Source organism: Leptosomus discolor, chromosome 7 (genome assembly GCF_034619465.1).
Source record: "Leptosomus discolor isolate bLepDis1 chromosome 7, bLepDis1.hap2, whole genome shotgun sequence".
NCBI lineage: Eukaryota > Metazoa > Chordata > Aves > Leptosomiformes > Leptosomidae > Leptosomus > Leptosomus discolor.
The window spans coordinates 12602823-12673100 of record NC_141397.1 but is presented as its reverse complement, the minus strand read 5'-3'; the positions used below and the strand labels follow the sequence as shown (position 1 = coordinate 12673100).

The following is a 70278-nucleotide window of genomic DNA, read 5'->3' as shown; positions in this document are numbered from 1 at the left end:
CAGTGGGACAGGAAAAGTATTACGGAGACGTCCAGCCCCCCGCGGGTGATTTAACTGTGGGACCACAGGCGAAACCGGCAGCGGCCACAACGAAGTGGCCGGGTGTAAGGAACAAGTGATGTTCTGAGGTGAGACCGGGTATCAGAGCTGACAGCCTTTATGACATCAGGCAATGGGACTTCTGCCCCGTTATTTACTTTTAACTGGGTGTTGCGATGAGTAAGAGACAGCTATTCTGAAGGAGACATTTGCTGTTTCTTTGGATGATTTGGTTGAAACCAGGTGGACAATGTTTAAAGAGGCCCTCAGTAAAGCTGCCCCTTCCAGCTCTTCCTGGCACACACTAATAGAAATGAGAATTATTTCAGTGTCTGTTCTTTCCAGGAATCTCAAGGCTGCCCCAAGTAGCGCAGAAACAAGCCAGAGGAATTAACAGAATGACAGTCTGCTTGCTTGCGTCGATACTCTAAGAAATTTTGGGGTGTCATCCATCTTTTCAGGGGGCGATAGAGAAGAGAAGGAAGCACGCTGCTGAAAGTGTTGTATAGAATAGTTTAGTTTGGAATTTTTTTACTTTTTGTCAGCTACAGGGTGTCCGAGCAATCCAACTGGGAATTAGTTGTGTAACGCCTTGGGTCAAATTCTAAATGGGGTGCAGAGAAGGGATGCTTTTGAAGAGAGGGTTTGAATTGCTGTATTTTGACGAAATGGATTAGCAACCCATCTAGGGCTGCGTAAATGACCACGGACACACGAATGTAGGATCATCAGGTTCTTCCACCCACGTCTCTGAGTTCAGGCCTCAGTTGAACAGGTCAAGCAACAGCTACTGGAGCAGGCCAACTGGGCAGACTTTTTTTTTTTTCCCATGGCCATTGGTTAGTTTTGACGTTTTTAGTTGTGATGACATCTACTCAAAATGGGATTTTTAAAACTGCACTTGATTCCCTGTGATAAAACCGTGGGGATCTTTATCTTTGATCAATAAACCGCAGGTGTCACTTGGGGTTCTGGGGTTCTCGCTGTGGAACAATTTTTTCAAAGTCAAGTCCTGAAAACCCCTTGTTCTCACTTAGGCCACTGGAGTATCTCGTAAGACTCGGAAACTGCAGCATGAAAACTTTGCTGTGTTTCTTTCTAAAGCTGATGTCGCCTGAAATAGAAACACTGCCCAAGCCATTGTGTTGCCACTCGATGAACGCTACTGCTGGTATCAGGGTAGCAATTCCAGGTGAGACGAGAGTAAGAATTCTGCGGTGTATATTATTTCAGTCTCTAGCAACTGCATAACTTCACGTACAAGTTCTAAGATTTGTTTTTCTTTACGAATTTATTCCCCCCCAAAATTAAAATATTTTTATTCCCCAATATTTATGGGATCGTCTCCAGCGGTTGCACCATGAAGTGGTATTCACGTGGGCTTTCACGGCAACAGCATAAGCAGCTGCAGTGAATAGAGAAGAAAGAAAGAAATCCTTTGTTATTGATTGCTGTTGGGATGACAGAGACAAGGACTCCTCTCTACCCTTAGAGCATGGGCCTTAACTACCTGGTGCAGAGCTCTCTGAAGGGAGCAGGAGCTTTCCTTTGGCTTCACGAGCCCATGGGAATAGCTGGAGGGGTGCACTGCTTGACTGAGCAAGCTCACAGATGACCCATCGCTTGGGGGCCTGGAAAGCACACGTCTGTCAACTTTCTCACACCGTGCAAGACACGCTCCACTACGTGGCCCTTCCCCTCCTCAGGATTGTCTCTACCTCATGCCCCAATGCCACAGAGGCCAGACACAAGCTGTGTAACCAGGTGCCCACCCTTGTCATCCAGCGTGGAGCAGCGGTTAGCATGGAGTGTCAGCCTTGTGCGCTGTCACCCAAGTCAAAAGCAAAAAGCCCACAGCGATCGTCCATCTTATTTCCGACGGAAATTTCTCATTCTTCTCCGGCTGAAGCCATTAGCAACCTGGGCAGCAGTGGCAGCTGGTAAGGCCAATACCTTACAATTGGAGTGAACAAAACCCGGTGCTTGCACCTTGCCAGGGCCTGGCTTGCTGCCTCGTCATGAGAGCCCTCCTTTGTGTTGACCTAGTGGTGGTCCCACTAAAAACTAGTGCCTTGATGAACTACTGCTACGTCATGATGCAGACGCCCCTTCAAATGGAACTCCCAACATCTCCTTTCGAGTCTTTCGTGGCAGGTTGTGTGTTTGCCACAGCAGTGTTCACCTACGGAGCGTTCGCCTACAGAGCCTTTGTCTCGCATTGGCTGAGAGCCAGTTCAGGTCAAACAGGCTCAGACTTCAGAGTGAGGGAGGTGCTATGTCAAAAGGAAGGAGAAGGTTGACAAAGCATCCATTTTTGATCGGGGTTCTCCACTGAAAAAAGGGGATAACAAAATCTCTACCAAGGCATGGACTGCACCTCGTCCCACGCCCGCTCCGGGCGGCCAGCGGGCCGCAGGGCGACGCTGCCCTCTGCCGGCCCGGCCGCCTGGCGCGACAGGGCGCGGCCGCGCTGCCGGGTGACGGCCACTGTGGCGTCAGCAGCAACCGGGCCCGCGCGGGCGACGCGGCGGCCCTCGGGCTCATTCTGCCGGCGGCTGCCCGAGAGCGGACATGGCGGCGCGGCAGCTGGCGGCGGTGGCGCTGCTGGCGGCGCTGGCGGCGGCGGCGGTGGCGGTGGCGCGGCGGGCGCTGGGCCCCGGCCGGGCCCCGCCCGCCTCCTCCTCCCCGGCCCGCTCCTCGGCCCGCTCCTCCTCCCCGGCCCGCTCCTCCTGCCGCCGCTCCCCCGCCCCCCCGCAGCCCTGCCCCGCCGCGCAGCGCCCGCCTCTCCCGGCCGTGGGGCGGCGCTGGGCGGCGGCGGCCGTGGGCCGGTTCCTCTTCGGGGGCCGCCGCCGCACCGACCCTCCCGGCGGCGGCCGCGGCGGCGGCGACGGCGGCGACGGGCCCTCTGCGCCGCGGCACCCAGGTACCGGCGAGGGCGGCGGCGGCGCCGAGGGCGGGGGCGCGAGGCCGCCGGGCTGCCTGGGCAGCCTCTAGCCCGGCGGGCGGGGGGGCTGGAGGTGGGGGCTGCCCCCGGGGCCGGGCCTGCCGCGTTGGACGCGGGTCTCGGGAAGCTGCGGCTGCGGGTGTCTCGTCCCGGGCTGGGGCAGTTCCCCGGGGAAGCAGCGGGAGCCAAACAGCCCCTTCCCTGCGGTGCCCTGAGCTGCTGCCGGCGCGGCGCCGTGAGGAGGAGGTCCCGGGGAGCTCTGGTTCCGGAGCTGCCCTGGGGAGCTCGCTGGGTTCAGCTCCCGGAGGGACCGGCTCAGCGCGGGGGGAAAAACCGCCTTTTCTGCTCAAACTGCTGATCGCCACCACTCGAACGGTTCCGCTTGCAGTTCATGTTGATGCGGCGTTGCTTCATATTTTAATGACTTAATGTTTTGGTTTTTTTTTTTTCCGTTGGAAGGCATCATCATGGGACCAGGCGGAGATGGACCCGTTGATGCCGTCTGTCCGTCGGCCGTGCAGAGGTATTGCAGAGGACATGGTCATGTGGGGGAGGCTGGGACAGCTCTTTTTTCTTTCTTTTTTCTTGTGCTGAATGTTGCTGTTTAATGCAGCGCACGTTCTTTTATACTGTAAAATCGTCCAGTTAATGTCGTTAATTTTCGTGGTAGCAGGTATTTGAATCTGACTCTGGACTCAAAGTAGGCGATAGCTTCTGGCGGTTTTGTTTTGACCACCGAATTTCACTTTTGCCTGTGGTGGTGTTTTTTGTTTTCTAGTGAATGTGTGCTGGATGAGCTCCCGCTGTGCGCTCCAATCGGCCTGCTGTCGGCTGAAGAAATACAACAGTTCACGGCACAGAGATTCACGTTCGGCCGCATCCCAATTAATCCCCCACCTGTAGAACTTTTACATGTTTTATGAGTTATATTTCTTTTGATATAAGTTGAGTAATAAAATGTTTGCCGTTCAGATAATTTTTGTTTCATCTCTAAATCTTCTGCGTTGATAAACTCGCAGGTCGAATCACAGAATGTCAGGGGTTGGAAGGAACCTCGAAAGATCGTCTAGTCCAAACCCGCCTGCCAGAGCAGGACCACCTAGAGTAGGTCACGCAGGAACGCGTCCGGGCGGGTTTTGAATGTCTCCAGAGAAGGAGACTCCACAACCTCTCTGGGCAGCCTGTTCCAGTGCTCTGTCACCCTCACAGGGAAAAAGTTTTTGGTTTTCCTTATGTTAATGTGGAACCTCCCGTGCTCCAGCTTGCACCCGTTGCCCCTTGCCCTATCATGAGCCGTCACCGAGAAGAGCCCGGCTCCATCCTCCTGACGCTCGCCCTTTACGTGTTGATAAGCAAAAGCCTTTTTTTCAAAAGAGAACTAACACTGCATTTCTCGTAGCTTTCAAATAAACTGATACCATGATATAACAGAAATTGCCGTGACATAATAGAAATGCTTAGTTTGTAGTGATTAGGACTTTTTTTTGTCACGAGAGAGTGCACAAATCCCGTATAAAACCAAGGCGAGTGAAATCGGTACTCCTTTCTTTATAGAGCTGATCTGCTTGATCCTGCCGTGGAGTTGCATCTGAGAGGAAGGAGTGTTGGATGAAACTATATGAAAGAAAACAGTTTCAGAAATGAGGCAAGAACAAGGTGTCTTTGACATGTCCTCGTTTTATTAAAGGGTGCAAAAAATTCCAGGTGTCATAAGGCTGGGGAATGCTGACCCATGTGCTTTAGCCAACTGGAAATTTTCCTTCAAGGCCAGAGCACGGAGTTAAAGGCATTGAACAGACTCAAGACACCAAACTCAAGAGGAAGAAGACGCCGGGAGCCCTCAGCTGAGGGAAGGTGCCGTGGAAGAGGTACTGAGTGTAATTTACTCAGACCCACCAGGAGAAGTTAGTGTTTAAATAAGGCACAGTTCTGGGTCTTTTTCTTACCATGGCTTTCAGGTCAATAAAGAACATGTGAAATTTTGCTGTACCTCTTAGGGGTGGCCCCCACCAATCGTGAGGCCAGTTCCTGTGAAAACTTCCCTTACAGGAGCAGGAGCCTGCTTAGTTCATGGGGTTGGGAAACCCAGAGGTTCAGTCCAGCAGCACTTGTCCTCCTCGAAGAGGGGACAGCGGCGCGCGTGAAAGGGGTTGGAACCTGGGACCAACCAGTGGGACAGGAAAAGTATTACGGAGACGTCCAGCCCCCCGCGGGTGATTTAACTGTGGGACCACAGGCGAAACCGGCAGCGGCCACAACGAAGTGGCCGGGTGTAAGGAACAAGTGATGTTCTGAGGTGAGACCGGGTATCAGAGCTGACAGCCTTTATGACATCAGGCAATGGGACTTCTGCCCCGTTATTTACTTTTAACTGGGTGTTGCGATGAGTAAGAGACAGCTATTCTGAAGGAGACATTTGCTGTTTCTTTGGATGATTTGGTTGAAACCAGGTGGACAATGTTTAAAGAGGCCCTCAGTAAAGCTGCCCCTTCCAGCTCTTCCTGGCACACACTAATAGAAATGAGAATTATTTCAGTGTCTGTTCTTTCCAGGAATCTCAAGGCTGCCCCAAGTAGCGCAGAAACAAGCCAGAGGAATTAACAGAATGACAGTCTGCTTGCTTGCGTCGATACTCTAAGAAATTTTGGGGTGTCATCCATCTTTTCAGGGGGCGATAGAGAAGAGAAGGAAGCACGCTGCTGAAAGTGTTGTATAGAATAGTTTAGTTTGGAATTTTTTTACTTTTTGTCAGCTACAGGGTGTCCGAGCAATCCAACTGGGAATTAGTTGTGTAACGCCTTGGGTCAAATTCTAAATGGGGTGCAGAGAAGGGATGCTTTTGAAGAGAGGGTTTGAATTGCTGTATTTTGACGAAATGGATTAGCAACCCATCTAGGGCTGCGTAAATGACCACGGACACACGAATGTAGGATCATCAGGTTCTTCCACCCACGTCTCTGAGTTCAGGCCTCAGTTGAACAGGTCAAGCAACAGCTACTGGAGCAGGCCAACTGGGCAGACTTTTTTTTTTTTCCCATGGCCATTGGTTAGTTTTGACGTTTTTAGTTGTGATGACATCTACTCAAAATGGGATTTTTAAAACTGCACTTGATTCCCTGTGATAAAACCGTGGGGATCTTTATCTTTGATCAATAAACCGCAGGTGTCACTTGGGGTTCTGGGGTTCTCGCTGTGGAACAATTTTTTCAAAGTCAAGTCCTGAAAACCCCTTGTTCTCACTTAGGCCACTGGAGTATCTCGTAAGACTCGGAAACTGCAGCATGAAAACTTTGCTGTGTTTCTTTCTAAAGCTGATGTCGCCTGAAATAGAAACACTGCCCAAGCCATTGTGTTGCCACTCGATGAACGCTACTGCTGGTATCAGGGTAGCAATTCCAGGTGAGACGAGAGTAAGAATTCTGCGGTGTATATTATTTCAGTCTCTAGCAACTGCATAACTTCACGTACAAGTTCTAAGATTTGTTTTTCTTTACGAATTTATTCCCCCCCAAAATTAAAATATTTTTATTCCCCAATATTTATGGGATCGTCTCCAGCGGTTGCACCATGAAGTGGTATTCACGTGGGCTTTCACGGCAACAGCATAAGCAGCTGCAGTGAATAGAGAAGAAAGAAAGAAATCCTTTGTTATTGATTGCTGTTGGGATGACAGAGACAAGGACTCCTCTCTACCCTTAGAGCATGGGCCTTAACTACCTGGTGCAGAGCTCTCTGAAGGGAGCAGGAGCTTTCCTTTGGCTTCACGAGCCCATGGGAATAGCTGGAGGGGTGCACTGCTTGACTGAGCAAGCTCACAGATGACCCATCCCTTGGGGGCCTGGAAAGCACACGTCTGTCAACTTTCTCACACCGTGCAAGACACGCTCCACTACGTGGCCCTTCCCCTCCTCAGGATTGTCTCTACCTCATGCCCCAATGCCACAGAGGCCAGACACAAGCTGTGTAACCAGGTGCCCACCCTTGTCATCCAGCGTGGAGCAGCGGTTAGCATGGAGTGTCAGCCTTGTGCGCTGTCACCCAAGTCAAAAGCAAAAAGCCCACAGCGATCGTCCATCTTATTTCCGACGGAAATTTCTCATTCTTCTCCGGCTGAAGCCATTAGCAACCTGGGCAGCAGTGGCAGCTGGTAAGGCCAATACCTTACAATTGGAGTGAACAAAACCCGGTGCTTGCACCTTGCCAGGGCCTGGCTTGCTGCCTTGTCATGAGAGCCCTCCTTTGTGTTGACCTAGTGGTGGTCCCACTAAAAACTAGTGCCTTGATGAACTACTGCTACGTCATGATGCAGACGCCCCTTCAAATGGAACTCCCAACATCTCCTTTCGAGTCTTTCGTGGCAGGTTGTGTGTTTGCCACAGCAGTGTTCACCTACGGAGCGTTCGCCTACAGAGCCTTTGTCTCGCATTGGCTGAGAGCCAGTTCAGGTCAAACAGGCTCAGACTTCAGAGTGAGGGAGGTGCTATGTCAAAAGGAAGGAGAAGGTTGACAAAGCATCCATTTTTGATCGGGGTTCTCCACTGAAAAAAGGGGATAACAAAATCTCTACCAAGGCATGGACTGCACCTCGTCCCACGCCCGCTCCGGGCGGCCAGCGGGCCGCAGGGCGACGCTGCCCTCTGCCGGCCCGGCCGCCTGGCGCGACAGGGCGCGGCCGCGCTGCCGGGTGACGGCCACTGTGGCGTCAGCAGCAACCGGGCCCGCGCGGGCGACGCGGCGGCCCTCGGGCTCATTCTGCCGGCGGCTGCCCGAGAGCGGACATGGCGGCGCGGCAGCTGGCGGCGGTGGCGCTGCTGGCGGCGCTGGCGGCGGCGGCGGTGGCGGTGGCGCGGCGGGCGCTGGGCCCCGGCCGGGCCCCGCCCGCCTCCTCCTCCCCGGCCCGCTCCTCGGCCCGCTCCTCCTCCCCGGCCCGCTCCTCCTGCCGCCGCTCCCCCGCCCCCCCGCAGCCCTGCCCCGCCGCGCAGCGCCCGCCTCTCCCGGCCGTGGGGCGGCGCTGGGCGGCGGCGGCCGTGGGCCGGTTCCTCTTCGGGGGCCGCCGCCGCACCGACCCTCCCGGCGGCGGCCGCGGCGGCGGCGACGGCGGCGACGGGCCCTCTGCGCCGCGGCACCCAGGTACCGGCGAGGGCGGCGGCGGCGCCGAGGGCGGGGGCGCGAGGCCGCCGGGCTGCCTGGGCAGCCTCTAGCCCGGCGGGCGGGGGGGCTGGAGGTGGGGGCTGCCCCCGGGGCCGGGCCTGCCGCGTTGGACGCGGGTCTCGGGAAGCTGCGGCTGCGGGTGTCTCGTCCCGGGCTGGGGCAGTTCCCCGGGGAAGCAGCGGGAGCCAAACAGCCCCTTCCCTGCGGTGCCCTGAGCTGCTGCCGGCGCGGCGCCGTGAGGAGGAGGTCCCGGGGAGCTCTGGTTCCGGAGCTGCCCTGGGGAGCTCGCTGGGTTCAGCTCCCGGAGGGACCGGCTCAGCGCGGGGGGAAAAACCGCCTTTTCTGCTCAAACTGCTGATCGCCACCACTCGAACGGTTCCGCTTGCAGTTCATGTTGATGCGGCGTTGCTTCATATTTTAATGACTTAATGTTTTGTTTTTTTTTTTTTCCGTTGGAAGGCATCATCATGGGACCAGGCGGAGATGGACCCGTTGATGCCGTCTGTCCGTCGGCCGTGCAGAGGTATTGCAGAGGACATGGTCATGTGGGGGAGGCTGGGACAGCTCTTTTTTCTTTCTTTTTTCTTGTGCTGAATGTTGCTGTTTAATGCAGCGCACGTTCTTTTATACTGTAAAATCGTCCAGTTAATGTCGTTAATTTTCGTGGTAGCAGGTATTTGAATCTGACTCTGGACTCAAAGTAGGCGATAGCTTCTGGCGGTTTTGTTTTGACCACCGAATTTCACTTTTGCCTGTGGTGGTGTTTTTTGTTTTCTAGTGAATGTGTGCTGGATGAGCTCCCGCTGTGCGCTCCAATCGGCCTGCTGTCGGCTGAAGAAATACAACAGTTCACGGCACAGAGATTCACGTTCGGCCGCATCCCAATTAATCCCCCACCTGTAGAACTTTTACATGTTTTATGAGTTATATTTCTTTTGATATAAGTTGAGTAATAAAATGTTTGCCGTTCAGATAATTTTTGTTTCATCTCTAAATCTTCTGCGTTGATAAACTCGCAGGTCGAATCACAGAATGTCAGGGGTTGGAAGGAACCTCGAAAGATCGTCTAGTCCAAACCCGCCTGCCAGAGCAGGACCACCTAGAGTAGGTCACGCAGGAACGCGTCCGGGCGGGTTTTGAATGTCTCCAGAGAAGGAGACTCCACAACCTCTCTGGGCAGCCTGTTCCAGTGCTCCGTCACCCTCACAGGGAAAAAGTTTTTGGTTTTCCTTATGTTAATGTGGAACCTCCCGTGCTCCAGCTTGCACCCGTTGTCCCTTGCCCTATCATGAGCCGTCACCGAGAAGAGCCCGGCTCCATCCTCCTGACGCTCGCCCTTTACGTGTTGATAAGCAAAAGCCTTTTTTTCAAAAGAGAACTAACACTGCATTTCTCGTAGCTTTCAAATAAACTGATACCATGATATAACAGAAATTGCCGTGACATAATAGAAATGCTTAGTTTGTAGTGATTAGGACTTTTTTTTGTCACGAGAGAGTGCACAAATCCCGTATAAAACCAAGGCGAGTGAAATCGGTACTCCTTTCTTTATAGAGCTGATCTGCTTGATCCTGCCGTGGAGTTGCATCTGAGAGGAAGGAGTGTTGGATGAAACTATATGAAAGAAAACAGTTTCAGAAATGAGGCAAGAACAAGGTGTCTCTGACATGTCCTCGTTTTATTAAAGGGTGCAAAAAATTCCAGGTGTCATAAGGCTGGGGAATGCTGACCCATGTGCTTTAGCCAACTGGAAATTTTCCTTCAAGGCCAGAGCACGGAGTTAAAGGCATTGAACAGACTCAAGACACCAAACTCAAGAGGAAGAAGACGCCGGGAGCCCTCAGCTGAGGGAAGGTGCCGTGGAAGAGGTACTGAGTGTAATTTACTCAGACCCACCAGGAGAAGTTAGTGTTTAAATAAGGCACAGTTCTGGGTCTTTTTCTTACCATGGCTTTCAGGTCAATAAAGAACATGTGAAATTTTGCTGTACCTCTTAGGGGTGGCCCCCACCAATCGTGAGGCCAGTTCCTGTGAAAACTTCCCTTACAGGAGCAGGAGCCTGCTTAGTTCATGGGGTTGGGAAACCCAGAGGTTCAGTCCAGCAGCACTTGTCCTCCTCGAAGAGGGGACAGCGGCGCGCGTGAAAGGGGTTGGAACCTGGGACCAACCAGTGGGACAGGAAAAGTATTACGGAGACGTCCAGCCCCCCGCGGGTGATTTAACTGTGGGACCACAGGCGAAACCGGCAGCGGCCACAACGAAGTGGCCGGGTGTAAGGAACAAGTGATGTTCTGAGGTGAGACCGGGTATCAGAGCTGACAGCCTTTATGACATCAGGCAATGGGACTTCTGCCCCGTTATTTACTTTTAACTGGGTGTTGCGATGAGTAAGAGACAGCTATTCTGAAGGAGACATTTGCTGTTTCTTTGGATGATTTGGTTGAAACCAGGTGGACAATGTTTAAAGAGGCCCTCAGTAAAGCTGCCCCTTCCAGCTCTTCCTGGCACACACTAATAGAAATGAGAATTATTTCAGTGTCTGTTCTTTCCAGGAATCTCAAGGCTGCCCCAAGTAGCGCAGAAACAAGCCAGAGGAATTAACAGAATGACAGTCTGCTTGCTTGCGTCGATACTCTAAGAAATTTTGGGGTTTCATCCATCTTTTCAGGGGGCGATAGAGAAGAGAAGGAAGCACGCTGCTGAAAGTGTTGTATAGAATAGTTTAGTTTGGAATTTTTTTACTTTTTGTCAGCTACAGGGTGTCCGAGCAATCCAACTGGGAATTAGTTGTGTAACGCCTTGGGTCAAATTCTAAATGGGGTGCAGAGAAGGGATGCTTTTGAAGAGAGGGTTTGAATTGCTGTATTTTGACGAAATGGATTAGCAACCCATCTAGGGCTGCGTAAATGACCACGGACACACGAATGTAGGATCATCAGGTTCTTCCACCCACGTCTCTGAGTTCAGGCCTCAGTTGAACAGGTCAAGCAACAGCTACTGGAGCAGGCCAACTGGGCAGACTTTTTTTTTTTTCCCATGGCCATTGGTTAGTTTTGACGTTTTTAGTTGTGATGACATCTACTCAAAATGGGATTTTTAAAACTGCACTTGATTCCCTGTGATAAAACCGTGGGGATCTTTATCTTTGATCAATAAACCGCAGGTGTCACTTGGGGTTCTGGGGTTCTCGCTGTGGAACAATTTTTTCAAAGTCAAGTCCTGAAAACCCCTTGTTCTCACTTAGGCCACTGGAGTATCTCGTAAGACTCGGAAACTGCAGCATGAAAACTTTGCTGTGTTTCTTTCTAAAGCTGATGTCGCCTGAAATAGAAACACTGCCCAAGCCATTGTGTTGCCACTCGATGAACGCTACTGCTGGTATCAGGGTAGCAATTCCAGGTGAGACGAGAGTAAGAATTCTGCGGTGTATATTATTTCAGTCTCTAGCAACTGCATAACTTCACGTACAAGTTCTAAGATTTGTTTTTCTTTACGAATTTATTCCCCCCCAAAATTAAAATATTTTTATTCCCCAATATTTATGGGATCGTCTCCAGCGGTTGCACCATGAAGTGGTATTCACGTGGGCTTTCACGGCAACAGCATAAGCAGCTGCAGTGAATAGAGAAGAAAGAAAGAAATCCTTTGTTATTGATTGCTGTTGGGATGACAGAGACAAGGACTCCTCTCTACCCTTAGAGCATGGGCCTTAACTACCTGGTGCAGAGCTCTCTGAAGGGAGCAGGAGCTTTCCTTTGGCTTCACGAGCCCATGGGAATAGCTGGAGGAGTGCACTGCTTGACTGAGCAAGCTCACAGATGACCCATCGCTTGGGGGCCTGGAAAGCACACGTCTGTCAACTTTCTCACACCGTGCAAGACACGCTCCACTACGTGGCCCTTCCCCTCCTCAGGATTGTCTCTACCTCATGCCCCAATGCCACAGAGGCCAGACACAAGCTGTGTAACCAGGTGCCCACCCTTGTCATCCAGCGTGGAGCAGCGGTTAGCATGGAGTGTCAGCCTTGTGCGCTGTCACCCAAGTCAAAAGCAAAAAGCCCACAGCGATCGTCCATCTTATTTCCGACGGAAATTTCTCATTCTTCTCCGGCTGAAGCCATTAGCAACCTGGGCAGCAGTGGCAGCTGGTAAGGCCAATACCTTACAATTGGAGTGAACAAAACCCGGTGCTTGCACCTTGCCAGGGCCTGGCTTGCTGCCTCGTCATGAGAGCCCTCCTTTGTGTTGACCTAGTGGTGGTCCCACTAAAAACTAGTGCCTTGATGAACTACTGCTACGTCATGATGCAGACGCCCCTTCAAATGGAACTCCCAACATCTCCTTTCGAGTCTTTCGTGGCAGGTTGTGTGTTTGCCACAGCAGTGTTCACCTACGGAGCGTTCGCCTACAGAGCCTTTGTCTCGCATTGGCTGAGAGCCAGTTCAGGTCAAACAGGCTCAGACTTCAGAGTGAGGGAGGTGCTACGTCAAAAGGAAGGAGAAGGTTGACAAAGCATCCATTTTTGATCGGGGTTCTCCACTGAAAAAAGGGGATAACAAAATCTCTACCAAGGCATGGACTGCACCTCGTCCCACGCCCGCTCCGGGCGGCCAGCGGGCCGCAGGGCGACGCTGCCCTCTGCCGGCCCGGCCGCCTGGCGCGACAGGGCGCGGCCGCGCTGCCGGGTGACGGCCACTGTGGCGTCAGCAGCAACCGGGCCCGCGCGGGCGACGCGGCGGCCCTCGGGCTCATTCTGCCGGCGGCTGCCCGAGAGCGGACATGGCGGCGCGGCAGCTGGCGGCGGTGGCGCTGCTGGCGGCGCTGGCGGCGGCGGCGGTGGCGGTGGCGCGGCGGGCGCTGGGCCCCGGCCGGGCCCCGCCCGCCTCCTCCTCCCCGGCCCGCTCCTCGGCCCGCTCCTCCTCCCCGGCCCGCTCCTCCTGCCGCCGCTCCCCCGCCCCCCCGCAGCCCTGCCCCGCCGCGCAGCGCCCGCCTCTCCCGGCCGTGGGGCGGCGCTGGGCGGCGGCGGCCGTGGGCCGGTTCCTCTTCGGGGGCCGCCGCCGCACCGACCCTCCCGGCGGCGGCCGCGGCGGCGGCGACGGCGGCGACGGGCCCTCTGCGCCGCGGCACCCAGGTACCGGCGAGGGCGGCGGCGGCGCCGAGGGCGGGGGCGCGAGGCCGCCGGGCTGCCTGGGCAGCCTCTAGCCCGGCGGGCGGCCGGGCGGGCGGGGGGCTGGAGGTGGGGGCTGCCCCCGGGGCCGGGCCTGCCGCCGGGGCTCCGCGCAGCCCGCTGCCGGCGGGAGCTCCGCAGCCGAGCGGTTGGCCGAGCTGCCGTTGGACGCAGGTCTCGGGAAGCTGCGGCTGCGGGTGTCTCGTCGCGGGCTGGGGCAGTTCCCCGGGGAAGCAGCGGGAGCCAAACAGCCCCTTCCCTGCGGTGCCCTGAGCTGCTGCCGGCGCGGCGCCGTGAGGAGGAGGTCCCGGGGAGCTCTGGTTCCGGAGCTGCCCTGGGGAGCTCGCTGGGTTCAGCTCCCGGAGGGACCGGCTCAGCGCGGGGGGAAAAACCGCCTTTTCTGCTCAAACTGCTGATCGCCACCACTCGAACGGTTCCACTTGCAGTTCATGTTGATGCGGCGTTGCTTCACATTTTAACGACTTAATGTTTTTTTTCCGTTGGCAGGCACCATCATGGGACCAAGCGGAGATGGACCCGTTGATATTGTCTGTCCGTCGGCCGTGCAGAGGTATTGCAGAGGACATGGTCATGAGGGGGAGGCTGGGACATGCAGTAAGAACCACGGAAAACACTGCTTCGTTTGGTTCTCTGGGGTCCTGCTGGCCTGGGAAGAAAGTGATCCCTGTTTTGAACCTGGGCTGGGCACTCGACACCTGTGGTATTATTGGGAAGATGGGGTTTGAGCTGCGGGCGGGAGGACAAGGAAGGAAACAAAGGTTTCGGGACTTGTCAGAGCCCCTGGGACAGCATTATCCCTTCGATTCTTTTCCAAAAACTTCTATAGAAAAACTTAGCCCTTTTTTTTCTCTTTTTTTCTTCTTTTTTTTTTTTTTTCTTAATTTTCCTATGTAATGCAGTGCCTGTTCATTTATATTGCAAGATCGTCCAGTTAATTTCGTTAATTTTCATGGTAGCCGGAATTTGAACCTGGCTCTGGATTCAAAGTAGGCAATAGCCTCTGGTGGGTTTGTTTTGACAATGTAATTTCACCTTCATCTGTGGTTTTCTTTTTTGTTTGCTAGCGAATGTGTGCTGGAAGAGCTGGAGCTGTATACACCCATTAGCCAGCTGTTGGCTGAAGAAATACAAGAGTTCAGAGCTCAGAGATTCACGATGGGCTGCATTCCAATTAATCCCCCACCCCTAGAGCTTTTACATGTTTTATAAGTTATATTTATTTTGAAATGAGTTGAGTAATAAAATGTTTGCTTTTGAGTTAATTTTTGTTTCCTCTCTGAGTCTTCTGCGTTGATAAACTCGCAGGTCGAATCACAGAATGTCAGGGGTTGGAAGGGACGTTGAAAGATCATCTAGTCCAACGCGCCTGCCAGAGCAGGACCACCTAGAGTAGGTCACGCAGGAACGTGTCTGGGCGGGTTTTGAATGTCTCCAGAGAAGGAGACTCCACAACCTCTCTGGGCAGCCTGTTCCAGCGCTCCGTCACCTTCACAGTGAAAAAGTTTTTGGTTTTCCTTATGTTAATGTGGAACCTCCTGTGCTCCAGCTTGCACCCCTTGCCCCTTGTCATTGGCCATCACCGAGAAGAGCCTGGCTCCATCCTCCTGACACTCGCCCTTTACGTGTTGATAAACAAAAGCTTTATTTTCAAAAGCTCAAAAGAGAACTAACACTGCATTTCTCGTAGCTTTCAAATAAACTGATAGCATGATATAATAGAAATTACCGTGACATAATAGAAATGCTTAGTTTGTGGTGGTTAGGATTTTTTTGTGACGAGAGAGTGCACAATTCCCGTATAAAACCAAGGAGAGTGAAATCTGTACTCCTTTGTTTATAGAGCTGATCTGCTTGATCCTGCCGTGGAGTAGCATGTGAGAGGAAGGAGTGTTGGATGAAACTATATGAAAGAAAACATTTTCAGAAATGAGGCAAGAACAAGGTATCTCTGAAATGTCCTCGTTTTATTAAAAGGAGCAAAAAATTCCAGGGGTCATAAGGCTGTGGAATGCTGACCCATGTGCTTTAGCCAACTGGAAATTTTCCTTCAAGGCCAGAGCACGGACTTAAAGGTATTGAACAGACTCAAAACACCAAACTCAAGAGGAAGAAGACGCCGGGAGCCCTCAGCTGAGGGAAGGTGCCATGGAAGAGGTACTGAGTGTAATTTACTCAGACCCACCAGGAGAAGTTAGTGTTTAAATAAGCCACAGTTCTGGGTCTTTTTCTTACCATGGCTTTCAGGTCAATAAAGAACATGTGAAATTTTGCTGTACCTCTTAGGGGTGGCCCCCACCATTCATGAGGCCAGTTCCTGTGAAAACTTCCCTTACAGGAGCAGGAGCCTGCTTAGTTCCTGGGGTTGGGAAACCCAGAGGTTCAGTCCAGCAGCACTTGTCCTCCTCAAAGAGAGGACAGCGGCGCGCGTGAAAGGGGTTGGAACCTGGGACCAACCAGTGGGACAGGAAAAGTATTACGGAGACGTCCAACCCCCCGCGGGTGATTTAACTGCGGGACCACAGGCGAAACCGGCAGCGGCCACAACGAAGTGGCCGGGTGTAAGGAACAAGTAAGGCTTGTTTCTGTCGCAGCTCCTCACAAGATCATTTAAGGTGTTGAGTACGTGTTTCTGCAGCCTCTTGGTATGTTCAGCTTGCAGACAGGTTTAGTTTGCAGGGAGTACTAACTTTTGAATAATTATGTTTCCCTTTTAGTCTGCAGTGAGTTCTGTGGACCGTCTGCCCTGTGAACCTTTGGGTACCTCTGCTTGCCTTCAGTTGTTACGGCCCTACGGCGCGTATCCGTTTTGATGAGGACTCGGATGTGCCCTTGGTCTGGCCAGATTTGTTTTTAAGCACGCAGGAAAGCTCCCAAGTACATTTAAAACAAGCAGCAATGCCTCTTCAGGCCTGCCAGTCTGTACCCAAGAAACTAGCACACGCTGGCTGGCAGCTGTAGTAAAAGTGCTGTTAAGAAATGTGAGGGACTTCTGCCCTGACAACATCATTCCTTTCCAGGTTGGAATCACAATCCCCATTGCAGCTCTTCTGATGCCTTTTAAGGAGCCTGATGGCTGTGCTTAGCAGAGAAAAGGGTGCCTGGCACTCCCCTCCTTAGTGGTGTTCTGAGGTGAGACCAGGAATCAGAGCTGGTAGTCTTTATGACATCAGGCAATGGGACTTCTGCCCCTTTATTTTCTTTTAACTGGGTGTTGTAATGAGTAAGAGACAGCTATTCTGAAGGAGAGGTTTGCTATTTCTTGGGATGATTTGATTGAAACCAGGTGGACAATGTTTAAAGAGGCCCTCAGTAAAGCTGCCCCTTCCAGCTACTCCTGGCACACACTAATAGAAATGAGAATTATTTCAGTGTCTGTTCTTTCCAGGAATCTCGAGGCTGCCCCAAGTAGTGCAGAAACAAGCAAGAGGAATTAATAATATGAATAATTAATTCAACTACCCCCATATCTGCTGGTGGGACAGCACAGCAAGACATAAGCAATCCAGGAGGTTCCCAGAATGCACTGATGACAACGTCCTCCTCCAAGTGATAAAGCAGTCAACAAGGAGAGGTGCTCTGCTGGACCTCACCCTCACTAACAACAAGGGGCTTGCTGAGGATGCGAAAATCAAAGGCAGCTTCAGCTGCCGTGCCCAGGAGATTGTAGACTTCACGATCCTGGAGTACAGAGGCGAGTGAAAAGCAAGCTCACAACCCTGGAGTTTGGGAGAGCAGATTTTGGTCTCCTCAAAGATTGGCTTGGAAAAGTTCCCTGAGATAAGGCCCTGGAGGGAAGAGGGGCCCAGGAAAGCTGGTTAACAGTCAAGGATCACTTCCACCAAGCTCAAGAGGGTTCCATCCCAACAAGCAGGAAGTCAGGCAAAAATGCCAGGAGTCGTGCATGGATGGCTTGAACAAGGAGCTCCTTGTTCAAACACAAAAAGGAAGCAGACAGAGCGTGGAACCAAGGACAGGTAACCTGGGAGGAATACAGAAACATCATCCAAGCATCCAGGGATGAAGTTAGGAAAGCTAAACCCCAAACGGAATTGAATCAGGCCAGGGATGTCAAAGACAACAAGAAGGACTTCTTTAAGCACGTGAGTGACAAAAAGAAGACCAGGGAAAACGTGGGCCAGTCGCTCAATAAGATGGGGAGCCTGGTTACACAGGACATGGAAAAGGCAGATGTGCTGAATGCCGCCTTTGCCTCCGTCTTTGCGAGCAAGGCCAGCCTTCAGGAATCCCAGGTCCCAGAGACCAGGGGAAGATCTGGAGCAAGGAAGATGTACTCTTGGTGGGAGAGGATCAGGTCAGGGAATACTTAAGCAGACTGGACATACATGGGCCCTGACAGGACGCACTCACGACTGCCAAGGAACTGGCTGATGTGATCGTGAAGCCACTCTCGATAATCTGTGATCGATTGCAGCGACTGGCAGAAGCGCCCAAAGACTGGAGCAAAGAAAAGGTCACCACTATCTTCAAGAAGGGCAAGAAGGAGGACCCAGGAACTGCAGGCAGATCAGCCTCACCTCCATCCCTGGGAAGGTGATGGAGCAGCTAATCCCAGAAACCGCTTCCAGGCACATGACTGACAATATCATCAGCAGGTGTCAGAATGGCTTCAACAAGGGGAAGCCACGTTTGGGCAACTTCATAGAATTCTACAATAAAAAGATGGGGCTGGTAGACAAGGGGAGAGCAGTTGATATTGTCTACCTGGACTTCAGTAAGGCCTTTTGGACACCGTCACCAATAAGATGCTCACAGACAAGGTGCTGATGTGTATGCGGGCTGGATGAGCAGACAGCAGGGTGGACTGAAAACTGACGGAACAGCCATGCACAGAGGGTGGTGATCAGCAGTGCAATGTCTAGTCGGGGGCCAGTGACAGGCGGCGCACCCCAGGGGTCAATACTGGGTCCAGTCCTGTTCAAAATCTTCATTCATGATCTGGATGACAGGGCAGAGCACGCCCTCAGCAGGTTTGCGGATGACATAAAAGTGGGAGGAGTGGCTGGTATGCCAGAGGGTTGTGCTGCCATCCCGAGGGACCTCAACAGGCTGGAGAAATGGGCTGACAGGAACTTCACGCGGTTCAGCAAGGGACATTGTAACATCCTGCATCTGAAAAGGAACAATCCCAGGCACCAGTACTTGCTGGGGGCCATCCACCTGGAAAGCAGCCTTGCAGAAAAGGACCTAGGGGTCCTGGTGGACCATGAGCCAGCCAAGTGTCCTTGCTTTGTCGCAAAAACGGAATATGGTATCCTGGGTTGCCTTAGACAAAGTATTGCCAGCAAGTCTAGGGAGGTGGATGTCCACTCAGCACTGGTGAGGGGAGTATTGTGTCCGGTTCTGGTGTCCTCAGACATGGACATACTGCAGAAAGTCCAACAAAGGACTACTAAGTTGAGGAAGGGACTGGGGCATCTCACATGAGGAAAAGTTGAGAGAGCTGGGACTGTTCAGCCAGGAGAAGGGAAAGCTTGTGGGGAATCTCATCAATGTCTGTAGTACCTGAAGGGAGGTGTGAGAGTCGGTCTGGAAAACAGCATTGTCTCAACTGGGATGCATCCATGGGTGCTGAGGGAGCTGGCGGGAGTCATTGCTGAACCACTCTCCATCATCTTTGCTAAGTTGTGGGGAACAGGAGGACCTGGGTAACTACAGGCTAGTCAGCCTCGCCTCCATCCCTGGAAAAGTGACGGAACAACTTATCCTCGATGGTGTCTCTAGGCATATCAAAGGTAAGATGGTCATTAGGAGTGGTCAACATGGCTTCCGCAAGGGGAAGTCATGTTTGACCAACCTGAGAGCCTTTTATGAAGACATAACCAGGGGGATAGATGAGGGTGGTGCGGTGGATGTGGTTTATCTTGCTTTCAGTAAAGCATTTGACACCGTCTCCCACAGCATCCTCACAGCTGAACTGAGGAAGTGTGGTCTGGATGATCAGGTAGTGAGGTGGATTGTGAATTGGTTGAAGGAAAGAAGTCAGAGAGTTGTGGTCAATGGGACAGAGTCTCGTTGGAGGCCTGTATCTAGTGGAGTCCCTCAGGGGTCAGTACTGGGACCAGTACTATTCAATATATTCATCAGTGACCTGGACGAGGGAACAGAGCGCACTGTCAGCAAGTTTGCTGATGACAGGAAACTGGGAGGAGTGGCTGACACACCAGAAGGATGTGCTGCCATTCAGAGAGACCTGGACAGGCTGGAGAGCTGGGCACGGAGAAACGTAAAGAAATACAAGGGCAAGTGTTGTACCACTTGGGGTTGGGGACTGACCTGTTAGAGAGTAGCGTAGGGGAAAGGGACCTGGGGGTCCTGGTGGACAGTAGGGTGATCATGAGCCAGCAATGTGCCCTCGTGGCCAAGGCAGAAAATGGCATCCTAGGGTGTCTTAGAAGGGGTGTGGTCAGTAGCTCGAGAGAGGTTCTCCTCCCCCTCTACTCTGCCTTGGTGAGACTGCATCTGGAATAGTGTGTCCAGTTCTGGGCCTCTCGGTTCAAGGGCGGGGAACTGCTTGAAAGAGTCCAGCGCAAAGCCACAAAGATGATTCAGGGGGTGGAACATCTCCCTTATGATGAAAGGCTGAGGGAACTGGGTCTCTTTAGCTCGGAGAAGAGGAGCCTGAGGGGTGACCTCATCAATGTTTATAAATATGTCAAGGGCGGTGTCAGGAGGATGGAGCCAGGCTCTTCTCGGTGATGTCCGGTGACAGGACAAGGGGCAATGGCTGCAAGCTGGAGCATAGGAGGTTCCACCTTAAAAAAAGGACAAACTTTTTCACTGTGAGGGTGACAGAGCCCTGGAACAGGCTGCCCAGAGAGGTTGTGGAGTCTCCTCTGGAGACATGCAAAACCCACCTGGACGCGTTCCTGTGTGATCTATTCTAGGCAGTCCTGCTCTGGGAGGGGGGTTGGACTAGATGATCTTTCGAGGTCCCTTCCAACCCCTAACCTTCTGTGATTCTGTGAACCTTGTCATCAGGGATATGGACAATAAGGTACCCCAAAAGTTAGGCTAACATCTTGGCATGAGTCTGCAGCGGCCTGCCTGAGACACAGTTGCTGATCCCGAGAACGGAATGCGGTACGAACACCCCAGGAGGGAGAGCTGCATGGCACGAAGAGTGCCGTGCCGTTCTCTGGTAGCAGAGAGGAGCCTGAGCTGACCAGGTGGACCACATAACTGCTGTCAAGAAAGACTGATCAGCATTGATGGAGCCAAGAAGAAGCCGAGATACAGAGGAGGAGCAAGGTGTGTTACCTGGCATAAAAGATGGCTCCTCAGCAACCGAACTTTGGAAGCTTTCCCCACCAAGGATCATGATGATCATTAGGACCGGCGGGATGCTGCCTGGATCCGGGACCATAGACGCCTTGGACCCGTGGCGGTAGCTATCAATCTCTTTGCTCTTTTTACTTTCCTTTCACACTCTTTACCTAATGCACGCCAGTTTACGGGCGACCAATAAGTTTCACTGTTTGATTGAAGCAAACCCCTTTGGCGTGGTCGCCTTAATTTTGCACTTTGAGATCATAGCAAACGAACCATCACGAGTCCACTGAGTGGACCGTGACAGGAAGGACCAAAGCTTTTTCCAGTGGTGCACAGCAATAGGACAAGAGACAACGGGCATAAACTGCACCACAGGATGTTCCCTCTGAACATCAGGAAACACATTTTTACCGTGAGGGTGACACAGCACTGGCACAGGGTGCCCAGGAAGGTTGTGGAGTCTCCATGCTTGGAGACATTCAAAAGCCAGCTGGACATAGTCCTGGACAACTGGCTCTACTTGGCCCCGCTTGAGGAGAGGACTTGGACCAGAGCACTTCAGCTGTTCTGGGATCCTGTGCAGGGGCGGGGAGCAGCAGCCACCAGCACAGCGAGATGGGGCCCTTGATTTCTGCCACACTGCAGGAAGTTCAGGCCGCCTTTTCGTTGGAGGAAAGCGCATCGTGCTAGAGCTCCAGCGCGGCAGGCGGGGCAATTAGTGGGCATCTGCCATGAGCTCCCGTGGGCTCTGCCTGCCCCAGCTGGGCTCTGACCCCACCCCGCCTCGTCCTGGCACCCTGGCCATGCGCTGAGGGACACCAGGAGCGGGCGAGGCCCAGCTGCTCCAGCCGCTGCTGCAGCTTTCGGCCAGGCGGGCACAGCCCGCGCCCCTCACCCGGGGGACCCAGTTGCGTGGGTGCAGCCCCCTCGCCCCGGGGCCCCCGGCAGCCCTCTCAAGCCCCGCGCCGCGCCCCAGGCCGCCCTCGCTCCTGCCCGCCAGGGCCCGGCAGGGACCCACCCGACCCCGCACAGCGGCGTCACACCAACGACCCCATGTGACGCCAAAGAGCCTGCTCGCCCCAAGCGTTGCGCAGGCACGGGGCTGCCCGCCGTCTGCTGGCGAGCCCAGCAGACACTCCGTGCTGCTGCCGCCGCCGGGGGAGCGGCAGCACCTCCCGGGCTGGCAGCGTCGGTGCCTCCCTGCCCTCGCCTCAGGGGCTCCAGGCCGCGGCCACTGCTCGGGCCGAGCTCGTCTCCCTTGGGCCTCTCCTCGCCCTTGCCCTCACCCTGGCCCTCGCCCTCATCCTTGGCCTTGTCCGGTGCCCAGAAGAGCCTGCCGGGTGCCTCCTGCTGCGGGTTGCTCCCAGCGCGGCCGTGCCCGCGCCACACCGTGCACTGCACCACGCGCCGCAGCATGCAGAGGGTCATGGGGCTCTTCGGCAAGAAGCAGCAGCAGTCGCCCTCCGGCACCACTTCTGGCCAGCCCTGCGCTGCTGCCGCCACTGCCGCCAGCGCCTACGAGCTCCAGGAGGAGGACCTGGGCAGGCTGCGCCATACGGCTGCCCGCAGCGACCTGGCCTGGCTCAGCTGCTGGCACTGCTGGCTGAAGAGAGTCGGCATTGACCGGCAAGACCAGGGGAAGAGGTGAGGGGCTGTAGGCCGCTGATGGACACCTTGGTTGCTTCTGGCAGCTGTTGCTGCGGGAGGTTCAGGCATCGCCAGTTCTCTTCTGCCCTATGGGTGACCAGTGCAGGACTGCAGCAGCAGCAGCAGGAGGCAGGAGGAGCAGACCCTGGGCAGGGTCCCAGGGCTGGGAGGCAACACAGCTTTGGTTCTTTTGTCGTCTCTGTTGAGCTCGTACGTTTAATTTTTAGGACACCTCTGCATCTCACTGGTGCCAACAGGCATGCGGATGTCGTCAGCTTTCTAGTACAAGGGGATGGCCAGCTGAACCTTGATGACAATTTTGAGAGATCGCCACCGATGAAGGTATGTGGAATACGTTACGCTCTTCTAAGTGGGGCTTACCGACTGTGCATTAAATGAGAGGTGCCTGCTGGTAGCCGGCAACATTTCTTATCTTTGAATTCACTCTGAAGGCTGATCTAGTTATGGAAGCTAAGTAAAAGCCCACCTCATATTCACATGTTCTTATCGAATTCTTTGTGCTCATGTAACAACATTTCTTTAGGACTGGGTCACACAGCTGCAGCAGAAGCTTGTCAATGCTCTTAAAAAGCAATTGAGGTCACAAGCTTCACTGGACGTTGCTGTGTGCTACCAGAGTGACCTGGAGAAGGACACACTGCGCTTGCAAAAGGAATTGGACAGCGTTGAAGCTGAGGTATGGAAAGCCTGTCACTTTCTGTCATAATCCTGTGGGTGGCACTTTCTTCCTGAACGTCATGAAAAAGGACAACATAGTGTTCTGGGAGCCAGGAGGAGAGAGATCTAAGGAAGTTAACAACGATCCTCTGTCATCATTCTTGAAGCCAGTCAAACCTTCGGCTTGTTTGTAGGTGGGGTGTTTGCAGTGTATGCCCAAAGCAGCATCTCACCCTCTATTTTCCCCCTTTGGCCCTGCTGTTGTTTGGCATCCTTAAGCAGCCATCTTGCAAGTGCACTGTAAGCTCTTTTCTGAGGCAGGGACCGCCTTTTGTAGTGTTCTTACAAAAACTGAAGTCAGGGGCCTCGGCGTTCTGAAATAGCAATCAACTTAAATCCCCTTATGAGGGAGCTGTGAAGCCACTTTAGGACAAAGATGAACTTTTTAATTCCTGTTTTTCATGGAGGAACAAACAAGTGGGTAGCAAGAGTTTCACGAGTCACCAGAAGGCTAGGAGGGGCAGTGTCACTGCTTAGAACTGTCCTGTAGGAAATCAGCAGAGGGATGGGAGAGGCCAGTATAAAAGGTGATGAAGTAACACAGGTGGGGTTCGTTTGCTAGTAGAAGTGGGGTTGGAGTATCTTTGAAATGATTAGTTCTTTGAGTAGAGGGTATGTGCAGATATTTGCGGTGCTTGAATGCTTCAGCAGCAGTTGACTCCTCTATAGAAAAGCTCACCTGACTGATGTGGATTCTTACTGTGATTTTACAGCTGCAGGAGTTGGAAGAGCAGCGTCTTCAGTCTGAGCATTATGTTCGGGACTTGGAGACTGCCTTGGCTAATAAGGAAAGAGAAGAAAGAGCTTCTTCCCAGAAACTGCAGGACCCCCTGTTGGCATCTTCTGGGACTAATACTCCTATTAAACAACTGAATGAACACGTGCAACGGTAAGAGAGTAACACAGTGAAGCAAAGTCTCTGTGTTGCTTTCTGGGATTGTGTGGAAACAACAGCATCACAGGAAGTTGATACAAGATTTTGAAAGATGCTTTTGGTTTAGATTATGTTATTTCACGCTGTTCTTTCAGAATTGGTGCTCTGGTGGTAATACGAGCTGTATTTCTTTTTAAGCCTTGAAAATGAAAACGCCAGACTGGAAGCTACAGTCCAGCAACAAAGCAGTAGGATCGAAGCCCTTCAGAGAGACCTGCAAGCCTCTGCCTCAGTAAGCTGCTCATAAACTTGCCTTTTTGTGAGCTCCTGAGCCTAGTTGCCTGTATCTGTAGGGAAATATTAAGACGAGGTTTTCCTGGAGAGCCTAGGGGAGCTCAGTTCCTACGTTCTGCTGAATAGAGGCTGCTCGGAAAGCAGCCTGGTCCATTCCCCAGCTTTCTGGTGTTGAGAGTTTTCCCATGCTACTTTAGCAAGTCCTACTTAATGCTCTAAAAGGTAAGGATTTGTCACTCGTTCGTTTTCTTCATGGGAGCTTGTCTGGGGCTTGAATTTGTGATGAAAAGAGTGTTAGCAACACAGGGTTGATTGATTTAGTTACTGCTGAGCAGTACTTGCACAGTGTCAAGGCCTTCTCTGTTTCTCATGCTGCCCTGCCAGCGAGCAGACAGGGGGTCCACAGGAAGCTGGGGTGTTAAGAAGCCGTGGGGTTAGGGCAGTTTCTGTAGTGGGCACTAGAGGAGTGATTATATTATGCACTACGTATCATTATGAACGCTGGAGGACCTTTGGAAGAAAGTTGCAGGGTGATTTTGTCTGTGCGTGTGCATGTCATCTTAGCCCCCAAAGCTGTAACCTCACCTTGGCACTGTAGAGTGTTTTTTCTTTCCAGCAGCTTCAATTGCTCTTCTTGGTTGTGTTTCCCGAGGTGTGTTTTACACTCCGCCTTAACCTTAACCCTAGATCTTGCATGGGGAGAGGAGAGCTTAGGCCTGTTTCCATTTCAGTTACTGCTGTCACTTGCAGCGTTGTCTTTCCGGTCACCTCAATTTTTTCTTTTGCCGCTGTTGCTTTCACAGATGCAAAAGCAGAAAGTGCTGGCTCTGACACCAAAGGACTCGCACAGCATGTGGGAAGAGCAGTTGAAGTCAAGATCCCACCTGGAAAAGCGTGTTGCTCAGAGTGACAGGGAAAAGGCTGAACTCTTGGAAGGGGTGAGCCCACAACATTCTCCAGACACCGAGCCAACACCCCGGAGAACCATGTCCACATTTTGTGGAGTTCTTGCATCCTCGGCTTTTTCTGTTACCCCCTGCCATTCAGGCGCTGAGTGCCTTGTCCTTTGGGGGTCATGCAGGAAGCGACAGGGATGTAGAGCAGCTTCTCTGTGGAGAACACTAGATGCATATACTGCACGTAGATATTGTTCCTATGTCATGTGTGTGTCATGTATCTTTTCTATTTTGAATGTGCGACAGTGCAGGACAGCTAGTGAGGAGGCTGGCGGTGCAGACACACGTAGACAATGTGCATCTGTGCGAAGAACTGAGAACAAGCTCCGAGCTGCAGAAAGACTGTGAGAGGTAGGGCTTTTTAGCATGGTGAAGAGGTATCTCTGAGGAGAAGTCAAGCTGTCTTGAGCTTTAACGTAACAATAGGTGTACATAACTGTGCGCAAATTCAAGCAATCACTCAGCGATTTATACCCTGTCTTGTGCAACTGATATCATGGTTAATGGAATGAATTTAGAATTCTTTAAAAAGTAAAAATTACAGTAAAAATATGAACTCGGCAAGTTCCTAATGTGGAATATCTAATTTTTATATCGGTGCTTTATTTTCTCAAATATTCTGTTAAATCCTAGATTTACTTTGAAGCGGGAAGAGGAAAAGAGAAAAACTAAGAGAAAAACAAGAGAAAAACTAAGAAGGAAAGAAGATGCGTATTGTAAAGAGATAGAGGAGAAACAGCAACTTGAGTTACGCTCAAGGGATTTAGCGATGGAGTGGTTAACACCGAGAAAGCTCCTGCAACAGGTATATTAAATAGTGAGTTAAAGGCTTGTATTCTTACTGGCTGATTCTTTTCAATGGCATCGTATTCCAGTATGCCTAAAGAAGGAGGTACTTTGTTCATGGAAGAAGCATTGGATAACTATTGCCAAATTTTGAGGGTAGTTGAGAACAGTTGGTTCACCAGTGGGCTGGGGTTTTTGGTGGTCAGGTGGGTTTTTTTCTTTGCCAGATCATGCCAAGGCTACTGCATTCCAGGGATGATGAAGTTGTACAGCTTAGAGAAAGGATCCGTGTTAAGAAGATACTTGACAACTGATAGAAGATGAAAGATGGCATGAGAAGGAAGATACCCTTTTTTAGCCCTGTTTCTTACCAGAGTTGTAACAGGGCTAAATTAACCTCCAAGGGAATGTTTTAAAGCATGCACATACGCTAAAACACAGTTATTTTCAAAGCTTTATACTTGAGATATTTTAAGTAGTTTCATTATTTGGTTGCTGTCTTAAAAAAAAAAAAAAAAAGGCGTTGTGTCTGTGGGATGTTCGTTTGCTCTGTAAGGGTATGTTACACTTGCGCTGTGTGTGTACATTGTACACGTGCACGGGTTCATACAGTAGCTTATGTATTACCTGAAATTTCACTCTCCTCTTTGAAGCCACGCTTCAGTGTGAGAAATGTTAAAACGCCGTTTGATGCTGAAGTGGTTTTGTAGATTCATTTCCCAACTGGCTATTTATTCCTGTCCCCTGTCATTCAGGAATCCGACACTGAGAGAGAAAAGGACCTGTTGCACAAAACCCAGTTACTACAAGATGAGATTGCTATGCTAAGGCTAGAACTTGATCAAGTAAGACTTAGGCACCAGGAGGAAGAAGGAGAATATTTAGAGGAAAATGAGGCCTTGAAAGAAAAAATTGAAGATCCCAAAAAGGAACTTAAACTGAAAGAGGAAGCCTTAACACAAACAGTTTTTCAGTACAACGGACAGCTGAACTTACTAATGACGGAATCTCCAGTGCTGGCTTCCAAACTTGAGGAGATGAAAGAAAGCAAAGACAGACTAGGGACAGAAATGGAATCATTTCGTTCCCGCCTGAACGTTGCTGTGCAAGAACTTGAACGTCACCAGTCATCGAAAACTGACGTTGAACGAACGTTTCAGAGAGAACGTGATGAACGGCTTCGCTTGCAAGACAAGCTCCATCACGACCTCTCTGATGTGCAAGAAACCAACAAGAGCTTGTCTCAGCAGCTGAGTAAAGCTGAAAGCAAAGCTAATAGTCTAGAAAACGAGCTTCACCAGTTGAAACAAACGCTCAGGGAAAAAACATTGCTCTTAGAAATGGCACAAAAGGAATTAAGTCAAGCCCAGGCTCAGGCAAAGCAACGAGATCACGCTCCACAACTTTGAAAGATCAAGTAAGCAAATTTGTACTAAAGCAGGAATCCATGCAGGAGCGATTGGCCCAGCTCCAGAGCGAAAACCTTTTGCTTCGTCAGCAACTGGAAGATGTGCAGAACCAGGGGATCATCAAAGAGAAAGCAGTGCGCGATGTGCAGGACCGGTTTAATGATATGTTCAACAAACTCAGAACTGATACTGAAAAGAAAGTTTGCGTAGTGGGAGAGAGAAACAAGGATTTAAATGCCAAGTGTACTGCTTTGAGAGAACAAGTCTTTAAATCTGAGATGGACAAAGTAGAAAGAGAGGTAGCGTATCCACTTTGAAAACCTTTAAATTGTTCTTTCTGTTCTGGAAATTATTTTCTGTTCGAAACGGACCAGGTATAGGTTATATGTGTGGAACCAAGGAATGCTGATTTGTTCTGGTTTGTTGTGTTTCTCTTGGCTTTGTGGAAGGTTTTGGCAAAAAGGGTGCTACTGCTCAGACCTGAGCAAAGAACAGAGAAAAGATATCCAAGTCTAAGCTTTGATCGAGAAAGGTGATTCTTCTGTAGAGCTTCTTTCATCTCTTTTCCTTAGTCCATTTTATGCCCTTTAGAATGGTTTTTGTATTTCATGGGTTTTACGTATGTATTGCACTGATGACACAAATAAGAGTGGTATAAAAGGAAGAACCATCCAATATGCAAGGGCTGAGAAATGAAGATGCAGGAAAGTGAAGTGACGGGGGATGGTTTTTAAGCTCCTACGGAGAAAAAAACCATCACTTCTCCATAAGTTGCTATCAAAACCGAAGGGTATTAGCAGTGTGCAGGTGTTAATTTATGTATGTGTTTTGGGGGTCTACGGGGCCTGCCTGTTCCTCGTGAAGATCATTTCAGACACTGACCTAAGCTTTCTCTTCTCTGTTTTATCATGTGTAGCCATATTTAAATGTGTTCTTTCTTTGTGGCTCTGTGAAAGACTAATTAGCAGGACTGAAGGCTAATGCGGAAATCAGTTAAACTCTCTTTCTGCAGATTCACACCACACATCAGTATGAACCATGCTCTTATGCAGAACACCGGCATAATTTTATGTTGCTCAAACATGCATGAACCAATGTTGCTCCCATTTCTGTAGGTAGATGGCTTCTGTCAAGAAAAAGGGAGGAAGAGAATAAAGGCGGGGGTAGTGAGGAATAGGTAGCAGTTGAAAAAGCTATAGGTAATGGGAGAATGCATTATTATGTAAGTTCCTAGGATTAGGTAGGGTCTTCTTCTAATGATCAAGTTCTCTACCAGTTCCAGGTAGAGCAATGATTTAAAAGTTGCCTTATGCGTTTTCTCTGCTCTTCCTTTACTTTCTGGCAAATAAGTATTTAGACACGGGTAGAAGGTTTGTCTCCCTTGATGACTAGATTTGAATTGTGATTTAAAATTACATTTCCTCCTTCATAGCAAATCCAGACTCTTTGAGTGAGGTAAATACCCGCATGTGTCAGATAAGCACCTTATTCTTCACTTGCCAATAGCTGCAGTCAAACTATGGCTCTTACATCGCAACAGATTGCTTTGGGTTTGGGTACAAAAAATACATGACTGCGGTGTGTGCTTGTGTATTGTTCTGAAAAGAATAATACTTGAGCCTTTTTGATTTATTAGGAAACAGAAGTCTTCATGAAGAGCTGTTGATAGTTTGGAGCTGCTCAGCTGAGAAAGTGGAAGTCATTGTCTGTGCAGATGCCTGCTGGTGGCAGGCAAAATTTCATACCTTTGAGTTCAATCCAATGACAAGGCTAATTGTATAACCAAGTAGGTTAAAGTAAAGGCATCGTTCTTGTTCTTGCAGCTTTTTTCATGTGCATTTAACGGTTTCATTAGGGCATGGTCAGACAGCTGCAGCAGGAGCTTGCCGATGCTCTTCAAAAGCAATCTGTGTCAGAAGCCTCGCTTGAAGTTACCACGCGCTACCGCAGTGACCTGGAGGAAGAAAAGCTGCGCTTGCAAAAGGAATTGGAAAAGGTTAAAACTAAGGTACATAATGTTTGTAACTGTAGAAAGAAATCTAAGCATGGCTGTTGAGAGTAGGAGTGAATGTTTTCGTAAAATCGTCGAAAAAAACCTCACCAGGATAGATTTAATGATGGGTGAGTGAATCTCACTGTTTTAGAAACTTGGTGTCCATGTCCTTGATGTGAGGACACTATGTCCTTACTTGGACAAAGGTTTATATTTCCGAAGGTGCTTTGCAAATTAAATGGATGTTTCTGTAGTTTATGTCATTTGGTTTGGCCAAGTAGGTTCTCTGATTTCTGAAGAACAGTAGAAATACTGGACTGCTGCATTTGGGCTTTTTTATGCTGCCTCCACGTCCCTCCCACGCCCCCAGGTAACACGTTGTCCACTCTGAGAGCTTTTGTAGCGTACTCTGCGCATGCATATACACATATATATATACACACACACCCCCACACCCCTTTCTTTTCCCCCTTCTTTGGCCCTGCTCTTGTTTGGCATCCTTAAGTGGCCATCTTGCAAGTGCACTGTAGGCTCTTTTCTGAGGCGGGGACTGCAGTGTCCTTACAGAAACTGAAGTCAGGGGCCTCGGAATTCTGAAATACCCAAGGATGAAGTTTTTTCATGCCTGTTTTCATGGAGGAGCAAACAAGTGGGTGGAAAGAGTGTCACAAGTCACCAGAAGGCTCGGAGGGGCAGTGTCGGTGCTTAGAACTGTCCTGTAGGAAATCAGCAGAGGGATGGGAGAGGCCAGTATAAAAGATGATGAAGTAACACAGTTGGGGTTCGTTTGCTAGTAGAAGTGGGGTTGGAATGTCCTTGAAATGATTAGTTCTTTGGGTAGAGGGTATGTGCAAATATTTGCGGTGCTTGAATGCTTCAGCAGCAGTTGACTCCTCTATAGAAAAGCTCACCTGACTGATGTGGATTCTTACTGTGATTTTACAGCTGCAGGTGTTGGAGAGCAGCGTCTTCAGTCTGAGCATTGTGTTCGGAACTTGGAGACTGCCTTGGCTAATAAGGAAAGAGAAGAAAGAGCTTCTTCCCAGAAACTGCAGGACCTCCTGTTGGTGTCTTCTGCGAATAATACTGCTATTAAACAGCTGGAAGAACATGTGCAACGGTAAGAGAGTAACACAGTGAAAAAAAGTCTCTGTGTCATTTTCTCGGATTGTGTGGAAACAACACGATAGCCTTGTTGCATCAAACCAGGTTGATTCATGATTTTGAAAGATCCTTTTGGTTTAGAATCGTAGAATCAGAAGGCTGGAATAGACCTTTGGGGGCATCAAGTCCAACCGTTGACCTAATACCACCATACTCACTAAATTTAGATCGTGTTATTTCACGCTGTCCTTTCAGAATTGATGGTCTGGTGGTAATAAGAGCTGTATTTCTTTTTAAGCCTTGAAAATGAAAACGCCAGACTGGAAGCTACAGTCCAGCAACAAAACAGTAGTATCAAAGACTTTCAGAGAGACCTGCAAGCCTCTACGTCAGTAAGCTGCTCATAAACTTCCCTTTTTGTGAGCTCCTGAGCCTACTTGCCTGTATCTGTGGGGAAATGTTAAGATGAGGTTTTCCTGGAGAGCCTGGGGGAGCACAGTTCCTACGTTCTGCTGAATAGAGGCTTCTCGGAAAGCAGCCTGGTCCATTCCCCAGCTTTCTGGTGTTGAGAGTTTTCCCATGGTACTTTAGCAAGTCCTACTTAATGCTCTAGAAGGTGAGGATTTGACTCTGATACGCTGGTGTAACTATTGTCTGCTTTAGACCGGTTGTGACATCAGGTGCTGCTTCAGACACTTGTTGCAATGTGTATCATTAAAGATATTCATCCGAGGTGTATGTAATATTTATTTTTGGTAATGAGGTGTAAACTTCAGTCTCCAATATCAGAGAGCGTCTTCTTCCTTCTTTTTATGCTTCTGTAGGTTCATAACCACCTGGAAGACTTGATAACTGGCTTAGAGACAAGACGGGCAGCTGCAGAGGACCACCACCAGCAGCAGGTATACAAATGGCTTCTGTGAATGACTGTCCTAGACTTTGAATTTTTCGTGTGCAGGTAATTGATGAAAAGCTCAGGTGGACTGTGTAGGCACAGTTCAGCTGACACATACCCTTCTGGTTTTAGGGCAAGGCCACCTTTAAGGAAAAAGGCTGTAAATTTCCTTCTTCCCTCGCTGCTGTGTTTTTTATCTGTGGTGTGGTGTGAAAGATACTCGTGTTCATCAGCGCGATTTTTCGGAAGAATTCTCTCGCCCATCCTGCTGCGGCAAGTGAGCAACTGGCTCTGTGGTGCTCCGCTGCCTCCTAGGGTTAAACTATGGCAGATGGTGGATAGGATGGATGTTGTGGGCAGCAGGGAGATCTGTGATTGAAAGCCGAGAGAGGAGACTGGACTTGGGAGATCCATGTTACCTTTGCAGTTTTGTCACAGTTTGCCCTTGACACCATGTTGGCTTCCATTGTAAGACCCAGAATTTCATCTACTCTGTAAGGGCGACAACTTTCTGTAGATCAGTAGACATCCTTTTTTTTTGTCTTCTTTTTTTTAACAGAATGCCATTAAAAGTGCCGAGTCATCTTCCATTCTTTATACTTGAACTGAAACAGCAATGAACTGAACTTGAACTGAAACTTGACGTTCCTTCTACTGTTACAGTAGTAGATGACTGTACCTAACAGTGACGTAGTTACCATCATGGGTAAAGATGAAAACATTATGTGCAAAGCAGTATCTGCAAGGGCACATCAAGGGTAAGCTGTTCTGTAGAGGAAGGGCGAGCCAAGCATCACAGCAAGGCTGGCAGGGTCCGTGACCTGGCGGGCCAGGGAGCAGTCCCACATGCCCTCACCAAGAAGAGCAGAACAGGTCTGGTGACAGTCAGCGGGGTCCGCCAAGAGTGCAGATCACCAGGCCCGTCCATGGGGCCGGGCAGGCCTGCAGTCCTACCACGACATCACGCCCATGGGGGAGGGCCGGGGCTGAGAGCATTGAGGCCCGCCACAGGCCTGGCTGTAGCTAGAGGCTGTGGCAGCATCTTCGACGTCTGACAGATGAGTTCCTTCTCTGGAAGAGAGGGAAGTAACGCCACCGTAACTCGAACAACTGTAGGAAGCTGGCTCTGCCCAAGAGCCCCCCTTGAGCCCTGTCTTAGGCACGAGTTCACCAGGAGGCAGTTCAGGTTTTGCTTTTCCAAACGGTGTCATTGCTTCCCAGGGCACGATGAGTTGAGGTGATGCAGAAAAAAAATCTGCAATTTATTGCTCACTAGTAGCTGTCACAGCCCGTCTTTCCCTTGTCATGGGGACCCAGCAGCAGACTTCCAGAAGTGCTTTTGAGGGGACTCTGGCTGTTTTAGCAGCATGTAACCTTTTATCTGCTTCTCCACTCGTTACTCGGATTTGTTGCTAAAGCAGCCACATTTCAGAGCTACGTTTGTTTTTAGAAGGTATTGCAGAATGAGTCGACTGCCTTTGCGGCGGCTCATTTTCAGTCCAAAAGTTGGTAGCGTTTTTGTGTTTCTGTTGGAACAGTTATTTCGAATCTCAGGGAAGTGCATTACATTTAGGCAGTTTCAAATAAGTGTAAAGTTTCTACTTTCTGTTAGAGACTCTTTTCAAGTCTTTACTACGCTAGTTCCTCCACTATTTTTTTTTCTTTTAATAAAAGACAGGACATCATGTTTTATGTTCAGTAAGTATAGAAAAACTATGTTTCTGGAGTGGGGAAGAGGAAGATGGAGCTGAGGTTGACCATTGGGATCTATTGGTTTTAATTCTGAGTCAGCAGACAACAAATACAGTCTCCATGGCCAACCCCTTTACGGATTTTCACAGAATTTACTAATATTAAATCCCTCTGAGTTCCTTTTTCTTTTTTTTTGCTGTCTACAGGTTGGTGAACTTTCCCAGCAACTGGAGACAGAGTGTAAAAAGCGCAAGCAGGTAGAAGCACAAAATCAGGATTTGCGAGAACAGTTGTCCACCATGCATGGGAAACAGGAAAAACTGGAGAAGAGCAAATGCCAGCTGAAAGACGAGGTGGCTAACCTCAAACATCATCTGGAGACTAACATGGTGGATCGCAGCTAGATAGAACAATATAAAAGAGAGATGGAAGAACGAGCTGGCCAAGAAATAAGACAAAAACTACAAGAAGTCAATCTATTTTTGCAGGTAGGTGGATTTCTCACTGGTGTTTGTAGTCTCCATTACACACTGGGTTATTTTTTTAGTATTTTATTTTTCATTGCTGATGATGGTGAGGAGGCACAGTTGCCTCGCTAAGTAAAGGCAGGTCCTTGAAATTAGGTACGTGCAGTTGACTGGCTGGAGGAGTTCTCTTTTACTTTGCGGTGACTGGAAGTGCATTATCTGCTTCAGGTGCAGGCAGCCTCCCAGGACAGGTTAGAACAAATCAGAGCCAGTCATCACGAATCGCTGGGAAACCAGCTGAAAGAGAGAATTAGAGACCTCAAATGTGAACTGGACAGGATAAAAAATACGCAACAAGACAGTGTTTTTAAAAGAGAATCGGCACAGGCAGAAGTGGAAAAGTACAAAGAACTGTACCTGGAGGAAGTAAAAACGAGGAGCTGCCTAGCAAATAAACTGGAAAGGTAAGTCCATGCTTTTTCTTTTTTGCAGCTGTAATAATATATTACTTTTTACTCATGCATTTTCCTCCTAAACTCCCTTTTCTACATCTGGTCAGCATGACGTATGTCAGCATAAAATGGCATAGTTGTGAGGAAAGTACCTCAAGACCCTTCTGCCTCATTTGTTTCTCTTTACTGCTCCAGCAGTAATACCACTGATCATGGCATTAACAGGGTGTTGTTTAAGTTGATGGTGTTTTAACAGACAGCCTTTTTGCCCATCTCTAATAATCTCCTCCTCTTATTCTGTCTGTGGCAGAAACGATAAATTTCACGTTCTGTTCTGCTGGAATAAGGATAGGTCCTTCAGAGAACAGTCTTTGATTCTGTGACATAAAAAAAACAAATCTCTTTTAGCTTCCATTTTAGCAGTGTGTCTGAGGTTTGAGCTTTCTGTGGGAAAGGGAGGGTGGCCCAGAGTTCTTACGCAGGTGACACAGCCTTCAGAAGAAGCTATGTAAACACATTGCATCCACAACAGCCCTAACGCTGAGAAGTCCTAAGTGTGGGTAACTCTTGCTGCTCCTTGCAGGTATTGTGACTTCTTAGAAACAGGCTCTCCAAAAAACCTCAGGTCAAGCGATGTTCTTCTTTTGGATGCTCATCATCCCTTCCACTTTCAGAAGTTGAATAATAGTCAAAGACCTGGAGATTCATGTTGTGACAGTGTTACTACTGAAGATAATTCTTTCTCTGCTTCTGAATGTTTCAGAGCTAATGAGAGACTAGCAGAAGTGCACGCTCAGCTCCTTCAGGAGCACCACAGAAGCAAATCCGTAATCGCAAGCAGCGTTGTCAGTGGAGGTGCGGCTGCAAGTCCAGTTCTGTATTCATCTGAACTGGGACATCTTGGCAACAATTTGGCGCTAAACAGAAGTCTCAATCTAGGAGGAAGCTTCCTAAGCTCTACCGGGAATGCATTGTCATCAAGAAACAGCGTTGAAGCCTACGTGGCTAAGGTAAGCATTTGGAAATACTGTTCACAACTACTGCTAAAGAGTATCCATAAGCAGGGTTATGCTTTTTAGCCTGAAGTTCAAATCCATGCATAGTTCCAAACCATACAGTCTAATATGCCAAAACAGTACACGACTGCATGTGGTAGGGGTGAAGACTTTTGGTCCTCAGAGTTGTACAAATTTCCAGGAGTGCTCAAAGACCAAAAAATGCTGACATCTAAATAATGAACTGTGTAACTACACTCTTTTACAAGAGAAAATGTGATCAAGCATCCTGTGGCATAGGAAGTTCCCAGCTAATCTCTTCATTAAAATTTAATGTATCGTATCTAGGACTTCTTTAAAATGCTTGACTTTATGATGAGTGCAAAATCCCATCAGACATTTTGGTTCGAGACACCTTTTCCTTCTTCACTGATCCTCCCTCTAGCAGCTTCTTTGCTGGAACTTGTTTTACTACATTAATACCAACAAAGGGATGCTTCAAAAAGGGGACGATATGAACAGGATCACGTAACTTCTCACTTTAGACTTCAGTGCAGGACATATACTATGCGTAGGAGGCATTTGTTTTTGTCGTTCCTGCTATGTGTTATTACATGAAAAGGTAAAGTTAACTAGTCCTCAGGAAGTCTTCACAGCTGTCTAATTTTGCAGCAATGCTGCAACCTCTGCAATACATCTGGTCAAAGTATGCACTGTAATTAGCCGTCAGTGTGGTGGCACATCCCTCACAGAATGGTGAACGTTATAACATCGTATCATGAGATTTGGAAACGATGGTGAGGATAGACAGAGACTTCTCTCTACTCTTAGAGCATTTGCCTTAACTACCTGGTGCAGAGCTCTCTGAAGGGAGAAGGAATTTTCTTTAGCTTCACGAGCCCATGGGAATAGCTGGAGGAGTGCACTGCTTGACTGAGCAAGCTCACAGATGACCCATCGCTTGGGGGCCTGGAAAGCACACGTCTGTCAACTTTCTCACACCGTGTAAGACTCGCTCCACTACGTGACCCTTCCCCTCCTCAGGATTGTCTCTACCTCATGCCCCAATGCCACAGAGGCCAGACACAAGCTGTGTAACCAGGTGCCCACCCTTGTCATCCAGCGTGGAGCAGCGGTTAGCATGGAGTGTCAGCCTTGTGCGCTGTCACCCAAGTCAAAAGCAAAAAGCCCACAGCGATCGTCCATCTTATTTCCGACGGAAATTTCTCATTCTTCTCCTGCTGAAGCCATTAGCAACCTGGGCAGCAGTGGCAGCTGGTAAGGCCAATACCTTACAATTAGAGTGAACAAAACCCGGTGCTTGCACCTTGCCAGGGCCTGGCTTGCTGCCTCGTAATGAGAGCCCTCCTTTGTGTTGACGTAGTGGTGGTCCCACTAAAAACTAGTGCCTTGATGAACTACTGCTACGTCATGATGCAGACGTCCCTTCAAATGGAACTCCCAACATCTCCTTTCGAGTCTTTCGTGGCAGGTGGCATGTTTTCCAAAGCAGTGTTCGCCTACAGAGTGTCCGCCTACAGAGCCTTTGTCTCGCATTGGCTGAGAGCCAGTCCAGGTCAAACAGGCTCAGACTTCAGAGTGAGGGAGGTGCTCTGTCAAAAGGAAGGAGAAGGTTGACAAAGCATCCATTTTTGATCGAGGTTCTCCACTGAAAAAAGGGGATAACAAATCTCTACCAAGGCATGGACTGCACCTCGTCCCACGCCCGCTCCGGGCGGCCAGCGGGCCGCAGGGCGACGCTGCCCTCTGCCGGCCCGGCCGCCTGGCGCGACAGGGCGCGGCCGCGCTGCCGGGTGACGGCCACTGTGGCGTCAGCAGCAACCGGGCCCGCGCGGGCGACGCGGCGGCCCTCGGGCTCATTCTGCCGGCGGCTGCCCGAGAGCGGACATGGCGGCGCGGCAGCTGGCGGCGGTGGCGCTGCTGGCGGCGGCGGCGGTGGCGGTGGCGCGGCGGGCGCTGGGCCCCGGCCGGGCCCCGCCCGCCTCCTCCTCCCCGGCCCGCTCCTCGTCCCGCTCCTCCTCCCCGGCCCGCTCCTCCTGCCGCCGCTCCCCCGCCCCCCCGCAGCCCTGCCCCGCCGCGCAGCGCCCGCCTCTCCCGGCCCTGGGGCGGCGCTGGGCGGCGGCGGCCGTGGGCCGGTTCCTCTTCGGGGGCCGCCGCCGCACCGACCCTCCTGGCGGCGGCCGCGGCGGCGGCGGCGACGGGCTCTCTGCGCCGCGGCACCCAGGTACCGGCGAGGGCGGCGGCGGCGCCGAGGGCGGGGGCGCGAGGCCGCCGGGCTGCCTGGGCAGCCTCTAGCCCGGCGGGCGGCCGGAGGTGGGGGCTGCCCCAGGGGCCGGGCCTGCCGCCGGGGCTTCGCGCAGCCCGCTGCCGGCGGGAGCTCCGCAGCCGAGCGGTTGGCCGAGCTGCCGTTGGACGCGGGTCTCGGGAAGCTGCGGCTGCGGGTGTCTCGTCGCGGGCTGGGGCAGTTCCCCGGGGAAGCAGCGGGAGCCAAACAGCCCCTTCCCTGCGGTGCCCTGAGCTGCTGCCGGCGCGGCGCCGTGAGGAGGAGGTCCCGGGGAGCTCTGATTCCGGAGCTGCCCTGGGGAGCTCGCTGGGTTCAGCTCCCGGAGGGACCGGCTCAGCGCGGGGGGAAAAACCGCCTTTTCTGCTCAAACTGCTGATCGCCACCACTCGAACGGTTCCGCTTGCAGTTCATGTTGATGCGGCGTTGCTTCATATTTTAACGACTTAATGTTTTTTTTTCCGTTGGAAGGCATCATCATGGGACCAGGCGGAGATGGACCCGTTGATGCCGTCTGTCCGTCGGCCGTGCAGAGGTATTGCAGAGGACATGGTCATGTGGGGGAGGCTGGGACAGCTCTTTTTTCTTTCTTTTTTCTTGTTCTGAATGTTGCTGTTTAATGCAGCGCACGTTCTTTTATACTGTAAAATCGTCCAGTTAATGTCGTTAATTTTCGTAGTAGCAGGTATTTGAATCTGACTCTGGACTCAAAGTAGGCAATAGCTTCTGGCGGTTTTGTTTTGACCACCGAATTTCACTTTTGCCTGTGGTGGTGTTTTTTGTTTTCTAGTGAATGTGTGCTGGATGAGCTCCCGCTGTGCGCTCCAATCGGCCTGCTGTCGGCTGAAGAAATACATCAGTTCACGGCACAGAGATTCACGTTCGGCCGCATCCCAATTAATCCCCCACCTGTAGAACGTTTACATGTTTTATGAGTTATATTTCTTTTGATATAAGTTGAGTAATAAAATGTTTGCTTTTGAGTTAATTTTTGTTTCCTCTCTGAGTCTTCTGCGTTGATAAACTTGCAGGTCGAATCACAGAATGTCAGGGGTTGGAAGGGACTTTGAAAGATCATCTAGTCCAACCTGCCTGCCAGAGCAGGACCACCTAGAGTAGGTCACGCAGGAACGCGTCCGGGCGGGTTTTGAATGTCTCCAGAGAAGGAGACTCCACAACCTCTCTGGGCAGCCTGTTCCAGCGCTCCGTCACCTTCACAGTGAAAAAGTTTTTGGTTTTCCTTATGTTAATGTGGAACCTCCTGTGCTCCAGCTTGCACCCCTTGCCCCTTGTCATTGGCCATCACCGAGAAGAGCCTGGCTCCATCCTCCTGACACTCGCCCTTTACGTGTTGATAAACAAAAGCTTTATTTTCAAAAGCTCAAAAGAGAACTAACACTGCATTTCTCGTAGCTTTCAAATAAACTGATAGCATGATATAATAGAAATTACCGTGACATAATAGAAATGCTTAGTTTGTGGTGATTAGGATTTTTTTGTGACGAGAGAGTGCACAATTCCCGTATAAAACCAAGGAGAGTGAAATCTGTACTCCTTTGTTTATAGAGCTGATCTGCTTGATCCTGCTGTGGAGTTGCATCTGAGAGGAAGGAGTGTTGGATGAAACTATATGAAAGAAAACAGTTTCAGAAATGAGGCAAGAACAAGGTATCTCTGAAATGTCCTCGTTTTATTAAAAGGAGCAAAAAATTCCAGGTGTCATAAGGCTGTGGAATGCTGACCCATGTGCTTTAGCCAACTGGAAATTTTCCTTCAAGGCCAGAGCACGGACTTAAAGGTATTGAACAGGCTCAAAACACCAAACTCAAGAGGAAGAAGACGCCGGGAGCCCTCAGCTGAGGGAAGGTGCCATGGAAGAGGTACTGAGTGTAATTTACTCAGACCCACCAGGAGAAGTTAGTGTTTAAATAAGCCACAGTTCTGGGTCTTTTTCTTATCATGGCTTTCAGGTCAATAAAGAACATGTGAAATTTTGCTGTACCTGTTAGGGGTGGCCCCCATCAATCATGAGGCCAGTTCCTGTGAAAACTTCCCTTACAGGAGCAGGAGCCTGCTTAGTTCATGGGGTTGGGAAACCCAGAGGTTCAGTCCAGCAGCAGTTGTCCTTGAAGAGAGGACAGTGGCGCGCGTGAAAGGGGTTGGAACCTGGGACCAACCAGTGGGACAGGAAAAGTATTACGGAGACGTCCAACCCCCCGCGGGTGATTTAACTGTGGGACCACAGGCGAAACCGGCAGCAGCCACAACAACGTGGCCGGGTGTAAGGAACAAGTAAGGCTTGTTTCTGTCGCAGCTCCTCACAAGATCATTTAAGGTGTTGAGTACGTGTTTCTGCAGCCTCTTGGTGTGTTCAGCTTGCAGACAGGTTTAGTTTGCAGGGAGTACTAACTTTTGAATAATTATGTTTCCCTTTTAGTCTGCAGTGAGTTCTGTGGACCGTCTGCCCTGTGAACCTTTGGGTACCTCTGCTTGCCTTCAGTTGTTACGGCCCTACGGCGCGTATCCGTTTTGATGAGGACTCGGATGTGCCCTTGGTCTGGCCAGATTTGTTTTTAAGCACGCAGGAAAGCTCCCAAGTACATTTAAAACAAGCAGCAATGCCTCTTCAGGCCTGCCAGTCTGTACCCAAGAAACTAGCACACGCTGGCTGGCAGCTGTAGTAAAAGTGCTGTTAAGAAATGTGAGGGACTTCTGCCCTGACAACATCATTCCTTTCCAGGTTGGAATCACAATCCCCATTGCAGCTCTTCTGATGCCTTTTAAGGAGCCTGATGGCTGTGCTTAGCAGAGAAAAGGGTGCCTGGCACTCCCCTCCTTAGTGGTGTTCTGAGGTGAGACCAGGAATCAGAGCTGGTAGTCTTTATGACATCAGGCAATGGGACTTCTGCCCCTTTATTTACTTTTAACTGGGTGTTGTAATGAGTAAGAGACAGCTATTCTGAAGGAGAGGTTTGCTGTTTCTTTGGATGATTTGATTGAAACCAGGTGGACAATGTTTAAAGAGGCCCTCAGTAAAGCTGCCCCTTCCAGCTCTTCCTGGCACACACTAATAGAAATGAGAATTATTTCAGTGTCTGTTCTTTCCAGGAATCTCGAGGCTGCCCCAAGTAGTGCAGAAACAAGCAAGAGGAATTAATAATATGAATAATTAATTCAACTACCCCCATATCTGCTGGTGGGACAGCACAGCAAGACATAAGCAATCCAGGAGGTTCCCAGAATGCACTGATGACAACGTCCTCCTCCGAGTGATAAAGCAGTCAACAAGGAGAGGTGCTCTGCTGGACCTCACCTTCACTAACAACAAGGGGCTTGCTGAGGATGCGAAAATCAAAGGCAGCTTAAGCTAAACCCCAAATGGAATTGAATCAGGGCAGAGATGTCAAAGACAACAAGAAGGACTTCTTTAAGCACGTGAGTGACAAAAAGAAGACCAGGGAAAACGTGGGCCAGTCGCTCAATAAGATGGGGGGCCTGGTTACACAGGACATGGAAAAGGCAGATGTGCTGAATGCCGCCTTTGCCTCCGTCTTTGCGAGCAAGGCCAGCCTTCAGGAATCCCAGGTCCCAGAGACCAGGGGAAGATCTGGAGCAAGGAAGATGTACTCTTGGTGGGAGAGGATCAGGTCAGGGAATACTTAAGCAGACTGGACATACATGGGCCCTGACAGGACGCACTCACGACTGCCAAGGAACTGGCTGATGTGATCGTGAAGCCACTCTCGATAATCTGTGATCGATTGCAGCGACTGGCAGAAGCGCCCAAAGACTGGAGCAAAGAAAAGGTCACCACTATCTTCAAGAAGGGCAAGAAGGAGGACCCAGGAACTGCAGGCAGATCAGCCTCACCTCCATCCCTGGGAAGGTGATGGAGCAGCTAATCCCAGAAACCGCTTCCAGGCACATGACTGACAATATCATCAGCAGGTGTCAGAATGGCTTCAACAAGGGGAAGCCACGTTTGGGCAACTTCATAGAATTCTACAATAAAAAGACGGGGCTGGTAGACAAGGGGAGAGCAGTTGATATTGTCTACCTGGACTTCAGTAAGGCCTTTTGGACACCGTCACCAATAAGATGCTCACAGACAAGGTGCTGATGTGTATGCGGGCTGGATGAGCAGACAGCAGGGTGGACTGAAAACTGACGGAACAGCCATGCACAGAGGGTGGTGATCAGCAGTGCAATGTCTAGTCGGGGGCCAGTGACAGGCGGCGCACCCCAGGGGTCAATACTGGGTCCAGTCCTGTTCAAAATCTTCATTCATGATCTGGATGACAGGGCAGAGCACGCCCTCAGCAGGTTTGCGGATGACATAAAAGTGGGAGGAGTGGCTGGTATGCCAGAGGGTTGTGCTGCCATCCCGAGGGACCTCAACAGGCTGGAGAAATGGGCTGACAGGAACTTCACGCGGTTCAGCAAGGGACATTGTAACATCCTGCATCTGAAAAGGAACAATCCCAGGCACCAGTACTTGCTGGGGGCCATCCACCTGGAAAGCAGCCTTGCAGAAAAGGACCTAGGGGTCCTGGTGGACCATGAGCCAGCCAAGTGTCCTTGCTTTGTCGCAAAAACGGAATATGGTATCCTGGGTTGCCTTAGACAAAGTATTGCCAGCAAGTCTAGGGAGGTGGATGTCCACTCAGCACTGGTGAGGGGAGTATTGTGTCCGGTTCTGGTGTCCTCAGACATGGACATACTGCAGAAAGTCCAACAAAGGACTACTAAGTTGAGGAAGGGACTGGGGCATCTCACATGAGGAAAAGTTGAGAGAGCTGGGACTGTTCAGCCAGGAGAAGGGAAAGCTTGTGGGGAATCTCATCAATGTCTGTAGTACCTGAAGGGAGGTGTGAGAGTCGGTCTGGAAAACAGCATTGTCTCAACTGGGATGCATCCATGGGTGCTGAGGGAGCTGGCGGGAGTCATTGCTGAACCACTCTCCATCATCTTTGCTAAGTTGTGGGGAACAGGAGGACCTGGGTACTACAGGCTAGTCAGCCTCGCCTCCATCCCTGGAAAAGTGACGGAACAACTTATCCTCGATGGTGTCTCTAGGCATATCAAAGGTAAGATGGTCATTAGGAGTGGTCAACATGGCTTCCGCAAGGGGAAGTCATGTTTGACCAACCTGAGAGCCTTTTATGAAGACATAACCAGGGGGATAGATGAGGGTGGTGCGGTGGATGTGGTTTATCTTGCTTTCAGTAAAGCATTTGACACCGTCTCCCACAGCATCCTCACAGCTGAACTGAGGAAGTGTGGTCTGGATGATCAGGTAGTGAGGTGGATTGTGAATTGGTTGAAGGAAAGAAGTCAGAGAGTTGTGGTCAATGGGACAGAGTCTCGTTGGAGGCCTGTATCTAGTGGAGTCCCTCAGGGGTCAGTACTGGGACCAGTACTATTCAATATATTCATCAGTGACCTGGACGAGGGAACAGAGCGCACTGTCAGCAAGTTTGCTGATGACAGGAAACTGGGAGGAGTGGCTGACACACCAGAAGGATGTGCTGCCATTCAGAGAGACCTGGACAGGCTGGAGAGCTGGGCACGGAGAAACGTAAAGAAATACAAGGGCAAGTGTTGTACCACTTGGGGTTGGGGACTGACCTGTTAGAGAGTAGCGTAGGGGAAAGGGACCTGGGGGTCCTGGTGGACAGCAGGGTGATCATGAGCCAGCAATGTGCCCTCGTGGCCAAGGCGGCCAATGGCATCCTAGGGTGTCTTAGAAGGGGTGTGGTCAGTAGCTCGAGAGAGGTTCTCCTCCCCCTCTACTCTGCCTTGGTGAGACTGCATCTGGAATAGTGTGTCCAGTTCTGGGCCTCTCGGTTCAAGGGCGGGGAACTGCTTGAAAGAGTCCAGCGCAAAGCCACAAAGATGATTCAGGGGGTGGAACATCTCCCTTATGATGAAAGGCTGAGGGAACTGGGTCTCTTTAGCTCGGAGAAGAGGAGCCTGAGGGGTGACCTCATCAATGTTTATAAATATGTCAAGGGCGGTGTCAGGAGGATGGAGCCAGGCTCTTCTCGGTGATGTCCGGTGACAGGACAAGGGGCAATGGCTGCAAGCTGGAGCATAGGAGGTTCCACCTTAAAAAAAGGACAAACTTTTTCACTGTGAGGGTGACAGAGCCCTGGAACAGGCTGCCCAGAGAGGTTGTGGAGTCTCCTCTGGAGACATGCAAAACCCACCTGGACGCGTTCCTGTGTGATCTATTCTAGGCAGTCCTGCTCTGGGAGGGGGGTTGGACTAGATGATCTTTCGAGGTCCCTTCCAACCCCTAACCTTCTGTGATTCTGTGAACCTTGTCATCAGGGATATGGACAATAAGGTACCCCAAAAGTTAGGCTAACATCTTGGCATGAGTCTGCAGCGGCCTGCCTGAGACACAGTTGCTGATCCCGAGAACGGAATGCGGTACGAACACCCCAGGAGGGAGAGCTGCATGGCACGAAGAGTGCCGTGCCGTTCTCTGGTAGCAGAGAGGAGCCTGAGCTGACCAGGTGGACCACATAACTGCTGTCAAGAAAGACTGATCAGCATTGATGGAGCCAAGAAGAAGCCGAGATACAGAGGAGGAGCAAGGTGTGTTACCTGGCATAAAAGATGGCTCCTCAGCAACCGAACTTTGGAAGCTTTCCCCACCAAGGATCATGATGATCATTAGGACCGGCGGGATGCTGCCTGGATCCGGGACCATAGACGCCTTGGACCCGTGGCGGTAGCTATCAATCTCTTTGCTCTTTTTACTTTCCTTTCACACTCTTTACCTAATGCACGCCAGTTTACGGGCGACCAATAAGTTTCACTGTTTGATTGAAGCAAACCCCTTTGGCGTGGTCGCCTTAATTTTGCACTTTGAGATCATAGCAAACGAACCATCACGAGTCCACTGAGTGGACCGTGACAGGAAGGACCAAAGCTTTTTCCAGTGGTGCACAGCAATAGGACAAGAGACAACGGGCATAAACTGCAACACAGGATGTTCCCTCTGAACATCAGGAAACACATTTTTACCGTGAGGGTGACAGAGCACTGGCACAGGGTGCCCAGGAAGGTTGTTGAGTCTCCATGCTTGGAGACATTCAAAAGCCAGCTGGACATAGTCCTGGACAACTGGCTCTACTTGGCCCTGCTTGAGGAGAGGACTTGGACCAGAGCACTTCAGCTGTTCTGGGATCCTGTGCAGGGGCGGGGAGCAGCAGCCACCAGCACAGCGAGATGGGGCCCTTGATTTCTGCCACACTGCAGGAAGTTCAGGCCGCCTTTTCGTTGGAGGAAAGCGCATCGTGCTAGAGCTCCAGCGCGGCAGGCGGGGCAATTAGTGGGCATCTGCCATGAGCTCCCGTGGGCTCTGCCTGCCCCAGCTGGGCTCTGACCCCACCCCGCCTCGTCCTGGCACCCTGGCCATGCGCCGAGGGACACCAGGAGCGGGCGAGGCCCAGCTGCTCCAGCCGCTGCTGCAGCTTTCGGCCAGGCGGGCACAGCCCGTGCCCCTCACCCGGGGGACCCAGTTGCGTGGGTGCAGCCCCCTCGCCCCGGGGCCCCCGGCAGCCCTCTCAAGCCCCGCGCCGCGCCCCAGGCCGCCCTCGCTCCCGCCCGCCAGGGCCCGGCAGGGACCCACCCGACCCCGCACGGCGGCGTCACACCAACGACCCCATGTGACGCCAAAGAGCCTGCTCGCCCCAAGCATTGCGCAGGCACGGGGCTGCCCGCCGTCTGCTGGCGAGCCCAGCAGACACTCCGTGCTGCTGCTGCCGCCGGGGGAGCGGCAGCACCTCCCGGGCTGGCAGCGTCGGTGCCTCCCTGCCCTCGCCTCAGGGGCTCCAGGCCGCGGCCACTGCTCGGGCCGAGCTCGTCTCCCTTGGGCCTCTCCTCGCCCTTGCCCTCACCCTGGCCCTCGCCCTCATCCTTGGCCTTGTCCGGTGCCCAGAAGAGCCCGCTGGGTGCCTCCTGCTGCGGGTCGCTCCCAGCGTGGCCGTGCCCGCGCCACACCGTGCACTGCACCACGCGCCGCAGCATGCAGAGGGTCATGGGGCTCTTCGGCAAGAAGCAGCAGCAGTCGCCCTCCGGCACCACTTCTGGCCAGCCCTGCGCTGCTGCCGCCACTGCCGCCAGCGCCTACGAGCTCCAGGAGGAGGACCTGGGGAGGCTGCGCCATACGGCTGCCCGCAGCGACCTGGCCTGGCTCAGCTGCTGGCACTGCTGGCTGAAGAGAGTCGGCATTGACCGGCAAGACCAGGGGAAGAGGTGAGGGGCTGTAGGCCGCTGATGGACACCTTGGTTGCTTCTGGCAGCTGTTGCTGCGGGAGGTTCAGGCATCGCCAGTTCTCTTCTGCCCTATGGGTGACCAGTGCAGGACTGCAGCAGCAGCAGCAGGAGGCAGGAGGAGCAGACCCTGGGCAGGGTCCCAGGGCTGGGAGGCAACACAGCTTTGGTTCTTTTGTCGTCTCTGTTGAGCTCGTACGTTTAATTTTTAGGACACCTCTGCATCTCACTGGTGCCAACAGGCATGCGGATGTCGTCAGCTTTCTAGTACAAGGGGATGGCCAGCTGAACCTTGATGACAATTTTGAGAGATCGCCACCGATGAAGGTATGTGGAATACGTTACGCTCTTCTAAGTGGGGCTTACCGACTGTGCATTAAATGAGAGGTGCCTGCTGGTAGCCGGCAACATTTCTTATCTTTGAATTCACTCTGAAGGCTGATCTAGTTATGGAAGCTAAGTAAAAGCCCACCTCATATTCACATGTTCTTATCGAATTCTTTGTGCTCATGTAACAACATTTCTTTAGGACTGGGTCACACAGCTGCAGCAGAAGCTTGTCAATGCTCTTAAAAAGCAATTGAGGTCACAAGCTTCACTGGACGTTGCTGTGTGCTACCAGAGTGACCTGGAGAAGGACACACTGCGCTTGCAAAAGGAATTGGACAGCGTTGAAGCTGAGGTATGGAAAGCCTGTCACTTTCTGTCATAATCCTGTGGGTGGCACTTTCTTCCTGAACGTCATGAAAAAGGACAACATAGTGTTCTGGGAGCCAGGAGGAGAGAGATCTAAGGAAGTTAACAACGATCCTCTGTCATCATTCTTGAAGCCAGTCAAACCTTCGGCTTGTTTGTAGGTGGGGTGTTTGCAGTGTATGCCCAAAGCAGCATCTCACCCTCTATTTTCCCCCTTTGGCCCTGCTGTTGTTTGGCATCCTTAAGCAGCCATCTTGCAAGTGCACTGTAAGCTCTTTTCTGAGGCAGGGACCGCCTTTTGTAGTGTTCTTACAAAAACTGAAGTCAGGGGCCTCGGCGTTCTGAAATAGCAATCAACTTAAATCCCCTTATGAGGGAGCTGTGAAGCCACTTTAGGACAAAGATGAACTTTTTAATTCCTGTTTTTCATGGAGGAACAAACAAGTGGGTAGCAAGAGTTTCACGAGTCACCAGAAGGCTAGGAGGGGCAGTGTCACTGCTTAGAACTGTCCTGTAGGAAATCAGCAGAGGGATGGGAGAGGCCAGTATAAAAGGTGATGAAGTAACACAGGTGGGGTTCGTTTGCTAGTAGAAGTGGGGTTGGAGTATCTTTGAAATGATTAGTTCTTTGAGTAGAGGGTATGTGCAGATATTTGCGGTGCTTGAATGCTTCAGCAGCAGTTGACTCCTCTATAGAAAAGCTCACCTGGCTGATGTGGATTCTTACTGTGATTTTACAGCTGCAGGAGTTGGAAGAGCAGCGTCTTCAGTCTGAGCATTATGTTCGGGACTTGGAGACTGCCTTGGCTAATAAGGAAAGAGAAGAAAGAGCTTCTTCCCAGAAACTGCAGGACCTCCTGTCGGTGTCTTCTGCGAATAATACTACTATTAAACAGCTGGAAGAACATGTGCAACGGTAAGAGAGTAACACAGTGAAGCAAAGTCTCTATGTCACTTTCTGGGATTGTGTGGAAACAACAGGATAGCCTTGTTGCATCGCAGCAGGTTGATACACGGTTTTGAAAGATGCTTTTGGTTTAGAATGATAGAATCATGAGGTTGGAATAGACCTCTGAGGTCATCAAGTCCAACCGTTGACCTAATACCACCATACCTCCTAAATTTAGATCGTGTTATTTCACGCTGTTCTTTCAGAATTGATGCTCTGGTGGTAATAAGAGCTGTATTTCTTTTTAAGCCTTGACATTGAAAACGCCAGACTGGAAGCTACAGTCCAGCAACAAAGCAGTAGGATCGAAGCCCTTCAGAGAGACCTGCAAGCCTCTGCCTCAGTAACCTGCTCATAAACTTGCCTTTTTGTGAGCTCCTGAGCCTAGTTGCCTGTACCTATGGGGAAATGTTAAGAGGAGGTGTTCCTGGAGAGCCTAGGGGAGCTCAGTTCCTTCGTTCTGCTGAATAGAGGCTGCTCGGAAAGCAGCCTGGTCCATTCCCCAGCTTTCTGGTGTTGAGAGTTTTCCCATGGTACTTTAGCAAGTCCTACTTAATGCTCTAGAAGGTGAGGATTTGACACTGATACACTGGTGTAACTATTGTCTGCTTTAGACCGGTTGTGACATCAGGTGCTGCTTCAGACACTTGTTGCAATGTGTATCATTAAAGATATTCATCCGAGTTAACTCATGGAAATTGCACAGGGGTTATTGATGCCAAGCACTGTGTGGTGGAGCCCTGGCTGGCATCATCAGACTTGGAACAAAAGTGATAGTCCCCAGAGCTGCTGCTGTGCAGGATTGCTTTTCCTTTGGCCACTTGGTGTGTGTGTGCTTTTATGAACCAGTGAAGAGAAGCGCCTGTGATAGCACTTGCAGAACTCAGTGCGAGCCTTGGAATTTCACACTGCCCCTACCCAGTGGTTAATTTTAGCTCAGATAAGGTGCTTTCATCTGTGGCCTGTATGAAGCAAAGTATTTTTGTATTGAAACCGGTGAACTAGGGTTCTTGTACCACTGTAGTTTTTTAATTAGTGCTAAAGAGATTGTGAAAATAACTACATGTGAAAGTTGAACTTTTTGATGTGCTGATCTTGACAAGAGAAGAGGGAAGGCAGTCATGATGCTGGTCCTTTTCCTGTGGTTAAAAGGGCATGGTTTTCAAATGTACTGCGGATGGGAAAAGCTACTCCTGCCTGTTTTCATTGAAGATTCTTTGTATCCCCTGTGGTGTTCTCTCTCCCTGAAGTAAACAGCAGAGGTGGTGATTGCTAACAATTTCACAGTGGTATCAAACTGAGGCCGTTTTGATCATTGGTGCTGGGTGTAAATACTATAGGAATAGAGGTGACGAGGTGTATGTAATATTTATTTTTGGTAATGAGGTGTAAACTTCAGTCTGGAAAGTCAGAGAGTGTCTTCTTGCTTCTTTTTATGCTTCTGTAGGTTCATAACCGCCTGGAAGACTTGATAACTGGGTTAGGGACAAGACGGGCAGCTGCAGAGGACCACCACCAGCAGCAGGTATACAAATGGCTTCTGTGAATGACTGTCCTAGACTTTGAATTTTTCGTGTGCAGGTAATTGATGAAAAGCTCAGGTGGACTGTGTAGGCACAGTTCAGCTGACACATACCCTTCTGATTTTAGGGCAAGGCCCCCTTCAAGGAAAAAGGCTGTAAATTTCCTCCTTCCCCCGCTGCTGTGTTTTTTATCTGTGGTGTGGTGTGAAAGATACTTGTGTTCATCAGCGCGATGTGTCAGAAGAATTCTCTCCCCCATCCCACTGCGGGGAGTGAGCAACTGGCTCTGTGGTGCTCCGCTGCCTACTAGGGTTAACCCACGGCAGATGGTGGAGAGGATGGATGTTGAGGGCAGCAGGGAGATCTGTGATTGAAAGCTGAGAGAGGAGACTGGACTTGGGAGATCCATGTTACCTTTGCAGTTTTGTCACAGTTTGTCCTTGACACCATGTTGGCTTCCATTGTAAGACCCAGCGTTTCATCTACTCTGTAAGGGCGACAACTTTCTGTAGATCAGTAGACGTCCTTTTTTTTTCTTCTTCTTTTTTTTACAGAATGCCACTAAAAGCGGCGAGTCATCTTGCATTCTTTATACTTGAACTGAATCAGCAAGTTCTGTTCCACTCAACTGCATCTATTAGGCAAACCTTTGTCCCTTTGGATAGAAACATAAATAGCATTGCCAATTTGAAAACATTTTCTTGCTCTCAGGAGATGTAGAGCTGGTACAGAAGCAGTGAGGGGAGGGGAGTTTCTGCGGTGGGTGCTAGAGGAGTGATTTTTATTATGCAGTACATATCATTAGGAACGCCGGAGCACCTTTGGAAGAAAGTTGCAGGGTGATTTTGTGTGTGCGTGTGCATGTCGTCTTAGCCCCCAAAGCTGTAACCTCACCTTGGCACTGTAGAGTGTTCTTTCTTTCCAGCAGCTTCAATTGCTCTTCTTGGTTGTGTTTCCCAAGGTGTGTTTTACACTCCGCCTTAACCTTAACCCTAGATCTTGCATGGGTGAGGAGAGCTTAGGCCTGTTTCCATTTCAGTTACTGCTGTCACTTGCAGCGTTGTCTTTCTGGTCACCTCAATTTTTTCTTTTGCCACTGTTGCTTTCACAGATGCAAAAGCAGAATGTGCTGGCTCTGACACCAAAGGACTCGCACAGCACGTGGGAAGAGCAGTTGAAGTCAAGATCTTACCTGCAAGAGTGTGTTGCTCAGCTTGACAAGGAAATGGCTGAACTCTTGGAACGGGTGAGCCCACAACATTCTCCAGACACCGAACCAATACCCAGGAGAACCGTGTCCACCTTTTTGTGGGGTTCTTGCGTCCTTGGCTTTTTCTGTTACCCCTGCCGTTCAGGCGCTGAGTACCTTGTCCTTTGGGGGTCATCCAGGAAGCGAGTAAAATCTAGCTGGGTCTCTTTGTGTAAGTTCTGGAGTGGTTCTGTTGGGCGGGGCTCCCAGTGTGGTTTGCTATCAGTTGAGCACATGGAGCAATGCTGCAGTTCACCAGTTCTTTCCTTGCTGCCAGCTCTGCTCTGGTTTGGCCGAGAAAACACCCAGAGGAGTAACAACATGTGAATAAGTACGTACCCACAAAGAAGAGATGGAGGTAATGGCAGAGGGGAGTAAACCATTAAAGAATTCCAAAAGATCAAATTCCCCCACAAGCCCCTGCCTGCTGGTCGTTGAAGATCCCACGAAAGCTTTAGATGGACTTGGGCTTTCCCATGCTGTGTGTACCTACGTAACCCCTGCTATGAGCTGAGGAACTGCTGAAAGTGTTGTCCAGCCTCTTTTCCACCTTTTTGCCTTGAAGCATTAGAAGAGGGTGGCCTTTGCTTTAGTGGGGGCATCTGTTGTTAGGTACTGGCCTGTTTGATGGGAAATCTGCAATGATTAAACGTTCCCAGGAATTCTGTCCCTTGCTGTTCTGTGGAACTTGGCAAACAGAGAGAGATGTGCTGCAGCTGCTCTGTGGAGAACACCAGATGCACATACTGCACGTAGAAACTGTTCCTATGGGGGGTGTCATGTGTCTTTTCTATTTTGAAAGTGTGAGAGTGAAAGAAAGAAAGTGAAGAAGCTGGAAGAGTTGAAATGCACAGTGGAACTGCATCTGGACCAAGAAATGAAAAGAAACATCGAACTGCAGAACGACTGTAAGAGGTAGGGCTGTTTAGCATGGTGCACAGGTATCCCTAAGTAGAAGTCAAGCTTGCCTGAACTTTGGTGTAAAAATAGGTGTACGTAACTGTTTGTGAGTGAATTCAAGCCCCCTGTTAGCTCTTGCAAGATGCTTCTGTACACGTGCCTGTAGTTTCCAAGAGCTGCCAAAAGAACTGCAAATGCAAATTGCCCTCCGGTTTTCCTGGAAGGGAAGTCTGCCTCTTATTCCTCTTTTGAGGTGAAAGTTGCACCCCCCGAGGGATTTGTGGCACGGGAGTGCTGGTTTTTCTCAGTAAATCCTGGTCTATCAAGCACACTAAAGACAAAGCCAGCCATGTCTGTGCTCTTTCCATGAGAGTCTGTGAAAAAGGCCCGTTGTTCCTTTGCCTCATGGTTTTCTTGACTAATTTACTGTGCAGGATGAAGAGGCTTCTGAACAGAGCTATGAAGAAACTAAGAGTGTATGAGGAGAGAGAGTCCCAGCTTAATTTGCAGGGAGAAGTGAAGAACGGGTATTCTGAAACGGTGAATGAAGTTGATAGATTGAGAACAAAGGTGAGCACTGGTTTGTTTGGGGTTTTTTGGTGGTGGTGTTTCTTCTTTTGAAACCTGTGTTATTCTTTCCCTATACTGCTTTTCATGTAGATTTTATTTTTTTTCATGGCTGTATTTTGGAATTCATTGACTTTTCTTGATGTTCCTTCTACTGTTACGGTAGTAGATGACTGTACCTAATAGCGACGTAGTTACCATCATGGGTAAAGATGAAAACGTTTTGAGCAAAGCCGTATCTGCAAGGGCACATCAAGGGTAAGCTGTTCTGTAGAGGAAGGGCGAGCCAAGCATCACAGCAAGGCTGGCAGGGTCCGTGACCTGGCGGGCCAGGGAGCAGTCCCACATGCCCTCACCAAGAAGAGCAGAACAGGTCTGGTGACAGTCAGCGGGGTCCGCCAAGAGTGCGGATCGCCAGGCCCGTCCATGGGGCCGGGCAGGCCTGCAGTCCTACCATGACATCACACCCATGGGGGAGGGCTGGGGCTGAGAGCACTGAGGCCCGCCACAGGCCTGGCTGCAGCTGGAGGCTGTGGCAGCATCTTCGATGTCTGACAGATGAGTTCCTTCTCTGGAAGAGAGGGAAGTAACGCCACCGTAACTTGAACAACTGTAGGAAGTTGGCTCTGCCCAAGAGCCCCCCTTGAGCCCTGTCTTAGGCACAAGTTCACCAGGAGGCAGTTCAGGTTTTGCTTTTCCAAACAGTGTTGTTGCTTCCCAGGGCACGATGAGTTGAGGTGATGCAGAAAAAAAATCTGAAATTTATTGCTCACAGCCCGTCTTTCCCTTGTCATTGGGACCCAGCAGCAGACTTCCCAGAAGTGCTTTTGAGGGGGCTCTGGCTGTTTTAGCAGCATGTAACCTTTTATCTGCTTCTCCGCTCGTTACTCGGATTTGTTGCTAAAGCAGCCACGTTTCAGAGCTACGTTTGTTTTTAGAAGGTATTGCAGAATGGGTCGACTGCCTTTGCGGCAGCTCATTTTCAGTCCAAAAGTTGGTAGTGTTTTTGTGTTTCTGTTGGAACAGTTATTTCGAATCTCAGGGAAGTGCATTACATTTAGGCAGTTTCAAATAAGTGCAAAGTTTCTACTTTCTGTTAGAGACTCTTTTCAAGTCTTTACTACGCTAGTTCCTCCACTATTTTTTTTTCTTTTAATAAAAGACAGGACATCATGTTTTATGTTCAGTAAGTATAGAAAAGCTATGTTTCTGGAGTGAGGAAGAGGAAGATGGAGCTGAGGTTGACCATTGGGATCTATTGGTTTTAATTCTGAGTCAGCAGACAACAAATACAGTCTCAATGGCCAACCCCTTTACGGATTTTCACAGAATTTACTAATATTAAATCCCTCTGAGTTCCTTTTTCTTTTTTTTTGCTGTCTACAGGTTGGTGAACTTTCCCAGCAACTGGAGACAGAGTGTAAAAAGCACAAGCAGGTAGAAGCACAAAATCAGGATTTGCGAGAACAGTTGTCCACCATGCATGGGAAACAGGAAAAACTGGAGAAGAGCAAATGCCAGCTGAAAGACGAGGTGGCTAACCTCAAACATCATCTGGAGACTAACATGGTGGATCGCAGCCAGATAGAACAATATAAAAGAGAGATGGAAGAACGAGCTGGCCAAGAAATAAGACAAAAACTACAAGAAGTGAATCTATTTTTGCAGGTAGGTGGGTTTCTCACTTGTGTTTGTAGTCTCCATTACACACTTGGTTATTTTTTTAGTATTTTATTTTTCATTGCTGATGATGGTGAGGAGGCACAGTTGCCTCGCTAAGTAAAGGCAGGTCCTTGAAATTAGGTACGTGCAGTTGACTGGCTGGGGGAGTTCTCTGTTTCTTTGCGGTGACTGGAAGTCCATTATCTGCTTCAGGTGCAGGCAGCCTCCCAGGACAGGTTAGAACAAATCAGAGCCAGTCATCACGAATCGCTGGGAAACCAACTGAAAGAGAGAATTAGAGACCTCGAATGTGAACTGGACAGGATAAAAAATACGCAACAAGACGGTATTTTTAAAAGAGAATCAGCACAGGCAGAAGTGGAAAAGTACAAAGAGCTGTACCTGGAGGAAGTAAAAACGAGGAGCTGCCTAGCAAATAAACTGGAAAGGTAAGTCCATGCTTTTTCTTTTTTGCAGCTGTAATAATATATTACCTTTTACTCATGCATTTTCCTCCTAAACTCCCTTTTCTACATCTGGTCAGCATGACGTATGTCAGCATAAAATGGCATAGTTGTGAGGAAAGTACCTCAAGACCCTTCTGCTTCATTTGTTTCTCTTTACTGCTCCAGCAGTAATACCACTGATCATGGCATTAACAGGGTGTTGTTTAAGTTGATGGTGTTTTAACAGACAGCCTTTTTGCCCATCTCTAATAATCTCCTTCTCTTATTCTGTCTGTGGCAGAAACGATAAATTTCACGTTCTGTTCTGCTGGAATAAGGATAGGTCCTTCAGAGAACAGTCTTTGATTCTGTGACATAAAAAACCAAATCTCTTTTGGCTTCCATTTTAGCAGTGTGTCTGAGGTTTGAGCTTTCTGTGGGAAAGGGAGGGTGGCCCAGAGTTCTTACGCAGGTGACACAGCCTTCAGAAGAAGCTATGTAAACACATTGCATCCACAACAGCCCTAACGCTGAGAAGTCCTAAGTGTGGGTAACTCTTGCTGCTCCTTGCAGGTACTGTGACTTCTTAGAAACAGGCTCTCCAAAAAACCTCAGGTCAAGCGATGTTCTTCTTTTGGATGCTCATCATCCCTTCCACTTTCAGAAGTTGAATAATAGTCAAAGACCTGGAGATTCACGTTGTGACAGCGTTACTACTGAAGATAATTCTTTCTCTGCTTCTGAATGTTTCAGAGCTAATGAGAGACTAGCAGAAGTGCACGCTCAGCTCCTTCAGGAGCACCACAGAAGCAAATCCGTAATTGCAAGCAGCGTTGTCAGTGGAGGTGCGGCTGCAAGTCCAGTTCTGTATTCAGCTGAACTGGGACATCTGGGCAACAATTTGGCGCTGAACAGAAGTCTCAATCTAGGAGGAAGCTTCCTAAGCTCTACCGGGAATGCATTGTCATCAAGAAACAGCGTTGAAGCCTACGTGGCTAAGGTAAGCATTTGGAAATACTCTAGAGTATCCATAAGCAGGGTTATGCTTTTTAGCCTGAAGTTCAAATCCATGCATAGTTCCAAACCATACAGTCTAATATGCCGAAAGAGTACACAACTGCATGTGGTAGGGGTGAAGACTTTTGGTCCTCAGGGTTGTACAAATTTCCAGGAGTGCTCAAAGACCAAAAAATGCTGACATCTAAATAATGAACTGTGTAATTACGCTCTTTTACAAGAGAAACTGTGATCAAGAATACTGTGGCATAGGAAGTTCCCAGCTAATCTCTTCATTAAAATTTAATGTATCATATCTAGGACTTCTTTAAAATGCTTGACTTTATGATGAGTGCAAAATGCCATCAGACATTTTGGTTCGAGACACCTTTTCCTTCTTCGCTGATCCTCCCTCTAGCAGCTTCTTCGCTGGAACTTGTTTTAGTACATTAATACCAACAAAGGGATGCTTCAAAAACGGGACGATATGAACAGGATCACGTAACTTCTCACTTTAGACTTCAGTGCAGGACATATACTATGCGTAGGAGGCATTTGTTTTTGTCGTTCCTGCTGTGTGTTATTACATGAAAAGGTAAAGTTAACTAGTCCTCAGGAAGTCTTCACAGCTGTCTAATTTTGCAGCAATGCTGCAACCTCTGCAATACATCTGGTCAAAGTATGCACTGTAATTAGCCGTCAGCGTGGTGGCACATCCCTCACAGAATGGTGAACGTTTTAACATTATATCATAAGATTTGGAAACCAGATGTCAATAGCTGTAATCAAATTCCCACCTAGCATAGGACTGCGGCGTGGACACGCTTCTCTGTTCAGTCAGCATTCTCATCCCTCGTGTATTCTGTTGTTGAATGCGAGAAGGTGAGATGTATTTGCTTACTCGCAAGTCCGTCTCAGTTCAGTGGTCCCCCCCACATTGGAAAGATACCATGTAAACCACGTGTCTACGTACTGCACCTGGTTTAAGAGAAAACCAAACCAACAAAACCAAAAGGGACAAAGCAGTGTAGGTGACGCGTAGCAGCAGCAGTGACAGAGATGAACTTTTCTGTGTCCCTGTGAATGTGCTTTTTCAGGTCAGAGGGGTGGACCTTACAGAAAGAACTCGGGAGGCAATTAGTTCTGTACTATCTGCAGGGGCTCTTCTGCAGGCAAGCAGTAGAAAAGAGGCAAAATTCAGGGACCCACTGCAAAAGTGAAATAAGGAGAGGGCCGGGACAAGGGCACAGAAAGGGCAGGGAGCAGGCAACAAGAGAGGAAAAGAAAGAACAGAGAGATGGGAGTAAGATGTTAAAAGAAGAAAAAGGCAAAGGAGGAAACCAACCCACTTCTAGGAAAAAAGCTGCCCGAGTTTAAAACAAAAGGGTTAACAGTTGTGCCATTTTGAAGAAGAAACGTGAAAAAGAACCACAGTGAAGGGAAAGAAAGCGGGAGTACTCGGTGCTTCTTAGCTGATTTACAGCAACATTCTTCAGGTAGTCCTTTCCATTTTAATTTTCCAGAATTGGAACCCTCTGGGCATCTCAAAGTTTTGTCAATATCAAGATACCTTTCCTGGTTTACTGGCTTCCCTTACGTATGTTACAGAAAGGAAATATTTTAAAAGGCTATTTCATAGCCCGTTGTTTTTATCCAGTTGCTAATATATGCAGAGGTATATCTAGTTCAAGTCATTATAGAGGCTGCTTCCACGTTTTGTGAAAAATGGTTCCCAAATCTGCGTGTGAAAAACATCGGCGCTGATTCCAAGAAAAGTGTGCATGAGATCCAAGAACAGTGATACTGTTCTCACTCAGCGTCCTGACTTCAGCCGCACTCAAAGTTTCTTTTCAGAGCATTTGTCTTACATTTCGTGATGGATTGTGATGCTGGGGAATGCTTTTAGGTTTGGGTACTGTTTTGTGAGGCTTCACTTTGAGGGTTCAAAGAAACAGAACCAAAAAATACCCATCAGCCTTGCGCAGACTCTCAAGGAAACTGAAGAACCATTATGTATGACACTTCCCCAGTCTCCAAGCATTGATGTCAGATATTGGGTTTTCTTTTTTAGTTTGAGGGCTTTCTTATATACCCGTATTTCTCCTTCCTAGTGCAGTTCTATCTGTAGAACTTAGTCCCCTAAAGTTCTCTCTCATTTTGTTTACAACCTACAGAGACTCTTAGTTTGTTGTTAACAGAGGAGCTGAGGATAATTCCCTCTTGCTACACACAGTTTGTCTTCTCAGGATTAGCTTCTAATTCTAGTAGAGTATTAAATTCAAAGGTTTCTTCCTTGAATGAGGGTGAGTGAAACTGTTGCTAAATCCTCAGGGAACTTACCCATTTTGAACCATTTCTACGAGGTTCTCTTAAGAAAAAGCTGGCAATCTCAGCATGCCTGCTTTCCCTCCATCCAAGCAGAAGGCACAGACTATTCCAACGAAATACCGCCACGATTGGGTGGTGGTTCTCCTGGAGGAGCTGGTGAATTTGGTTGCAGCTGTCCCTGTAGTCCTGGGGAAAGGGCCTTTCTCTCCACTTGCTGCTTTACGGCCCGACTTCTTTGGCCCTTGGAGTTACTGCCTGTTACTGCTCGTCTTGTGAGGGCACGCAGAGGGCTTCCCTTCCTGAGGCTCTTGCTCTCTATGGCCTGTTGAGTACATTGCACAGTGTTTCAGTTCCCTTGTTTGTTGCTGTGTTGCTTGGTGAGCCTGCTCATTTCATAGGATAAACACTTATTCCCCCAGGGATTCAGTACTAAAACCAGAGAATCACAGAATGGGTGAGAGTGGAAGGGGCCTGTGAAGATCATCTAGTCCAACACCACCCCTGCTCAAAGCAGGGTCAGTCATAGCCGGTTGCTCAGGGTTATGTCCAGCCAGTTTTTGTATATCTCCAGGGATGGACACTCCACAACCTTTTCTGGGCAACTTGTTCCAGTGCTTGACCATGTCTACAATTTAAAAAAAAAAAAAAAAAAAAAGTTAAAAAAATCCTAATGTTAAAATGAAATTTCCTTTATTTTGGTTTGTGCCCATTCCTCTTGTGCTTTTACTTGGCGCCACTGAGAAGAGTCTAGCTCCGTCTTCTTTACAGCCCCCACCAAGTATTTATTCACATAGATAAGGTCCCCCCGAGCTTTTTCTACTCCAGTAAAGAAACAGTTGCAGCGCTCTCAGCCTCTCCACCTAGCTCGCGTGGTCCAAGGCCTTCAGCATCTTCATGGCCATCATAGGCCTGGAAGCTGTGTGGCATCTATTTTGAAATTCACTTCTCTGTGTCACAGACTTGATGGAAAAAATGTAGGAGTCACAAATGTCGTCAAATGTAAACAGCAGCATATAGTGCTTGGACTATGCCTCTTCAAAAGATCTGATGTCTTCTTACGAAGACTTTCAAGTCAGACTCATGAGTGAGAATTTCTTAATTGGTGGCAATAACCACCCCCTAGGGAAGAAAGGAGTAAGTGCTCTTTTCTAGGGATCCAAGCTGATTTCGGTTACATAATAAAACCCGCAGCACTGGCTGTGTAGAAGCTGTAGCTGTGGCTAACCTGTCTCAGTACAAAGTTTGTGAGAAAAAATGGTGTGTGATTTTTATATTTTTATGTGTGTGTGTCATGGTATTTGCGATAACAAAAAAGAAAAATCTTGGCATGATCTGTAGGAGCTCTTTCGATTTTCCATCTCAAGGTGGAGAAAAGAAGAATATTGGCACATGCTTTTTTTCTCTACAATGGTGTGTGTCAGTCCTGCGGCAGCTGCTGTTGCACCTCTTCTTTTAGGAAGTTGCAGAAGCCAGCCTCAACTGAATTTGTCCCTGTGCATGGCATTTATGCGTATCTCAGCCTTGAGCTGACGTTCTGCTCGTGTACTTGATGGTAGACTTTAGCCATACCTTCACTGTAATAACTCCCCTGGGCTTTCTTCCTGAGTATTTTTTAAATGCCCACTTATAATCCAGCTGGTGAGTTACAGATCATTTTCTGCTATAGCTGATGCTGCTCAGCAATGAGAACATTACAGCCTGGCTGACCAAGAGTTTCTCTTCATCAAAGATCAAACCCCAAACCAAGATGTCTTCATTTGGGATGACTTTTTTAGTTTTTATTACGTTACGTGTGGGTTTTAAGACCGTTTTAGAAGTTTAATATTACAAAAATGTAACTTAATATCTTAACTGTGTATTTTCTGTATAATTCTAGGTTCGGAGGGAACTGGATGAAAAAATCACGAAAGAACTTGAACAGGGTAACGTGCCACTATGTGAGGAGTGTGCTTAAGGAAAAAGATGACTGTTCCTAGCTCTTGAAAATAATGGCTTGAATTTCTTTCTGTGCTAAGCACAGGGGGGTTTCTGCTGGCTTTCCAGTTTAGACTTGAATGTGAAAACTTCCTGCTTACCAAAGTATTGTGTAGAACGTTACGCAGTTGCCTGAAAAAACACCCAAGTGCAAAGAAAATTAACCCATTTCCCCCCCACAAATACACCAGGCTTCAGGTGAAGTCACCTTTCACTAGAATTACTCCTCAAGCACAAACATCAAACATAAAAGAAGCCGTGAGATAAGATTTCTGTAGCCTTCAGCCATCACTTCTCCTTCCACGTACATCGATTGCATTCAGCACTGAACCATACCATACACACACTCTCTGCTGTTAGTTCTTGATTTTTGCTATGTCTCCTATTCGTTGCTTGTATTTGTAGCTTACACCTTGCAGCCTTTTTTGAATAAGCAAGGCGAATATAATCAGTGACAAAAGATATGCTTTCTTCAGGAAAAGATCAATCAGCAGTGCTTAGGCAAACATGAGGTGAATATGCCTATCAAATATGCTCTCTGATAGGAGGCCAGGTGTCCAAAGAGGAATTCCACCTATTTCATGATAACCGTTCCTCCAGAGTCACCGCTTTGCCGTGGCTGCTGCTATTTCAAAGCAGGTAGCCCCTGAGAGCATTTCCTTTCTGTTCCCGTACGCTTTTAATCGTATCGGGAGTGTTCAGCTGCAGCTGCGTAGCTCTTTCCGTGTGTCTGAATGGACACAAAGCCATTGCGTTGTGCCCGTGGGCATTCTGAAACGTAATTGCCCATCTGCTGGGAGTCATAGAGTATGTTTGGTTTGGGGACCTTGTCTGAAAAAGGTGGCTGGAGAAAGGTGGCGAAGGTGGGTTTGCTTTCGCTGGGTAGGTGTTCTCTTGCGGGGGAAGCGGGTTTTGCCAGGGCGAGTTACAAAGGCGCCCCTCGGAGAAAGGGCCAGGCTGGGAGACTTGTCCTGGCCTGACTGCAGTGCAAAGGGGTTTCGCAGGCAGATTCTTGTAACGTTTGTCACAGCGAATGCAGAAGCTGGTTTTGAGGAGTAGTGTTCCAGTCATCACTGGTTCCAATAAACCACGGGTTTGAACATTTAAGGAAAACAGATACTTGAGGATGACGAGGTCTGCAGGGGGATAAATTTAGCTCTGGTGTAAGCAGGAGCCATTTGTGGCTTCCCTGAAGATGTTCAGTGCGTAGCCTCTGGAATTTCTGTCACTAGCTTTAGCAATACTGTTGACTGAGAAGCAAACGTGGGGAAAATGTGTTTCTTCCTTTGTGCCAGGCCCTTCCATCGATACGTTCCCTTGGAAGATTTTAAATCTCTTTCTCTCCAGTTACCCATGTTTTTACAGTGACTTATTTGACCCTGTCTACCATAAAAGTCACATCAGGAATCTTGTCTCTCTTCTCCCTAGCCACTGCTGAACTTGAAACTGGATCTGCTGGAGCTTCTCCCATGGTATCTGCTGATGGTTCTTCAAAAAATTTCCATGTTGACCAGGATCCCCTTCTCAGGGCAAGACAGGAGTACCGTGATGTTCTCAATAAAAATTACATGATTTGAACAAAATGCTTTAAAATTACGGTGAGTGCATAGTAGTGCCAAGACAGTTGTTACGTGGGGGGTTGGTATGTTTGTTTTGTATGGCAGAACCACGGAATGGGTGAGGTTGGGAGGGACCGCTGGAGGTCCTCTCGTCCAGCCCCCCTGCTCAAGGAGGACCAGCTAGAGCCAGTTGCCCCGGATCATGTTGGCTTTTGAGTATCTCCAAGGTTGGAGACTCCACAGCCTCCATGGGCAACCTGTGCTCGTGCTCCGTCACCCTCACAACAAAAAAGTGTTTCCTGATGTTCAGGTGGAACTCCTGTGTTTCAGTATGTGCCCATTGCCTCTCATGGTATTCGTGTTGATTTCTGCATTAAAAGTTGCTGCAGCTTTAGACATTCGCACTTCCTACATCAACACGTGTGGTGCACATCAAGCACTTCCTATGGGGAAAAAAGGAATGTCAACAGATCACGTCTCAGTCTCCTCAGTACTTTCCAAAACTGGTGTGATCGGATAGCCAATCTTTTTGTTGCAGCTAGCAGCTGATGATATGGTGGCTGTAGCCCAGATGGTAGCCAGTGTTGTGGGACATTGTGTCAATAAAACAAGTGGTTTTACTTATTTCAGAGAGTTACCTGTTGTTATTGAAGATCCACACTTGTCGTCCCCTGTCTGCAAAAGTCACTAGCGATCAGAAGATACAGAACAAAGTCCCAATTCTGGAAAAGTAAGAATGGTTGTACTGAGATGAAGGAAGACTGGACAGAATGTAGGGGTTTTACCCCCTCGTTCAGGCACTTGAGTTAACAGGCGGTGAGGAAAGCAATGAATGCGGCTGTGACACTGTTCCTTTTTCTATGAATATATTTTTGTGAAGCTAATACACCATTGAATTCCAGATACTCCGTTTCGACTTGATTTTTAATAAACTTCGTAATCTAATACATCTCTTCGTTGTATTGTTCCCCTTCTTGACTTTGCTTTCCACCCCCTTCCCTGCCCATATAACTCTCCAGAGCTCTTCTCTGCTCACTTCAGCTCTCTTCCCGGCTGCAGCTTCAGTCTGCCCTGGAGGCTGGGCAAATGGCCAGCAAGCCTCTGTGGCCTTGTCCTCTGGGGAGGCGTGAAGCACAATGATGTTAAGACTGAGGACTAGAGTTGAGGTATTGCTACTCATCACGTCCCAGACCCTTCCTGTGGTCTAGGCGGAAGGTAGTGGGTGAGCTTCTGGTAGCCCTGAAATGCTGGCAAATCCCACAGGTTTTGATCCCATGGGAAGCTGACCAATCTGTAGCCAGCAAAGGCAAAAGGGGGCAAGAAATTTCTCTGGCCTGCACCAGAGCGCGGTCAAGAAGAAGTTCAGCTTCTGGTACTTTGTAGCGTCTCTCCACAGAGAAAGCAGGCGCAGAACGTCTTGGCCCTTACTTTGTGCTGGCAGACTCGGACGTGACCTGTTTTCCAGTTGGTTCCTAACCTGCTCTGTGCTGCCAGTTGTCAGTGAGAGGGAACAGTTCCTGGCTGGTGGAGCAGCAGAACGGAACTTCAGCGTTGGCCTCTGGCGTATCAGGAGTTGACAGCAGTTACAATGGGGTGAGGGGCAAAGTGAAGTCCATTCCATTCCTTCACTTGAAAGTCCATCTGCAGTGTCACTGTGGGGACACTCTTGATGATCTCAGAGAGGCCATGGCAGTCGGAGGGGGCTCCTGCGGCCTGGAAAACAGGAAACATCCATCCCGTCTCCAAGAAGGGCAAGACAGAGGAGCTGGGGAAGCCTCATGGAGTGCCAGCACAGCAGGCTTGGAGCGCTCCGTGGGCATCGACTGAGAGCTCCCGCGGGCCCTGCCTGCCCCAGCTGGGCTCTGACCCCACCTGCGCCTCGTCCTGGCACCCTGGCCATGCACCGAGGGAAAAACCAGGAGCGGGCGCTCGGCAGCCGCACGGCCCCGCTGACCCCCCGGCACACGCCAGGCCTGTCGCCGCGCCGCCGCGCATCCGGGCGCCTCCTGCCCGGACCCGTCGCCGCAGTCTGGCGCCTGAGGTGGGAAGGCGACATCGCTCACCCTTCGACGCCACTGACAAGCGCTGCGGGGGCAGGCCGGGAACTGGCCTTAAGGGCGCGTCCGCCGCCACCCCTTGGTACCCACCACCCCGCTAATGCCCCTTGCCTCCGCGGGCCTGTAAGAATTGGGACCACTGAACTTTATGTTTGTCTCAAACTCTGTACCTTGGTGGTTTTGGAGAGGAAGTAGAGACTCAAGTCGCCATAGCGACAGCGCACTCTCTGAAGGCCAGAAGCAGCCTCGTAGAAGAAGACCTGTTTTGTCCGCTGCCTCTGGGACGGACGTTGTTAGGACTTTGGGCTAGACAACACGGCTTCTTGGAAATATTTGTTTGTCACTATGCGCTAACAGCTAAAGGCATGAATTTCTTCGGCTTATGCACTACAGCTTGCAAGCTGTGTAATGAGGGTTGCACAGACTGCCAGCTCGTGATCGGCGCATGAAAGCAGCATGCCATGCCGCTGGTGGATCACATTTCGCCGCTTGACCGCAGCACATCACCATCGGATTGGCCTGGGACTATGGTACCAAAGGGACCCTTGGTAGCCTCTCAGGAACTTACTAGCTTACTTGCTTACTGACTGGCTTACTGTCTTACTACCTACCTGCCTGCCTGCCTGGACTGGACTGGACTATTGCGGCATGCTCTTCCTTTCTCTTTCTCTCTCTCTCTCTCTCTCTCTCTCTCTCTCTCTGTCTCTCTAAATAAACCTTTGTAGTTTTGTTGACAATATATCGCCTCGTTTGTGCCTTAATCTCTCGGCGGGTATTCAAATCAGCAGCCCCGGTAAGAGTTTACCTCTTCTGGACTGTAACAGGGCCCTCCCCCGCTCCCCATGCGGCGGCAGAGCGGGCCGTTACCCTGTAGTCACCATGCGCTGAGGGAAACACCAGGAGCAGGTGAGGCAAGAGCTGCTCCGGCTCTGGGAGCAGTAGTCAAGGGCACGAGGACCCACGTGGTGTTCTCCTCAATTCTGCTGCTGAGGACAAGTCAAGAACTGGCTGCAGAACTGCTGCTGGCAACAGGGTTTTGGGTCCTGTGGCCATGGCACCCTGTTTGCAGACCAGCGTCTCCTCGAGAGAGATGAGGTACCAGCCACTAAGCAGGGCAAAGCTATTTTTGCCAACGGGAGGGCAGACCTCAAGCAAGGCTTTAAATGAAGACTGCATACAGAGGAAGAGAGTAAACAGCAGTGCTGTGGGGCACTGATGGACAGGATCACTAAGCAAAGGGCATGGGGTGATGCGAAAGGAGAGACGACCAAATTAACAAAGTGGGGTTTCAATTCTGATTCTGAATCAAAGAATGAGAATGGCTTCTGCACAGGGTCTTGACTAATCTGTTCATTTGCTGTGATTTCTGCATGGTGTGTCTTCATTGCCCTTCACTAGAATTCCCGCTTGCTGTGAAACCATCCCTGCTTGTGGGTTTAGGATCTTCCCCCCGCCCCCCTCCCCTCCCCTCCCCTCCCCTTAAGGAAGCAGTAGCGCAGCACAGTTCCACTTGCTTCTTCCTGTGCTTTTACAGCTGGCATTGGACAGTCCTTCTAACTCTGTCCGGACAATCTGGAACTCTTTGGGTTTTTTGTTGTTGATGTTTTAAGATGCACTGTTGTTTTCTTTCTAAAGGCTATGTTTTTGTTATCTTTTTTAATCACGAGGGGTTTCAAAGTTCTTCCAATGACTTCACATGTGGTAGTGCGATTTGGTGGAAATGCTTCTCTATATGAATTCCCTCATTTTTTTCATGACGTGATTTCAGAGGTCAACTCTGAATGATTTGATCTTCGATATGATGTTTCTCTTTTCTAGGAATACTGAGAAATGTGTGGCGCTTAACTTTCTTTTTGTAGGTCGAGAAGGAAAAAAGTGAACAAAGATGTTTCAAAACGCAGGCGGTAGCAAAACAGGAAGATCTTGATAAACTAAATAGACCGTCAGGCAACGTTACTAATCAGCAAGTGAAACAAAAGCCTACTGGGAGGGAGGATGACTGCTTGAAAATGGAGACCGAAAACTCTCTAGCAGAAAAAGACAAAAAGAGCTTTTCGTCTGAGGAGAGATCAAAATTGATTCAATTGCCGATGAAAGGGTAAGCTAAGGAAATAATCTCAAATTCTTGTTTGTAGTACTATGTAAATCTCTTTTAGGTTTTCTAATATTGTAGTAGTTGGAGTAGTTTCCCCAGTGCTGAAAACCATCCTGAGTAGTCCACTGCTTCTCAAACATTTAAGAGAAATAGGTTTTTTTAGAAAAAACTAAGCTTATAATGGAGGTTCAAATTTATTGCCTGCTTTAAAAAAGAAGGGGGGGAGGGGGGGGGGAAAGAAGAGGGAAACCAAATCCCTGTGGATTTCCTTGTCCATACCCAGGAAATACACTTCTTCAAAAACAGACTTGAAGACCGGAGAAAACCAGGTATTTTTGTAGGAAATGGCCATCCAGAAAAGAACTTGCAGTTCACTTTGCTTCCTCCCTTTTCTAGGTGATTTTAGTGATCACCATGCAGTTGGTGTTTCCATTAAGTTCAGATCCTCTTTGTCAGGAAAAGGGGAAATCTCAAAACCAATCTCAAAAGCTTGAGGAAGCCACAGATATTTTCCTGTCCCTCGAAGCAGGAGATTTTTTCCTGTCTGTCCTTCAGGAGAGTCTCTGCTCTAAAGAATTCCTCTAATGGGGGTATTAGATGTGTTCCAGCTTACCAGAATCCACCTCCGATTCCACATCCCCCCCTGATTCCTAGGGGAAAGTTTTTTTAAATACTTGGCCATCTTCCAGGATCTTTCGAGTCAAGTCTGTGTTTTGTAATACATATTTTTAATCTCAGTCAGTTTTGGACGTCACATATATAAAGCATGTCTGTTTCACAGAAATATTTATGTAAAGCTACTCAATTGGGGTTTTTTGTGGTGTTTTTTCTTTTCTTTCTGTTCAATGTAGTAAATTTGCCCTGAATGCCAAAGTTGCAAAGAAAACTAAAAGACAGACTTCAGAGCAGAAGGCTAATCAGCAGATGAGCTCTTCCAGTGGGAATAATTTTCAAGTACTGGATGACAGCACTTTCAGTGAAACATCTCAAGATGAAGGAAGGTACTGGCTAGAAGGAATGTTATAAATAAAACTTGTCTCATGACAAAGATGGACCTGAAAGCTAAAGATAAGTTTTGTAAACCAGTTGTGTACAACGATTCTTCTTCTTTCATGTGACAGTACTACCTGATGCCCTTTGTGTTCAACCACGCTTCCTTTTTGCTTGGAGTGCTTCGAACATACTGGCAAACTTAATTGTAAGGTCAGATGTGCACAAATTCTGAATTGCCTGATTGTGTGTGTGCACACATAGATATATATGTATTTTATATTTTTGAAAAAGGAGAGGAAGGACGTCCAAAAGGGCAAGTGAGAAACAGAAGGAATTGACACTGTACAAGCACTGTTCGGCAACAGACATAATAGGATACTTTTTTCAGTAGAGACGTTAGTATACATCTAACAAAATTCTTATAACAAATTTTAGTGGAAATCAATTCTGAAATTAAGTTTTCAGAGCAACTTTAGATATTCTTCGTAATGCAGTACTTGCATTCCGGTACTGAAATGTATTTCTGTTTTCCAGACCTGCAGCAAAAACATGGAGTGAAAAGAACAAGATACTGTAAAATTAGTTTCTTGATAAATAGTTTGTATCAGCTTTTAATCACTTAGATGGGAACAGCGTTTATGTAGTGATCAACCAGCTGCACAAATTGCTGCTAGTATGCAGCTTTATCATATTTGAGCCCAGTCTGTGGGCTGTGAATGACAGAATGATTCATTCATGCCTTTGTAACGATCTGTAATACTATATGGTCATATACAGAAAGTACTGTATTGTTTGTAGGTCAGTATACAGATGGATGTCACTGATGACCTTGACTCAACTCAGTCATCTGACACAACTTCAGAGGATGCTGAATTACCAACTTCGACCTACAAAGAGGCTATGTTGCTATTAGAACAGCTTAGTGGGGATCATACAGGTAAGTTACCAAGTCACTTTGTCTTCAGCTGTTACGAGTACCTCTTTTAGAACACGATTTCTTTGTATGCACTCCTAGGTATTGTAGGTTTCTATTTTGATCTAGCATTCCTTTCTGATCAGAGAGCCCCCTCAGGATGTGAAATTCATCTCGCCTAACCTTAGATGTCTGTCTGTATTGTCAGCAAACATGCCTTGCTTTGTCATTGGTTCTCTGTCTAGTCAGAGCTGGAGAAGCAGCTTCTCGCAAAGTACAGTTCCGCTCCTTCAAAGCCGGTCATCAAAAGCTAGTTAAGATAGATCTTCTTTTTCTTCTTTGTATCCCCCCAATAGGTAATGACAAAGAGTGTGGCAAAACAACAGCTTTGCTTAAAATACCTATAATCAACTGTCATCAGATGCTTACATCTAGGCACAAAGCATTACATAAGCATAAGCATCGCTTACTCTCCCTATTAAACTATGCTAAAATTGCCTTAGGCACATGTAGTTTAACCTGGGCTAAAGGCCAAACTCCCACCCAGCTGTTCTCTCACTTCCCCTCCTCAACACGACAAGGAAGGATGAAAAAGCTCAAGGATCAATATAAAGACAGGGCTGTCGCTTACCAGTTACTGTCACAGGCAAACCAGACTCCACTGGGGGAAACTTAATTTGTTACCGATTAATACAGATTTAGATAGCGAGAAACAAAGACAAAATCAAAAGAACACCTCCCCGCTGCCCCCATCTGGGGCTCAGCTTCACTCACGACTCCTCTACCCCTTCCCAAGCAGTGCAGGCATGAGGGGGTCTGCAGTCAGGACATACCGGTTTCCCTCTTGCCGCTCCTTTTTCCTCACACCTTTCCCTGCTCCAGCGTGAGTCCTTCTGAGGACTGCAGTCCTTCAGCAAAAATCTGCTCCAGCCTGGGCTCTCCATGGGCCACAGGTGCTTCAGGAAATAGCCACCTGCTCTGGCATGGAGTCCTCCACAGCACTGCGTTGTGGATATTTGTTCCGGCATGGCTCTCTCCAGGGGCTGCAGGGGAATCTGGGCTCTAGCCCCTGGAGGACCTCCGCCCCCTCCTTCTTCACTAACCATGGTGTTCACAAGGCTGTTTCTCACACTCTACCAAAACCTTGCCACCTATACTCAATACAGCAAAGTGTTGAATAATTAATACGCTGCAGAGAGTTTGTGCGTATCTGCAGCTTTGTGTCTTTTCTATCTCAAAACAGGTTCTGCTATTTTGTTGAAAATTCAAAACATGCTTCTTGAATATGAACAAATAATAGCACGTGAAAAAAATTGGTATGCAGCTCTCTGGAGAGAAGTAAGGAAATTGGAAAGTGAAAAGGAGGAGTCACAATTAATAGTGGAAGAGACTCGAGATCTGAAATCCATCTTGTCTCACCAAGAAGTGGAATGGAAAAGTGATATCCAAAGCCTTAAGTATGTAACCTTGCATTCTGATAATGTACGTTAGTTACCCTGTGAGTGTTCATGCTGCAGAAGATGCTGATGGTAGCGGTGACAGGACGGGAAGTTTCTAGACTTTTGGGTTGGGTTATTGGAATACCATTGGCAAGCTGTGCTATAAAGGACTGCTGTCAAAGGGCGGGGCGGGGGGGGAATGCCTGGGTATTAGCTCCATGTAAAATCTTCTAGATATTGTTTTAGCTTGTCTTTTTCTCTTTAGTAGCAAGAGAAGAGAACAAAGAGTAGGTGTGGGAAAATGAGACTTACAAGGGTTTATAAGATTTGTATTTTGTGGATTTTTGTCTTTGAAGCTTCTGTTGCTGTATAATACAATGAATTCTGGTAAGTCCACAGAATGCAACTCAAAACAGAGCTTAGAGCATTTGTTAGTTTGTCTATCTGAAAGTAAAATTCAGGATTGCCTCTTTGCCCATACTCCTGAGCTAGACCTGGATGATGTGAGGTTTTTAGTCACTGTTGGCATCACCTCAGACAAGAGTGGCCAGCAGGCACCATATGAAATTCAGCAAGAATAAATGCAAAGCCCTGCACTTGGGAAGGGAAGTCCTCTTGTGATGATGTACCCTGGGATGGCCTGGCTGGGGGGCTTGCTGAGAAGGCCCTGGCGGTCTGGGCAGAGAGCAAGCTCCACGTGAGCTGCCTGCTGAGAAGACCAACAGCATTCTGGGCTGCAATAAGAGCGGCAGAGCCAGGAGACCGAGGGGAGGGATTGTCCACCCCTACTCAGCACTTGCTGAACTGTGTCTAGAGCACTGGGTCCAGTTTTTGGTCGCCCAGTACAAAAGAGATTTTAATGGATAACATGTGAGTTCAGCAGAGAGCTACCAAGATGGTCAGGGAGCAGAATCACCAGCCCCGTGAGGGAAGACTGAGGGAACTGAGCTCTAGGCAATTCCTGATCCACCGAGTGCTCAATCCATCAAATCCATGTCTCTCCAGTTGAGAGTCAAGGATGTCATGCGGGACAGTGCTGAATGCTAAGAATTATAGAAATGTGCAGACTACTGTGCATTTACCTGTGTAAACGTACCTACAAATAAATCATCAATCACTCAGCGGCTTATTTCCCTGTCTTGTGCAACTGATACCATGGTTAATGGAATGAAGTTAGAATTCTATAAAGGGTAAAAATTACAGTAAAAATATGAACTCTGAAAACATTTATGAACATTTCTGTGGTTTGTCCTTGCAAGTTCATAATGTGGAATATCTAATTTTTATAGCGGTGCTTTATTTTCTCAAATATTCTGTTAAATCCTAGATTTACTTTGAAGCGGGAAGAGGAAAAGAGGCTCAGAGTGGAAATGCTGTATGAGAAAGCAAGAGAAAAACTAAGAAGGAAAGAAGATGCGTATTGTAAAGAGCTAGAGGAGAAACAGCAACTTGAGTTACCCTCAAGGGTTTCCGAGATGGAGTTGTTAACACTGAGAAAGCTCAAAAACCAGGTATATTAAATAGTGAGTTAAAGGCTTGTATTCTTATTGGCTGATTCTTTTCAATGGCATCGTATTCCAGTATGCCTAAAGAAGGAGGTACTTTGTTCATGGAAGAAGCATTGGATAACTATTGCCAAATTTTGAGGATAGTTGAGAACAGTTGGTTCACCAGTGGGCTGGCGTTTTTGGTGGTCGGGTGGGTTTTTTTCTTTGCCAGATCAGGACAAGGCTACTGCATTCCAGGGGTGATGAAGTTGTACAGCTTAGAGAAAGGATCCGTGTTAAGAAGATACTTGACAACTGATAGAAGATGAAAGATGGCACAAGAAGGAAAATACCCTTTTTTAGCCCTGTTTCTTACCAGAGTTGTAACAGGGCTAAATTAACCTCCAAGGGAATGTTTTAAAGCATCCACATATGATAAAACACTGTTATTTTCAAAGCTTTATACTTGAGATTGTGGTGGGTTGACCCTGGCCAAAATGCCAGGTGCCCACCAAAGCCATTCTATCACGCCCCCTCCTTAACTGGACAGGAGAGAGGAGAGGAAAAAAAATAACAACAGGCTTGTGGGGTTGAGATAAGGACAGGGAGATCACTCAGCATTTACCGTCACGAGCAAACCAGACTCCATTCAAGAAAAAATGTAATTTATTGCCAATTAACTCACAGAGGAGTAATGAGAAATAAAACCAAATCTTAAAACACCTTCCCCCCACCCCCCTCCCTCACTCCTCCCTCCTCCCCCCTGCGGCACAGGGGGAAAACAGGAAATGGGGGTTGGGGTCAGTTCATCACACTGTTGTTTTCTGCTGCTCCTTCCTCCTCAGCGGGAGGATTCCTCACATGTTTCCTCTGCTCCAATGTAGGATCCTCCTCACGGGAGAAAGTCCTCCATGACTTCTCCAACGTGAGTCTTCCCACGGGTT

The 70278-nt window shown here is 49.1% G+C and overlaps 2 protein-coding genes across 2 annotated transcripts; both read left to right on the top strand.

Moving 5' to 3' along the window:
- The first annotated feature begins 22037 nt into the window (after positions 1-22037).
- LOC147415082 (ankyrin repeat domain-containing protein 26-like) lies at positions 22038-61111 on the top strand. The gene is made up of 15 exons (XM_086468524.1): positions 22038-22255; positions 22486-22600; positions 22803-22955; positions 23710-23885; positions 24069-24162; positions 24688-24694; positions 30260-30428; positions 30711-30804; positions 46938-47113; positions 47396-47489; positions 53261-53496; positions 54247-54493; positions 58694-58739; positions 60220-60389; positions 60981-61111. Exons 1-14 carry the CDS (start codon positions 22038-22040, stop codon positions 60366-60368), a joined length of 1974 nt encoding a protein of 657 aa, XP_086324650.1. The 3' UTR covers positions 60369-60389; positions 60981-61111.
- LOC147415083 (ankyrin repeat domain-containing protein 26-like) lies at positions 25016-29371 on the top strand. Its single transcript, XM_086467607.1, is given in 4 exon segments — positions 25016-25102; positions 26662-27307; positions 27310-27614; positions 29171-29371. Coding segments are annotated over 4 exon segments (1239 nt in total).
- Positions 61112-70278: the final 9167 nt, after the last annotated feature.

What these genes read in the sequence shown, in the direction of transcription:
- LOC147415082 (XM_086468524.1), top strand. Translation starts at nt 22,038, where the DNA reads ATGGGGCTCTTCGGCAAGAAGCAGCAGCAGTCGCCCTCCGGCACCACT. An exon ending in CTGGAAGAACATGTGCAACG is followed by an intron (nt 47,114 to 47,395) that starts GTAAGAGAGTAA and finishes TTTCTTTTTAAG; the next exon opens with CCTTGACATTGAAAACGCCA. An exon ending in CTAGCAAATAAACTGGAAAG is followed by an intron (nt 53,497 to 54,246) that starts GTAAGTCCATGC and finishes TGAATGTTTCAG; the next exon opens with AGCTAATGAGAGACTAGCAG.